The sequence below is a fragment of the Staurois parvus genome, unplaced genomic scaffold (genome assembly GCF_062004578.1).
Source record: "Staurois parvus isolate SC_StPar_1 unplaced genomic scaffold, SC_StPar_1.0 ptg000586l, whole genome shotgun sequence".
NCBI classification, from domain to species: Eukaryota; Metazoa; Chordata; class Amphibia; order Anura; family Ranidae; genus Staurois; species Staurois parvus.
The window spans coordinates 678529-750617 of NW_028318382.1; the positions used below are offsets into that span (position 1 = coordinate 678529).

Below are 72089 nucleotides of genomic sequence, written 5' to 3' on the forward strand. Positions count from 1 at the left end.
AGAGGAGAACGTAGAACGTGCCTAACCCCTGGTTCACATCTGTGTGGTCGTGCGGGCCGTGATTTGCGTGGAAATTTCAATTGAATGGAGTCCCGGGACACGCAAGGAAGAAGTCCCTGCACTACTTGGGAAATCGCAGTCCGCACGGGTACAGTCGCGATTTCTAGTGCGGGTGGTATGCCATTAGAATTAGTGGCACCCGCATGAGGGTCTTGCATTCCTCTATGTGGGTGGTGCGGCTGCAGGTATTTTTGCGGGTCCCACCCACACAGATGTGAACCAGGAGTAAGTGATGCTGGTGCCTTTTATTTCAAGTAGAGAATGCCAGTTGGCACAGGTGTTCTAATCTGCCTAAGGCTGCTCATACATTATACAATTTTCTGTACAATTTCCTTTAGATTTACCTTCAAGTATGTAGTGCAAGGGCCTGCCCAATTGGATACAATTGAAAGTGTTGTTTAGGTTTGACCTCATATTATATGGTTTTTGGTAAATCTAAAGGAAAATTGTACAAGAAAATTGTATAATGTATAGACAGCTTTACTAATGCTTTCTCCAAAGGCTGATGGCCATTTGGAATGCCTGCAACCATAATATCAGTGTATAAAAATAGAGTTGAAAGTAAAACTTGTGGCTGAGCTGCTACACATCGACAGATCCGTCACTGACAATACCGTGAAAAATTTGCCCACCTTCATTTGAGTCAGACCCCATCAAACCCCTCTGCTACTTTTGGATTGCACAGTCTTAGCCCAGAATACACCCAGAGATAGATAATACTGGGACTTTTAAGGTGGGTAATCTTGCAAAGAAATAAAAAAAGACACATACAAATACTAAAATATTGACTTTTATTTACAGTACATGCGTAACTTGGGCAGAAAACCCCAAATTATGTAAAAGAAAAGTAAGCGAAAAGAAAACCTCAATTGGTAGAATCATCAAAATTCATAGGGTATAGTTACAAAACCATAAGAAAAGCTATATATGTAAATGTAACAAAACCCCAAAATAACCCATCACAGACATCCTTATAAACACCACCCAGCCGGGGAGCAATGGCAAATCAATGCTCCCTATTTCTATAGCTTGGGAGATGTTGAAGGTATCTAGGGAAAACTGCTGTAGATAGGTAAAATATTCCAATGCATTTCGCCTGAAGACTTCTTCAGGAAAGAGAAGGAGTTGTGTTCAAGGCAATATAGTGTAATAAAGGTACAACTAAGCGCTTGTGTAGCATGAAATGCATTAACATCTTGTTGTCCCCCACTACTGTGTGATGTTTTTATCTGTTTATTGTGAATAAAGCTGATGAGGTATGCAACCATCCTTTTCTCTTTTGTTAATGTAATAAAGTGTTGATCCAAGTATAAAAGAACCAAATTAGTTTGGAGATCACACCACCCATAAGAATATAGATGAATCCACTAAAGATATCTTGATGCCTCGTTCACACCATTGTGCAGACGTCAGTTTTTCTGCATGCATTCCGCAAGGGCACAACAAATTCAATTGTTCTCTATGTGCCCTGTTCACACCACATCACTAGTATCACGTGCAGATTTTTTTCTGCGCAGGAATCTGCAATGTGTATAAAACTCATTGAAGCATGAATGAAAACTGATGTCTGTGCAAAATATGCACATCAGTTTTTCAGCACGTATTGTGTGAATGAGGCCTAAAAGAGAAATATAATGCCTCTTTGCTGTCATTGGGGTATATCCCGACAGCATCACCATACAAAAAGTCCCTATGATTTTGCCCTTCTATGCATAATATCACCCATAGGGTACTTTGATACACAGACAGCCCTCTACTGTATGTCCTCATGCACACTGGATGTTTTTACAGCGGCTATTTTTGGCTTTTGACATTTTTTTCTACAGCTAGTAAACCCACCAGCATGTTATCCTATGTATCCATGCACACATAGACTGTAATTAACATTTTTCGGCTGGAAAAAAACCCAGGACTAGTAGGTTTCTAAGAGGATTTTTTTAGCTGTAAAAACACTTGAACGTTGAAAAACGTGGCAAAACGCCGCAAACGTTGGACTTTTTTTTGCCCCCCAAAAATAATTTTTTTTGTGTAAAAAAAAAAAAACGGTAAAAACTGCAAATGCGGAAAAACGCGTGGAAACGCAGCAAAACGCCACTACACACTAATGCTAAAAAAGCTGAAAAACTCACGTTTCTAACGTGACTTTACACAGCTAGCGTTACCAGTATTATCAACACCCCGTGTGCATGGAGCCTAAAGATGAACACCGTTGCTACTATTTTTGGGTTGCCAGGTGTATAAAAGCATCTTCAGATCACTTCTTCACAAAGAATCTTCAGAACATGATTTCATTTTAGTACTGTGGTCCATGTCATTTCTGTCCGCACAGCACCTGCCAGTGATAAAGGAAATCATTCATGTTTATCCCTCTTAGATTGTAAGCTCCAAGGAGCCGGGCCCTCCTATCCCTCTTGTATTGAACTGTGTTGATGCTGTATTGTCTCCCGATATATTGTAAAGCACTGAGCAAACTGTTGGCGCTATATAAATCCTGTATAATAATAATGTTTGTAGGTATACAGGTTTTATATGTTCTTGTATGACACAGAACTGTCTGCAGTGAGATGCAGAGGAGGAGGGGAGGTCATGTAAACCTGCTGCATTCTCGGACTTTTCTGCTATCAGGGAGTGCTACTGCAACAACTGTGCAGTCAAGATCTGCACACAGATTTAGGAGGCTCCAGAATTGTACTGGATGAAGTTGATCTCTAGAAATACACCCTCACTTCTTACCCTTCACTCCCTTCTAAGTGCTGGTGCTTTGCAGGAAACTGCTTTCCGCATTCCTGTTCAAATGACATGCGATTCTTTGCAGTGCGATTTGAGCAGTTGCTCTGGAACAGGGGCGGACTGGCCATTTGGAAACTCGGGCACTGCCTGAGGGCCCGGGGTCAGTAGGGGGCCCCATGAGATGCCCCTGGTACCTTTTTCATAGGCTTTTTTGAGTTTGGGCAAGGACACAGGGACCCCATAATCCCCTATTGCCCGGGGGCCCCATGAATTGTCAGTCTGCCCCTGCTCTGGAATCAGATTGTGTGGGTGTTCGCACCGATGCGATCTGATTCAGCCAATCGCACTGCATTTTGTGACCGGTTTTTGGGGTGTCGTTAACTTAACATTGACACCCACAGCAGTTCGCATGAACGGAGTGCAGTTGTGGTGTGGGAAACGCACAGGAATCACTGCGAATCTCTCACCACATCAGTGAGAACCAGCACAAACTAAGCATGATATAAAATCTACCTAAAAGCTCCTTTTACTTACAAAAATCCATGGTCACGTTGTGCTCCAGTTCCCAAACCTTCTGTCTTTCTCAGAATGCAGAAAAGAAATCTTCTTTGGAGGCCCATGTTTCTCCCTAGCTGCTTTTGTTTTTCATATAAATGCACAAAAGAATAATAAGGTGTCCTTTAAAGTGGTTTTAAAGGCTAAAGGTTTTTTAAAAATGTACAGCAGCTCCCCCAGCCCCCTCAATATTCACCTGCGCCTCATCGCGATGCAGCGATGTGAATGACAGCCTCGGCTGTCCCAGGTCTCTGCTTCCTCATTGGCTGAGACAGCAAGCGGAAGCCAATGGCTGTCATTCACAGCCAGTCAGCCAATGAGGAGAGAAGGGCGGGGTCAAGCCACGGCTAAGGCTGGCCATACATTATACACAATTTTCTTGAGATTTTTGGTTTAGATTTACCAAAAACCATATAATAGTAGGTAAAACCCAACAACACTTTCAATTGTATCAAATTAGACAGGCCCATGCACTACATAGTTGAAGGTAAATCTAAAGGAAATTGGGCAGAAATTGGACCGAAAATTGTAAGAAAATTGTATAGTGTATGGCCAACCTTAGTGTGTGAATGGACACATGGAGCAGCGGGTGCCCCCATAGTAAGCTGCTTGATGTGGGGGCACCCGACAGACAGGAGGAGCCAGTAGAGCCTGTGGGGGACCCGAGAAGAGGAGGATCAAGGCCAGGGGCGGACTGACAACTAATGGGGCCCCTGGGCAATAGGGGATCATGGGGCCCCTGTGTCCTTGCCCAAACTCAAAAAAGCCTATGAAAAAGGTACCAGGGGCATCTCATGGGGCCCCCTACTGTCCCCGGGCCCTCGGGCAGTGCCTGAGTTTTCAAATGGTCAGTCTGCCCCTGATCAAGGCTGCTCTGTGCAAAACCACTGCACACAGTAGGCAAGTATAGACATGTTATTTTACAACCTGACAGGCCCCCCCCAAAAAAAACACAGTTTACTATGCTTCAGTCATGAATGAACACATGCTGATCACTCATTGTATTCATTCAGGAAAGAAAGGGGCTGTTAAAATGTGACATATTTACTGGACACTTCCCCCACTCTCCATCCTGAAGGATCCTATTGTGTGCTTGCAGCTGCCAGTGGGAAGGAGGAGGAAAGCTGGCAGCAATGCAGGGGTGGGGGCACACAGGGGGGCCTGGGTAGCAGGTGGAAACGTATGGTGCACAAGAAGGGTGATATGTGCAGATCTGATCCCATGTATGGCTCTCTGCTGCAGGTGAAAGCCAGCATGAGGGAGAGGAGAGGAAGCCAGATTTCAGCTGCTGCAGAGAAAGCCAGATTTCAGCTGCTGCAGAGAAAGCCATACAGGGGATCGGTTCCAGTAATTGCCTCCCCATTGTGCCAATCACCCTCTCCCTGTCCACATCTAATTCAAACAGCTGCCTGGGCCCCCCTGCTGGCCTGAGCCCTGTATAGGAGGCCTGGTGGTACCTCCTTATCCACGGCCCTGCATCTCAGTCTTTGGATCTGGTACTTTGGTTTGTATAGATTGCAGCCAGAGCCAAGTTTTCATTCCTGGAGGATGTAGGCACACAGCCTTTGGCAGCCAAAACTCTCAGCTAGCATCACCTCATTTGCACAAATCATTTTCATGAGCTTCAGTTGGCTTACACAATTTTCACAATACGTACATAAACTTGTATGACATGTCTGCATTTTTGCTGATGATGGTGAAAAAAATGTTTGTGCTGATATCAATCTAGGATCAACTTTCTTTTTGCCTTTAGGCACTGGCCTATTGCCTAATAGTAATATTATACTGTATAGTATAGTAATATATTAGTATGGTTCTTATTGCAGCAGGAAACGCATTCAGGGCTATACTCTTAACAAGCCATTTTATGGATGGATGCAGAACAACATATACCACCAGAGTCGGTGAGGGATCGCTTCGAACAGTTGATTGGTTTTCCTCCACCTAAGTAATAAGAACCTACATCTTGAATGTTGTGTCCTACTGGGGCAACCTTTGTGCAATGCCCCACACACTGACCTATATTGAACACTGAGCTGTGTACCTTAAAGCGGAGTTCCACTCAACCTATCAAACAATAAAAGTCAGCAGCTACAAAAACTGTAGCTGCTGACTTTTAGAAAAACAGACACTTACCTGTCCCTCGCAGCCTGTTTCACCGGCCGTCCTGTATTCCAGGAGGTTGGCATCATCAGTGTGGGCACTGATGATACCCACTGCGCATGCACGAGTAGCGCTGCGCTTCATGAATGGTCCTGTAGTCTTCTGGGACCTGTCACGTGCCCCAAAAAACTACAGGGAGGGAGGGAGGACACCTTCCAATTCCGATCGTTTAGGTGATCGGACCAGAAGTGGGAGCGGGTACCTGTCAAATTTGGGTACCCGCTACCCCCCTGCCCTCCAAAGGTGTCAATCCTTAATGGTGAGCAGTCCTTAAAGCGGAACTTCCCCTTTTGGGTGGTGCTCCGCTTTAACGCCAAGTTTACATGGGGCATAGTAACAACTTGCCCTGCAGAGGATTTACCCCCAGTGTGAGAATGCTTGCCGCAGTCCTGCTATAAGTCGCTGATCGCCGCCATTACTAGTATATATATAAAAAAATCCCAGTATATATACTGTCATTTATAGACGCTTTCACGTAATCCAATTAATTTACACACATGGGGATTTTTTTTTAGCAAAGATGTAGCAGAATACATTTTGGCCTACATTTATGACAAAATTAATTTTTAAACTTTTGAACTGGAAATGTTTTATAGCAAAAAGTCAAAATATTGTTTGTTTGTTTTTTTAAATTGTCGGTCTTTTTGTTTATAGCGCAAAAAAATAAAAAACGCACAGGCGATCAAATACCACCGAAAGCTCAATTTGTGGGAAAAAAGGACGTAATTTTATTTGGGTGTAATGCATGACTGCGCAATTGTCAAAGTAACGCAGCGCCGTATCGCAGAAAATGGTCTGGTCAGGAAGGGGGGTAAATCCTCTGGAGGGCAAGTAGTTAATGTATTTTCCAATAGGATGGAGAACCTCGTTTGCTAACCAGAATATAACAGAGAACAGTCACAAATGAATGAGGTTATAGAAGGTAAAAAAAAGCGGGCAGCACAGTGGCTAAGTGGTTAACACTTCCGCCTGGCAGTACTAGGGTCACCGGTTCAAATCCCAGCCACGGCACCACCTGCCTGGAGTTTGCATGTTCTCCCTGTGCCTGCATGGGTTTCCTCTCATACTCCAAAGACATTCTGGTAGGTTAATTGGTTCCTGTCCAAATTGGCCCTAGTATATGTATGAATGTGATTTAGGGACCTTAGATTGTACACCCCCTGAGGGTTAGGGACTGATGTGACTGTACAGTATATATGTAAAGCACTGCATATATTGATGGCGCTATATAAGTACCTGAAATAAATAAAAAAACAATCTATGAGGACCCCCTCCGTGCTGCAGGTCCCTCCCCTCAGCCATCACTCCTCCTTTCTAAGCTCTCCCCTCTTCTAACCCTTCACCTGTGACGTAAGACCTCCTCCCCTGTCCACGTCCAATCAGACGCCTTTACCTATACACGCGGGATAGACCTGTCATTTGCTGAGCTCCCACCACGCTCATTCTCCGGTTTCTAGGTTCCCCACCGTCCCCCCCGGGACTCCCACCGGCTAACAACGTTTCTTCCTCTGATAATCCCCCGGGGAATACTGGCGGGGCCGGTGAAGGCCGGGGTGGTTACAGGGAGGGTGTGGGAATGAATGAATGGCCGCTGCTGGCTGGGCGGGGCGGGCATGCTGACCCCGCCCCCTGTACCCTCTTATATTACACACGCACGAGGCCGGCTCTGTGAATATGGCGTTGAGGACGCTGTGACATCGGTAGCTTCAGGACTGTCAGAGCGATCGCGAGTCCCTGCATAGAACCAGACAGTGGTGAGTCCGCCCTTAGATCGTGTGTGTTTGTCTGCATTTTATTTATGTATGGAACCATGTGACTGATCAGCTGCTCAGGAACTACAACACCCAGCATAGTGCTCCAGATTTCTACTATTGACATCCCTGCGCAGCCCTAGCATTGTCCCTCCCTGATCTAGTGATTATGTATGTGTGTACAGGGGCGGACTGACAACTCATGGGGCCCTCGGGCATTAGGGGATCATGGGGCCCCTGTGTCCTCGCCCACACCCAAAAATGCCAATGAAAGGTACCAGGGGCATCCCATGGGGCCACCTACTGACCCTGGGCAGTGCCCGAGTGCTCGAATGGTCAGTCCGCCACTGTGTGTGTATATATATATAAATGTTATATTTATTTTGGTTTTTTTTTCTCCAAATCTACATTGACTGCTATAGCAGGACATCCCATAATCCCTCCTTTGGATCACTAACTTCCTCTCATTGGTGCAGTCATGTTCCATTCTGATTTAAAATCCTCAGATCAATCCACAAAGATATAAAACGCACCAGGGGGGAGGATTCTTGTATAAAAAGAAGTCAGTTATTTTATTTCAGTTATGAATCCAGATTTCAAGTCACATGGCTGAAGTCAAGATCTCTGATGGCGTAGCTGTGTGAAGTGAGCTCAGAGTCTTGTGATGTATACAAGTATTCCTTGATCACTGGCCACTATAGAATTGGGGTGTGTGATTGTATCATGCCTGTCTTGTGATCTGTGGCCATCTAGGGGGAAGGATCCAGCAATAGATTTTACCTAGGGGGATCCAGAGATTTAGATTTGGGGAGGAAAAGGGAAGCCAGTGATTAGATTTTTACCTGGGGAGGAAAGGGGAAGCCAGTGATTAGATTTTTACCTGGGGAGGAAAGGGGAAGCCAGTGATTAGATTTTTACCTAGGGGGGAAAGGGGAAGCCAACGATTATATTTTTACCTAGGGGGGAAAGGGGAAGCCAACGATTAGATTTTTACCTAGGCGGGAAAGGGGAAGCCAGCGATTAGATTTTTACCTAGGCGGGAAAGGGGAAGCCAGCGATTAGATTTTACCTAGGCGGGAAAGGGGAAGCCAGCGATTAGATTTTACCTAGGCGGGAAAGGGGAAGCCAGCGATTAGATTTTACCTAGGCGGGAAAGGGGAAGCCAGCGATTTAGATGTATCTGGGGGGGGGGATCCAATGCGATAGATTTATCTAACTGCCAATGCCTTAAAAAGCGTTTTCAGGTTATATAAAGGAATGTATAGAATGTACTTTTATGGATCGTATTCTAACCCTGCCTTATTAAAATCTGCTTAACTAACTTTTTTTCATTTTTGAAACCTTGGGTTCAGTTACTCTCCCATCCTGAGAATTCTAGAACATGCTCGTCGAAGATTCTCTTCCTGCAGCATTTTATCCACATGCTTGTACAGTGTTCTGAGTCTAGGCCAGTTTGAGACACTGTTACTAAGTAGATGGGGGGGGGTACGCTTGTGATCTACAAGGCTGCTAGTGTATACCTGTCTCTCTGACGTTTCAGCCTGTCAAATAGCTGGTGGCGATGTACTTTCCAGAACCTGTCCTAGTGTTGGATCTCTCCCTTCTTGATGCCTATATTGCCAGCTGTGTCACTGTGGCCTGTGCGTGAACACGTGCTGTCTTCATGAGCAGGGATTAGTTGCAGGCCTGCGTTCTGCTTCTAGCCTGCAGTGGATTTCCCTAGCAGGGTCATATATTCGATGTACGAACTGTTTATTGTAAGCTTTGGTGCAGCCTTTCTCAAGCTTTGTAATACAGAGGAACCTTTTGAAATAACTTTCAGGGATCCTCTGTTAATCATTTTGTAAAGCGCTGCGCAAACTGTTGGCGCCATATAAATCCTGTATAATGTCTACAGCTAAGGGTACGTTAGAGTGAATGAATAGCAAGTTGACATAAAAATAAGACTATGGCGTAGTATTCCAAACCCAGGGCTGCTCTGCAAGAATTTACTTTCAGTAACAATTGAATTATTCAAGTAATAATGACCAGAAATGATCATTATAGCGTTCCCATATAACCGTGGTCAGTGGTGAAATGTCCATTTGCATTCATGGTCATTGATGTCCCCTTACAAATGGTGGTCTTTAATATTCTCCCTTGTGGTGATGGGTAAGGATCTCCTTAAAAAGGTGGGTGGTAGCAGAAAGATCACCTTTTTGATTTGAATTATTGCCCCCCCCCCCCCCCCCCGCGCAGTCCAGGGTCATCACTGGGGGGGGGGGAAGCCTTACACCGGTGGTCATTTGGAAGAAGGACCCAATAAATTGGTGGTTGTCGGGAAGAATACTACTTACATTGGTGGCTAAAAAGATCATTGGTGTTGCTCATTCAAGAGTCATAAATTGCTTAGTACTTTAGGAACCCTTGCTAACATCTGGAGGAACCCTGGGGTTTCACGGAACCCTGATTGTGAAAGGCTGCTGTTTCTTCAGAAATTTCTGTAGAGAATACACAGTGCACTTTCATTGATTGCATCATCAGCGGGAAATTACTGCAATAAAGTTTTTTTTGTTTTTTGTTTTTTCCGTTCGCAAGTCTAAATTGCTTTAGGAAAAGCAAACTGAGTCACAAAATAACATGTCTCTGAATCATAGTTCTGCTTGTCCTGGCTGTGTTTGTGGGTTGAGGACTATTTGTGGTCTGATTAAGATACTATGTAGTAAGACCTTTTCGATCTTGTAGTACAGAATAGATAAAATACTTGCCTTTTCCTCAAGAATAGAATGGTTTACCCCCACGACTGAGTATATTGTGTGTATACGGACAGTAGAGAATTGTCGGTTGTCAGAGTGAATGGTGTGTGTTTGAGAGTTTATATTTATACTGTAGTTGGCAGTAAAGGGATATATTTGGTAGTAATGTATTTCATGATGGACTCTTGGCTGTACACGAGGTAGAAATTGAGTAATTGTTGTCCAGGACTTTGGGCACATTCTTATCTTTCCTGTTCTCAGGATGATACAAATTACTTTAATTGCAGGAATATAAATGAAATTGATCAATGACTGAAACCGGTCACTGCTAGACTGATCCATCATTTATCTACCAACTGCAATAAACTGCCATCCCTTTTATTATTTGCAGTATGATTTCCCCAGTTATACTTTAACCATAGTATGTCAAGTAGCTGATTCTCAATTGCTGTACACGTACGTAGCCATTCACCCTAACTGATGGTTGTGTAGAGATTAGCATTCATGGCAGAGGATCGCAGACATGGAGTGTGAGTGGGTAGATTATCAATGGAATACCCCAGATATGACGTCTGTGGGAATCTAAATACCGTAGCATTCTTCATGGGTTAAAATAAGATTGGTGCACTTGGATCTTTTAGCGTTTAGATGGCAGTTGTCCATGTGTTCGTGATCTGACTGCCAAATGTCACATGTATAGTTGCAGTACAGATATTCTTGGCAGCATAGTCTTTGGGGAGCAGCAGCTCCTGGCAGGGGGTGCCTGTCTGAACTGAAGGTGCCTGTAATCGGAAAGGGCAAGCTGGCCCAAAGAGTGATGGTGTAATGCAGGCATAGACCAGTTATGGTATTCGGGAGCCAGTCTGTCCAATCCAGAAGCCAGCAGGATTTTTTTTTTTTTTTTTAGGAGCCAGCTTCATTGACTAACGAGAAGCTTAAGTTAGGTCCTTACCTCTAAGGAGCATTGGTTACCAAGCTATTGGGATTTCCAAGCCCTAATCTAATATAGAAGAATCTCTTTAGCTTTCGTTCACAACTAAGATTTAACAAATGTTTACCAGTTGTCCAGATTCCATTGTATAGAATTCATTCGGATTCTTCCAGTTCGTCATTAACCCTCAAACTAGGTACACAATGTACATTTACTGAATTGCGTAAATTTTGTCAAGTTGAGACTTTTTTTTTTTTTCCTCTTCATCTTTGGACATGACAGCACGCAGATAAAGCTAGCCATAGACCTCCTCTAGTGTGCATTCTTTTAGCAGAATATCATGGTGGTTTAAGATGTGCTGATGAGTTGGCTAATACTCGTCATTGAATCATGTACTGATCAGGCCAGATTGAGCACCCATCATCTGGGGTTCACAGCTACCTCATATGGTGGTAACGTTCTTCCTTGGCTGAAGGACACTTTACCTGTCCACTCCATGCTGTGCCCACAGGAGATGATTAATTAGGAATGTCATTTCCCTGACTCCCCCCTTTTGTCTGGCAGTCATGTGACCTTGGCCTTCGGAGAAGCATTTACTTATCAGCCAGAAGCGCAGCAGCAAAGGAAGGGGTGGGGGAGGGGGGTTTCTGAGTAATGGGGCAACCAGAAAGAGCCGGTTTCTTCTTTGTGTAATGAAGCAGGGAGGAGGGTTTGGTGATTCGAGGAAATGTCGTCACTTTCAGTGAGTGAGTAAGCATGGACTTGCCCACCCAGCGGCGTGAATTCTATGTCAGCCATACACCCTGCTTACTTGCTGAGGCAATGACTGTGTTGTGTGTGAAGACAATACGTTGCTGCCTTTCTTTGCCATAGTTACTTTGTATCCGCATTCATTGATGTGTATGAAGCTGCAGACAATGGCCACAAGCGGAAGGGTGGTGACAGCTGTGGCTTCCCGGGCTGGCACTGTTGGCTCGCCATGTGGCACCTTGTTTGGCAGGGAAGTGCAGTGTTTTGTAGTTCCACAAGGGACTACAGGTTTTGGCAAGTGTTTGGCAGCTTTTGACTTGTAGTGGAAGTGCCAGCATGCCACATCTTCTTCTAAGTGCTGGGATTTATAGTTCCACAACAGTTTGGACAGCTTGGGGCCTCCTACACCGGAGCAGATATGAGGACTGAAGCAAACCTTGCTCTGCGGCTTACATTTGTTTCTGTGGGGAAACCTAGAGGAAATTATAGATGTTGGCTATGGCAGCTAGGCTCCTGGTTTTATTTTCTGTTGATAGAAAGGGGGATCTTGGCAGTTACTATAGGCCAGGGGGGGTCAAACTGGTGGCCCTCCAGCTGTTGCTTCCTCATATCAAACACCTCCATGATGACTGATCTGATGACTGTAAGGCAGGGGTGTCAAATTGGCGGCCCTCCAGCTGTTGCAAAACTACAAGTCCCATCATGCTTCTGCCTATTGGAGTCATGCTTGTAACTGTCAATCTTGCAATGCCTTATGGGACTTGTAGCTTGGCAACAGCTGGAGGGCTGCCAGTTTGACACCCATGCTATAGGAAAAGATTTTTTTTTATTGAAGATATGTTAGAAAAAAAACAGGTACCAAAGACAAACCTCAAAACTATAATAAAAGCTCTTCTTTTACTCCTGGATCTGTGGTAGCATCAGAAGAAGATTGTAGTTGTCTGTATTCCTCTGAAGCTGGCCAAACTCTCTTTACAATTGAACCGCCTTTTAGAATTGTCAACCATTACATAGTGCAAGAGCCCCTCAATGTTGAGCATGGATGTCTGAACACAGCCTTATGCTAACCATACATGGCTAGATCGGCTGATTCCTAAATGGAGTACTCTGTCAGCCAATATATTACGGCAGCTGCTGCACCCATGGTTGCCTGAATACTTGAACATTGACTGTGTCTGATAGGATGCAAGTCTCCGCTCAGCCAATTATCTTTCACCTGGCTCAGTCAGTTTTTTAAATTGACTTTTGTAGAGTCTGGTGTTGACAGGTCTACCCTCTAGCAGTCCTTTAACTTGCAGCAATTGGCCAGCGACAGAATCTTGTTTATAAGTGGAAAACACTCTCCTGTTTCCAGGTTGTCTATGGCCAAACTAGCAAGGTGATGGCCCCCACTGATCTGTACCTCCCTATAATATGTGGAGCCAAGTGAGTGGAAACAAAGGCTGCTGAACAGGCTCCTGATATGCTGCTTGGCAAGCAATGTCTTTGGTAGCACACAGGCGGGCACTCCAGCACGGGTTCAGGGCTGGTACTTTCAACCTGTAGCTTTATAATAAGCAGGGATGTTGAATTTGTATCACTTGACGCCCGGGACATGTAGTGTAGTGTCAGGCAGGTAGTTGATGATTTTTTTTTTTTTTTTTTTTTGTTACCTTTAGCCCTGCCACGGGCCAGCAGCAGGTCTCCTCTGCCAGGTGGAAGCATTTGGGTGCCGATTGCTTCCGCACAGTGCCCCCACCACCCTCACATATACGCATGTACAAACATAAGTACATGCTGGGGCACCTACACATGAGAACGTCGATTGCGATACACCTTTTACATATCGCTGCGCACGCCAGAATGAGAGCAATAATTCTAGCCCCAGACCTCCTCCGTAACACTAAACTGATGACCTATAAGTAGCTTTAAAAGTGTTGACTATTGAAAATATAGGGTACTAAAGTTTGTCGCCATTTCACGCATGCACACAAAATCGGGGTTTGACAAGTTAGATATCTATTTACTCGGTTCAACCTCCTCTTTTATATTTTACAAAAAATAGGGTAATTGTGTTTTTTGTGCCCTAAAATTAACTTTTATTTATTGAGATTTTGCGGTAATATCATGCGACAAAAAACATTGGAACTACCACTATTTTATTGTCCTAGGGTCTCTGCTTTTATAAAATATATAATGTTTGGGGTTTTGTGTAATCTTCAGGCCTAAAATGATTTTTTTTAAACTTGTGCAAAAAATGTAAAAACGGCTGTCAGCAAAAGGGATAAAGGATAAGCCTAACACTCCCATTTCCTGACGAGCACCCAATCAGTACAAGGTCTCTCCCCTCCCTGCTAGTCCCTGGGTGCAGTGCTGGAGACAAGGGGGGGAGATGAACATTGCAATATTAAAGATATTACACGTTAACTCGCCATAAAGCACCTTTTTGTTTTTAAAAGCCCCAGACAATTGTAAAATCTCCAATTTATGGTTAATTTTATTTGTTTTTATGTTAATTTATTTTAAATCCAAACAAGTAGCTTGCCATGAGGAACAAGTAGATTTGTGACACCGATTTTAGTCCCTGGACAATTAGTTTTTTTTTTTTGTTTTTTTTCAATTTCCACACCCCTGAGTAAATCCTACTCACAAATGAGTTCTGTTCCCAGGAGCTCATTCGCAAGTCCAACTTGACCAATGGCTGCTCTGACCAGTGTGTTCTGTTAGGGAGAGTCCCCCTGTCAGAACAGAAAGGCACAGAGGGGGGAGATCGCTGCACCAACATTGCGGCGATATTAATTTTTTTTTTTTGTTTCTGTTCAGTCTGCCTGCTAGGTTGAGCAAATCGCATCTTTGAAAGTTCACAAGTTAAACGTTCTCATGTAGGGGACTTGCTGTAATTAATTTGGGGGGGGGGGGGCGCAGGCTTGGATCAATTACTTGCTCCAAGCCTGCATTCCCCCCCATAGAGCCCCAATTTTTAGCATTTTGCCACAGCACTCCTGAGGAGTCCCGAGAGCACCCTGGTTAAAAATGGCTGCCCTAGGGTTTCCAGGATATATTGGAGCATTTCTGATTGATCAAAGCCGTTGCATTCAGTGCTGACAAATCAGAAACTCAGTGATCCATCCTGGATTTCCTTCTTTCCCAGCAGAAAGAGCAGGGCTTGCATATCCCTACACTTGCTGCGTTGGCTCTGACCGCTAATCACAATGAAGGTAAGGGGGGAGGGACACGGCACACACAAAAATGAACTGTAGACACAAAGGATTACTTGCGTTTACAGCACTTTACAAAGAATTGCTTGCGTTTACACCACTAAAAGTCACGGCAATAAATTTAGTTATGTAATCTACTTCCTATTTCTACAATGGTATTCTGTAATGATTGGCCATGAATGATTATGATTTTTTTTTATCTCCTCAAAAATGATTGTTCATATTTATTGTCCTTTTAAATTGCAAGTGTTAACCCGTATAAACACAGCAGTTTATTAGACAAGTTTGTAATTAAAGGGCACAATGATGGGTTGACATCAGAAATAAAATGATAAAAGTTGAGCTGCCAGGAGGCATGTGCTTCTTCCCTGGTATTGCACAACTTCTTGGCACAGTTAAAGGCCAACTCCAGGCACAGATTTTTGTAAGATTTGCTGTGTAAACAAATGTTACCTGTCCTCATTAGTAATCCATTGCTGGATCACTTAATTGTATGTTAAAACGCTCTTTCTGCAAATAGTACACCTCCTACAGACCTTCTAGCCCACTCTGGATGTGAGTGCTACGGGTCCCGAAAAAAAAAAAAAACGCTGCACCAAAACTCATGATACTTTGTTATGATGCTTTTTGGCATTTATGTTGAAAAAAAACCATAACCAGAAAAACTAATGGGGCTTTAACGGTACCAAACCATATCAATAAAGGTAAATTGAACAAATATAGGAACAGTAGATAGAATTGAACACCTTTTTTATTAGGTTAAAAATCACCCATAGGTGGAGCATATTAATCGGAACCATAAAAAAAAATGCAGAAAGTGAGACCCGGCCACAGTAAATTGTTGCTGATGTCCTAGATGCAGACTGTGTCACGGGTATCAGCTGCAAAAAACAGTAGCCATAGCCTTAGAGCAAATAGGCTAAACTGTACAAGTAGTAGATAAAATGGTACATGGCTATCAATGGAAACAGATAATTGTATTAACGTTGATATAGGACACCTAACCAGATAGTATCATAGGTGTTGATGAACAAACATGTAGTTTCCACTTGAAACCATGAAAAGGTACTATGTTTTGGGATTCCAACACATTTCGTGGGACAGAGCCCACTTCAGGGAACAAAACATAAATTTCTACAGTAAACCAAAACCGAACAAAATAATGCAAAACAAAATTAAAACAAATAAACAGCAATTACCAGTTGATACCGGCACAGTCTCAGGTGGTTCCTGCAAGATATGGGTCAATCGAATCTGGATGGACGGAGGGGGGCCTCCAACAACCATAAATAATGATCATCGATGAAGAGAGAATCTAAGTCCACTTGAAGACTTGTAAAAAAGAGTTGTCATTTTAGGGGATCACAAATACAGTTGATCAGAAAAAGGAATAAAAATCTCCCCCCAAACATAATACCAACTAAACCCTTACTCCCCAAAATTGGTCATGAGTCCAAACCTTCAAAAGGGGGGGGGGGGGAGTTGTGGGCAAAAAATATTAATGTGATCCCCAACTTGGATACAACTTAAATAAACAAACGACCGAATACAAACATATCTATAGGTGTGTAAGCCACAATCCATCCAAATACATAACATTCAATCAGAGATCTATTGGCCAAATGCTACAGACCACCAAGTATAGTAGGGCTCAGATTACTTTCCATCAGTGGAGAAAAGTTTCTTATCGAAGGAGGGAGAGGGGAAAAACCTCAAACCCTTTTCCCCCTGTGTAGTCCTGATTTGAAAAAAGCCTTCAGGGTTTAAATGACGGTCAATTGGTGCCAAAATGGCGGCATGGGAGGTGTACTGCGCATGACGTCATTACGTCACTCAACGTGATGCAAGACGTCAAAAAACATCATGGACATCTTAAAGAAGCCCTGGGAGAAAATATATGACCTTGAACGGACAAAAAAAAAAAATCAACAGGAGGAATCAATTCTAATAAAGCATAATCAGGACATGGGTGTACAAGTCAAACAGTCGGGTATCAATGAAGGAAGACACCCTTTATAGAGCCTGGCCAAAGTGGCCTTATACATGTCCAATGGTTCAATCAGAGCCCATTAGACAAACAATGCTGGCAAAATGATCCTAAGAACAGGAATATATGCTAAGAAAACAAATGGCATCCAAGAAGTTTGTATCATCAGCTGGTATTAGAGTGCTGTTTTCAATAAAAACTGAAACCTGAAATTCAAAGGGTTTGGACTTATGACCAATTTTGGGGAGTAGGGCTGTAGTTGGTATTACTTACGGGGGGAGATTTTTTTTTTTTTTTTTATTCCTTCTGATCAACTGTATTTGTGATCCCCTAGAATGATTACTGTTTTTACAAGTCTTCAAGTGGACTTGGATTCTTTCTTGATCGATGATCATTATTTATGGTTGTTGGAGGTGGAGGCTTTAAAGCGATACTAAACCCCGGACCCTGCATTCACTATATCTGGTCTCCCACAGTACACCCAACATGGAAATGCAATTATTTTAGTAAATATAAAATGCTGAATACCTTTTCTCATCAGCAGTTAGAGCAGTCTTGTGACTTCTATCAGTGTCCAGCAGAGCACTGGTTAAAGCTTGTAGGAGGAGGATGCAGAACCCCTGACTTCTGTCTGGGCAGTGCTGATTGGCCATGTGCTGATCACATGCACTCAAGGGGGGGGGGGGAACCTAGCAATAGACTCCAAACTGGTCATGTGCATCGTGTCTCCACCCAGATATCTCATCAGGAGATAAGAAGGGGAGGATCAGAGAAGTCAAGATCAAACCGCTTTTTTATACAATGCAGAGGATTAACCCCTTAGGTTCCACAGTGAATAGAACAAGCATGCTTTACTGTTGTGGGTTTAGTAACCATTTAAGCCAGCCAGAGATTAATTGAATTTCGAACTATTTATGAACAGGCAGGTTGTACAGACTTAGTGTTACGAAACCCACAACAGTAAAATGAGCCTGTATATGCTGTAAAGCATGCTTGTTATACCTGCTGGAACTCTCTGCAATTCTCTGCATTTTGTAAAAAGACTGTTTGATCCTGTCTTCTCTGATCCTCCTCTTCTTCCAGTGCCCCCTCACCTATCTCCTGATAGGAGTCAATGGACTTCTGTACAACCAGCCTGTTGGAAGCTTTTCTGTTATGGGTGCCGCCGGCTATAGCTGGACGTGGTGATGGGTGTACCGTGGCAGCTGGGAGGCTCCCAAACTCAGAATACAATGGCGCAGTGGAAGGATTCCCCTCTCTACAGTGAATGTGTGGCTCAGGGAAGAGCAGAGGCGGACTGACAACTCATGGGGCCCCTGGGCATTAGGGGATCATGGGGGGGCCCCTGTGTCCTTGCCCACACTCAAAGCACACCCAAAAAAAGGCTATAAAAAGGTACCGGGGCATTTCATGGGGCCCCCTACTGACCCGGGCCCTTTTGGCAGTGCCAGAGTGCTCGAATGGTCAGTCTTCCCCTGGGGAAGAGATTTATGTTCGACTAGCCGATTGAATGAAAATTCAGGAAGTTTCATTCCAAAATTGAATGATAAAAGTAACTGGAATTATTCAGGATTTTCCAAGGACCTTCGTCCAGTCATGGAATGTACAAAGCATTTCCATATCTGCTAGTGTATGACCAGCTTCGATAGTGGTTGTGGGCGGCCTCATGTGCCAGCTCAGTGTGTACATGGCATGCTGGGCCTTCTGGTTCCTGAGGACATTGCCAGCCATGGTGGGCATTGTTACCGGGGACCTGTGTACAGTGCAATGACCTAATCCCCATTATGACGCTCTCTGGAGGATTGTGTATGAAGACTCCACGTTTGTGAGCAGTACACAGACCGGGGGCCCCCCTACACACAGGGCCGGTGGTCTGCACAGGTGGGAGGGGTATATTATGTATGTAGTATACTGTATTGATGAATGGAGTGCCCCCTCCCTCAGGCTCATCACTGGCTTGTTTGAACAGGAAGGTTTTGGCGCTCACACGGGTTCCCTCCCCCTCCTGTCCTTCGTTTAGCGCCTTTGTGCAACATCGAGCGGGAAGTCGGAGCGGTGACTGGGAGAGCGCGGGCTCCGGTATACGGTGAGTAGACGGCGGCCTCCCCTCCTCCATAGACCGGGAAGAGGACGGACACACCGCGCACACTGCAAGGTCATAGCTACCGCAGGATGCCGCCCAGCTTAGGGGCACCGGGGACAGCGCACACAGACTCCTCATATAGAGGGATAGGCTGGAGGCACAGAGGACCGGGGTCAGCCGCATGGAGTGTGCACTACACTACTAATGCATACTGCAAGGAGTGTGTAGTAGATCACCTGTAAGGAGAAAGTGGTGCAGTCCTAATGTTGCCTGCATGGAGTGTGTGTGGTGCAGTCCTAATGTTGCCTGCATGGAGTGTGTGTGGTGCAGTCCTAATGTTGCCTGCATGGAGTGTGTGTGGTGCAGTCCTAATGTTGCCTGCATGGAGTGTGTGTGGTGCAGTCCTAATGTTGCCTGCATGGAGTGTGTGTGGTGCAGTCCTAATGTTGCCTGCATGGAGTGTGTGTGGTGCAGTCCTAATGTTGCCTGCATGGAGTGTGTGTGGTGCAGTCCTAATGTTGCCTGCATGGAGTGTGTGTGGTGCAGTCCTAATGTTGCCTGCATGGAGTGTGTGTGGTGCAGTCCTCATGTTGCCTGCATGGAGTGTGTGTGGTGCAGTCCTCATGTTGCCTGCATGGAGTGTGTGTGGTGCAGTCCTCATGTTGCCTGCATGGAGTGTGTGTGGTGCAGTCCTAATGTCGCCTGCATGGAGTGTGTGTGTGGTGCAGTCCTCATGTCGCCTGCATGGAGTGTGTGTGTGGTGCAGTCCTCATGTCGCCTGCATGGAGTGTGTGTGTGGTGCAGTCCTCATGTCGCCTGCATGGAGTGTGTGTGTGGTGCAGTCCTCATGTCGCCTGCATGGAGTGTGTGTGTGGTGCAGTCCTCATGTCGCCTGCATGGAGTGTGTGTGTGGTGCAGTCCTCATGTCGCCTGCATGGAGTGTGTGTGTGGTGCAATCATGTTGCCTGCATGGAGTGTGTGTGGTGCAGTCCTAATAGTGTAGTACTGATATCACATGCGGGGGGGAGTGGGCGGTGTGGTACCGCTGGCCCCTGGGGGGGGGGGGGGAATGAGTGGGGTGGTACAGCTGGCCCCTGGGGGGGGGGGGGGAGTGGGTGGTGTGGTACCGTGTTTTTGTTTTTTCTTCAGTGGGAATGTGGTTCACTCCACATTAAATGTATGTAATTGCAAGGGGTGCTGGAGATGGATCTGTTGTTGCTTGGGGGTTAGTACTGCTGGGAGGGATCTACTGTTGGAGGGGTCTATTGCTTCTGGAGAATCTATTAATGCTGGCTGTTGGGAGTGTATTGTTCCTAGGGTGGATCTATTGCTAGCTGCAGGGGATCTATTTTACTGCATTTCTTTTCAGTAGTAAATTGCATACAAATGACTTGGCCCCACCAAATACGTGGTTCTGTATTCTCTAAAATGAGCTGTGCTGGGAGGGGGTTGGAACCAAGGAACAGTGCTCAAAGGTGGGTAGGGGGTGGGCACACAGGGTGATTACAGAAGTTCCTGCACCTATTGGCACAGCCCTGTATAGCACTGATATCACCTATGTGGAGTGGATGGTGTAGCCATTTGATCATGCACTGTGTTGGTAGATGTTTGGGCTGACATGGGGTTGAATGGACAAATGTCACCAAGCCTGGGGCTCCGCCCTCCTCTGCACTGGGGGAATATCTGCTCTCCAGTCACCAGTTTTGTTGGCCATGATCATGTGTTATCTGCACTTGGTGAATGCTGGCCATGGTACCTGTCTGCTGGCCACAAGTTGCACAGACCACAGCACTGTTTACAATATACAGCTGATTCAGTATATAGATGAAGAAAATGGTTTGGGCCACCTTGACCCAAACTAATTTAAGAAAAGAAAAAGCAGCTGATGGACTTTTTCCAGGACTTGCTGACACAGGAAACTCATTCTCAAAATCAACATATCCACATTTTCTAGAATGAGGCAGAGAGTGGGGAAAGATGTATAGTGCCAATTTTAGGAAGGACACTTCAGTGGCCCTGTGTTGTGCTCTGTGTCCTGATTAAACCCAGAACCCTCATTCGCTGTATCTGGCCTCCTGCAGAACATGAAAGTGCAGCTTTTATTTATTTATTTATTTTTTTAGTAAATGGTAAGCTGCTAAATACCTTTTTCTCATCAGCAGTTAGAGCAGTCTTGTGACTTCTATCAGTGTCCAGCAGAGCACTGGTTAAAGCTTGTAGCTGTTCATTTTGCTCTAGGAGGATGCAGAACCCCTGACCCTCTGTCTGGACAGTGATTGGCATTGTGCTGATCACATGCACTCTCCCAAAGAAAGAAACACAACTCAGTAGCAGTACATGGCAAACTGTGCAGAGTGGCTCCACACATCTTATCAGGAGATAGAGGGGAGAGACACTGGAAGAAGGGGAGGATCAGAGAAGACAGGATCAACAGCGGTTTTACACAATGCAGAGGATTAACCCCTTAGGTTCCACAGTGCGTGCTTTACTGCATATACAGACTGACTTTACTGTAGTAGGTCTTGTAGCACTTTAACGACTTTAAGTCAGAACACTTTTACCCCCTTCCTGTCCAGGCCAATTTTCAGCTTTCAGCGCTATCACACTTTGACAATTGTGCGGTCATGCAACACTACCCATGTGAATTTTTTTGAGGCACATAAAACTTTATTTTGGTGGTAGTCATTCACCACAGGGATTATTTTTTTGCTATATAAATGAAAGTCCAAACATTTTGAAGTTTTTTTTTCTTGTAACATTTAGCAAATCTGTCTTCATAAATCTTGGCCAAAATGTATTCATCTATCTTTTTAGTAAAAAAAACAAAAAAAAACAGAAGTGACATCTTGCTTATTCATGTGATCACTGATTGGCTAATCAGTGATCGGGACCTCACACAGGGGTCTCGTACAGCGATCAGCGTTCCTGCTGTATTCTCCTTTTACAGCGGGCACCGGATCACAGTGCAGCGTGCTCCCAGGGAGGGCACACAGGCAGGGAAGCGGGGAGGGCATTTATAAACGGCCACCCTCTCCTGCAATGCTCCCATCCGGCTGTTTTATATACATGGGCCGGACGGGAAATGGTCAAGGTTGGGAAACATAAGTTTCCTTTCTGACTTTAGCACAGATGGAGTATTTGCTGGATAGCATTAATGGGTAACAAATTGCTTTTCCCTTTTTGTCTAGAATAGCAGTTTATTAAATCTGCTGTTCACTGATTATTTATTTTTTTTTTCTGTTAAAGCCAAACTGGTCTATTTTTTTTTCTTGTGACAAAAGGCCAGACTGTACTTATTAATTTTTTTTTTTTTCCCCCACCCTCCCATAAGTAGGAGAGGAAGGTATAGCTTCTGACTTTGCTGGCCTTTATTTACAAACTCTGCCAGTAACAGATTGCATATGCTTGTAATGTTTATAACTCTTGCATAACCTACATAATCTTATTTGAAATAGTTTCCATAATACCTTCTATAACATTTATATTAGGAGATCCTGTTCTTGTCTTCATGGTTTTACTTGCTAAATCGGACATGTAGTTAATTTTCCTCCAGGCAAGTACACACAGGTCCAGCTTAAAGTGAAATGGTGGGGGTGACCAGGAGGGATCTGAATGATCTCATATTCAGAAAGTTTAATTGAAATGTTCTTAATTGCTTGGCAACTGTTGGAATTCATTTGTGTTTTAAAATAAAAGTCTAGATGGGATTAACAGATTAAAGAACAAATCCACCATGATTGGTTTTAGTTTGTGACTCTTGATGGTTCTGCCTCTCCATATGTATAATAAAGGAAAACCCATCCAGGGAAAAGAGTTCTTTAACAGATGGGTAACAATGCAGTGCAGCCTGTTGCACTGAAGTACTATCTGGCCAAGGAACTGGAGAACAAGTGGTCAAGGATCATTCCATTTCAGTGTGCTTTGAACTATCATAGATCTAGATTAGCAGGAACCATGTGGTCATACAGGGCATCTGTAGATGTTGTGCTATGGTACCTGGCTATCTGTTAATTCCAAGAAATGTTCTGTTCATATAGAACAGAAATCTGAACCAACATGAGAAGACCTGTACTTGCCATTGCTGAGATTACAATGATCCCAACTCTCTTCTAGACTTGTGCATTGTTGAAAAGACTTGAACTTCCTCCCCCAAAACACATACCTGACTCCTCCATTGCTCCAGTGTTGTCCTATCTGCAGTACCACTTTTCCCTCTTCTGGTCTCACAGGAGTGGGATCAATAGGCTCCTGCTACGGTTGGTCAAATCTGTGGAAGAGGGGGGTGTGGCTGAGTTTACTGCCTCTTTGGACCGCCAGAGGCAGTAAGCCACTGCCCTGTGCAATATGGTTGCACAGGGCAGGTAAGTATAACATCTTTATTTTAATTGAAATATATTCTAAACTCACCAGCCACTCTAAAGGTACACTTTGCCAGTACCGGGTTGGACTCCCTTTTACCTTCAAAACTGCCTTAATTCTTCATGGTATGGATTCAACAAGGTGTTGGCAACATTCCTCAGATTTTGTTCCGTATTGACATGAGTTACTGTTGCCTATCTGTCATCTCAAACCAATCTGCCCATTATCCTCTGACATTAACAAGGCAATTAGGACCACACAACTGCCACTCACTGGATATTTTCTCTTTTCGGACCATTCCCTGTAAACCCTAGAGATGGTTATGCGTGACACTCCCAGTAGATCAGCAGGGGTTTTTTTTTGTTTTGTTTTTTAAATACTCAGACCAGCTCGTCTAGCACAGACAACCATGTCATGTTCAAAGTCCCTTAAATCCCCTTCCCCATTCTGCATTGCTTGTGATGTTTGAAATATAGGCAGTACATGTGATGGTAAAGGATCCAGGCAGTACTTGAGTGTCTGTCTGATTTTCCAGCAGGATTGAACCAGTCTGCTGCAGTCTATACTTCAAAGTCAGCCATTCTCAACCAGGATTCCATGGAACCTCCCATTTGATTGTGCCTGCATTGTTCTGGGGACCAATACAACTTGGCAGAGCCAACAAGTTGACACATGCAATCATCTTAGCAGTCTGTGTAAGGGTGGCATTTTTACCAAAATGTAGGGTGTTTTTCCCACTGATCCCTGATGAATTGGTTTTAGAAGAGGTGCCCCAAGACCTGAAAATTATTTCAAAGTTTCCTTTAGGGAAAAGTTGTGACAGGCTGATTGATCCAACTGATCGATTTAACTGTATTTGTCTTAGTAAAATATTGGGGACTAAACTTGGTGGTTTCAGTATAGTGGCTACATTGGACTTCCTCTTGCATCAAGGGGAGATCTGCGTGCCTGTTAATGTTGAATTCTGTTGTAGCTCTACCTCTTTGCTTCCTTTTTTTGAGTAAATTTGGACACAACAGTCACCCAGCAAAGGCAAACAGGCAAGGTAACTGGCAGCTTGTTTTGCTGTGTGAAAGACCTAGTAGTAATGTTAATTGTTTTATTGGTCCTGCTCCATTATAGGAAATGACCCAGTTTTTATGGCACTCATCTTGTTCAATTCTGGGATTTGCCTATTGGCATATTACTTGAGCCAAATGGTTTAATACAGGAAGTATACACCCAATGTAACTTGGCTAAGGTGTCCCTAAATTGCCTATATAAGGTTTTGGGACATTGTGTGAGTTCATGTTGAGCATAGTGAGGTGTCTTGTACATATCCTTCTGTGTTTTTTGTCCTTTAGCTCACATTTTGGTTTTCTTGTTCGTTTTACAGAATGAAGAGTCTGCCTGCTTCTTTTTGTGCACCATGGAATTTTTCTCAACTCTAACCCACCAGAGCCAAAGGAACTCTAGAAAGTCAATTTCCATACGCAGTAAATAGCAAAGACTTTAGTCCGAGACACTCGGCCATACTCTGTTTACTGCATATTTAATTTTTATAGTAATTTATTGAATTATTTTCATACCTCACTTTTTCTGTTTACATATTAAGTATTTTATTAGATTTATTTTTTTTTATTTGATCATTGAGCCAAAAGAGTAAATATGGAATCAACAACCATTTTTAGTGTCGTTACCAGTGCAGTTAGCTTACCAGCTGAGAGTGACTACCTTTGGATGCTTGTGTTGGGCTTTGTCATAGCCTTTGTGCTAGCTTTCTCAGTTGGTGCCAATGATGTAGCAAACTCTTTTGGCACGGCTGTAGGCTCTGGTGTGGTAACCCTTCGACAAGCTTGTATCTTGGCATCCATCTTTGAAACTGTGGGCTCTGTTTTACTGGGCGCGAAAGTAAGCGAAACCATCCGGAAAGGCCTGATTGATGTCAATATGTACAACTCTACACAGCAGCTGCTAATGGCTGGATCCATCAGTTCTATGTTTGGTGAGTAAGACTTAACTTTTATTTGCTTGACTTTCAACTTGTATTATTTACATGTAACTTCTGACACACATCACTTTGAGTTGATTATCTTCTAACATGCAATTGAAAAATGTGATGGCAACCTTTTGACTTTTGTTTTTCCAATGTCTTGCAGGTTCTGCTGTGTGGCAACTTGTTGCTTCCTTCCTAAAGCTACCGATCTCTGGAACACACTGCATTGTAGGAGCCACCATTGGCTTCTCCCTGGTAGCTAAAGGACAGGAAGGTGTTAAATGGTCTGAGCTGCTTCGTATTGGTAAGTTGTGTTTGTTTGTTTTTTTTTTTTTGCCCCCACAGTTAAACTCAGCCAGGTAAACATAACGGCAAAGCAACTAGCATTTTTAGAGAAGTCAGAAACGGCAACCTCGTTACTCTCAGGTGTGGCTTTGTGGCTGAATTTCATCTGCTATTGCATTGTTTACTGGCCACTAAGTCACAGTCATTGGATAGTATTGGCTTTGATTTGTACAACACTGTGTGTGTGTGTGTGTGTGTGTATTCTCTCTAATATGCAGTGGCATCCGAATCGCATAGTACGTCTGTATGGGAAATATTCACGCCAGCCTGACCTACTTTTTTTTTTTTTTTTTTTTTTCGACAGTCTAGGTGGTTGGAGCAGGTACCAATCGGTGCAGAAAGTCCAACCCACCTTTCCACGCAGCCTCTTAGTACACATCACATGGCCCAAGAAACTGCTTGGCCATTCACTGGACATGGCTTGCGAATGTGCAATGGACGGCCGACTGCGAATCCGCAAGGAGTCACAGTTGGCTGTCCAGTTAAGTTGCCAGGGACCTAGTTGTTTTTGTTTACAGGGTGAAGAACTCTTTAATGGGAAGATATTACCTCACTTTCCATTTAGCAACCTTCAAGAAAAATGGAAATAACCCTTCGTTGTTGTGTTGGTTTTTTTTTTTGGTTTTTTTTTCTATTTCTTCAAAGTTTTTTAAGGGTTCACGAAAGCTTTTCCCCTGACTTAAAACAGGGCTGTGACCAGTTGCTCAGGCATCACTGCCAGCAGGGGATGCTGTAGGAGTGTTCTTAAATCCTTGAGGGCTGAAACAACTTTGCAATGGAGTCTGGTGTGGTAAAGCATGCTTTACTGTAACACAATTTCTGTACCTTGCAGTACAATTATCAGTGGTAACTCGGCTTACAAGGACAATGCAGCTCCAACAGGCATACATTTTTTTTTTTTCCCCCTAGTGGGCTGCCATAATGCAGCATGTTAAAACCTGATGCAGTGCTCAGGTACGTGTCCCGGTCCAGACAGTGTGCATTTGGGGACATACACCTGCATGGCTGTCAAATTGGGAACAGCTTGACACGTCTGTTCAGTTTCTGCATCCCAATAGACACAAGTAAGACTGCCTGCATGCGACTGCACAGAACACCTGTGCACCACATGTGGGTTAAGTTGCCCCTTTGTAGAGGTGCACAGTTAGGCCTGTGAGAGTGAATGTGCAGTATAAAAGAAGTGTGTTACGTGGAGGGGTGTCTTGTAGAATCCTTTTGGAGGGCAGCCATATATAATGGCCGATTTTGGCCAAAACTATGAAGTATTCAGTTTGTTTGACATTATTCAGTATGTGCACAAGGAATGGTGGTTTGGTTTTGGAGATGCCTGTTCTCCATGCTGGGACAACTATTGCTAGATCTGTTCACATCGGTTTAATAGCTATAGTGCTGTCTGACTCTTGTCATGAAAACCCACCCACTCAAATTTCTATCTTTATCGCTATAAGTAATCATAAATGCATTGATATAATAGCTCCATTTCATTAGTTTTTTGCTTCAGCATTCTGAACTGATGCAAATGAGAAACCTCTGCTTCCCCAGTGTAGCTTGAACCCTTCACATGTTACTATTGCATTTTTTACAAAAGCATTTATTGATTTTATATTCCTTCTCCTCCTAGTGTTGTCCTGGTTCATTTCTCCGCTGCTATCTGGAATCATGTCTGCTCTTCTCTTCTTCCTTGTCAGAATGTTCATCTTGCGCAAGGTAAGAATTCTGTAGTTCTACTGCCTGGAGCCAGTCATCCCAGTTGTGCACATTTGTATACTAGCAAGTTTGGAGATGTTATCAGTCTGCCATATACAGTCATGGCCGAAATTGTTGGCACCCTTGATATTTTTCCTGAAAATCAAGTATTTCACACAAAAAAGGTATTGCATTAACACATGTTTTGCTATACACATGTTTATTCCCTTTGTATGTATTGGAACAAATATAAAACAGAGGCAGAAAAGCAAATATGACATAATGTCACACAAAACCCCAAAAATGGGCTGGACAAAAGTATTGGCACCCTTAACTTAATATTTGGTTGCACACCCTTTGGAAAACATAACTGAAATCGGTCGCTTCCTATAACCATCAATAAGCTTCTGACACCTCTCACCCGGAATTTTGGACCACTCTTCCTTTGCAAACAGCTCCAGGTCTCTCTTATTGGAAGGACACCTTTTCCCAACAGCAATTTTAAGATCTCTCCACAGGTGTTCAATGGGATTTAGATCTGGGCTCATTGCTGGCCACTTCAGAACTCTCCAGCGCTTCTTTGCCATCCATTTCTGAGTGCTTTTTGACGTATGTTTGGGGTCATTGTCCTGCTGGAAGACCCAGGATCTTGGACGCAAACCCAGCTTTCTGACACTGGGCCCTACAGTGCGACCCAAAATCCTTTGGTAATCCTCAGATTTCATGATGCCTTGCACACAGTCAAGGCACCCAGTGCCAGAGGCAGCAAAACAACCCCAAAACATCATTGAACCTCCACCATATTTTACCGTAGGTACTGTGTTTTGTTCTTTGTAGGCCTCATTCCGTTTTCGGTAAACAGTAGAATGATGTGCTTTACCGAAAAGCTCTATCTTGGTCTCATCTGTCCACAAGACGTTTTCCCAGAAGGCTTTTGGCTTACTCAAGTACATTTTGGCAAACTGTAGTCTTGCTTTTTTATGTCTCTGTGTCAGCAGTGGGGTCCTCCTGGGTCTCCTGCCATAGCGTTTCATTTCATTTAAATGTCGACGGATAGTTCGCGCTGACACTGATGCTCCCTGAGCCTGCAGGACAGCTTGAATGTCTTTGGAACATGTTTGGGGCTGCTTATCCACCATCCGGACTATTCTGCGTTGCAATCTTTCATCAATTTTCCTCATCCGTCCACGACCAGGGAGATTAGCTACAGTGCCATGGGTTGCAAACTTCTTGATAATGTTGCGCACTGTGGACAAAGGCAAATCTAGTTCTCTGGAGATGGACTTGTAACCTTGAGATTGTTGATATTTTGCCACAATTTTGGTTCTCAGGTCCTCAGACAGTTCTCGTCTCCTCTTTCTGTTGTCCATGCTTAGTGTGGCACAGACAGACACACAATGCAAAGGTTAAGTGAACGTCTCTCCTTTTTATCTGCTTTCAGGTGTGATTTCTATATTGCCCACACCTGTTACTTGCCCCAGGTGAGTTTACAGGAGCATCACATGCTTGTAACATTCTTATTTATCCGCAGTTGTGAAAGGGTGCCAATACTTTTGTCCAGCCCATTTTTGGAGGTTTGTGTGACATTATGTCGAATTTGCTTTCTTTCCTCCCTTTTTTTGTTTTGTCCCAATACACACAAAGGGAATAAACATGTGTATAGCAAAACATGTGTTAATGCAATACGTTTCGTGAGAAATACATGATTTCCTGGAGAAATATCAAGGGTGCCAACAATTTCGGCCATGACTGTAGATGACTGTCCCTTGATGAAGTTCCATTTTAAAAAAAGAAAAGAAATGCACATCTCTCTGCAGTTAAAAAGTACATTATTTTTATTGGGAGCTTATAAAGCATTGCACTGATGATCACCAAATCACAGATGCAATGCAGGGCTCTTGCAGACATGGTGTAAGCTGTCTGCTCATGCTTCGTGTGGGCAGGCAGTTGCGCACTGACAGGAAGAATCCGTGAACTACCACAGCAACCTGGTAGTTCATTGAGATCTACGCAAAGGCTGTAGGTACTTGTAGTTTTGCCATTCGTGTGTGTGCCTTTTTTTTTTTTTTTTTTCCTGTCTGTATGTTTACTCTGGTCAAGTAAATCTGTCCAGTAACTAGATCAGTTGTAGCCTGCTCCCTCTGTAGGTTCTTTTTCCTGGTGCTCCTTTAGCCCACTGAAATACCCAGTGCTTTGGCTATGGTGGAGCATGGAACCTTCTATGACTTACTGTCTAGCATCTGAGCAGCAGGCATGAGCACTGCGATGGCTGCAGGGGAAAGGGTCCCTAGCCCTATGTCTGGCTTCAGTACTGGGCTTACACGTGAATTTTTACCGCTGTGTTGACTCCTGCACTGGCCTTGCGAAACATTATACTCAGGGTTCTGGCAAGTGGTCAAGTTGGAGGAGCTTGGAAAAGATAAATGAAATGTGGGGTCTATAAAAGGAAAACCAAAAATGTATTGCAGCTTACCACTCTTGGATATGGGAGCTGCCATAGTGTTTTTTTTTTTTTTTTTTTTTTTTTTTTTTTTTTTTTTTTTTTTTGTTAAGCTTTCACTTTGTGATCTGGCTAGTAACACACCTATATTAGTATGACCCCACTCTGAATGAAGGAGCACAGAAGGCACCTTTTTGAACGGCAGCATTGTTGGTCTGGGAGGAGGTGCGTGTTAGATGTACTAGCAGGTTTAGATACACTATCAAAGCTAAACTTCAACTCACACTGCAGTTACAGCAAACAGGCTTTTTCTTTTTGGGGGGGGGGGGGGGGTTTGGATTTTACATGGATAAATAAAAGCAGGTCACTGTTAGCACCTCTCAACACTCTTGATGGCTACATTTGCTGGAGAGCCTGTTCTGTTGAAAAATAGTCTTGTTGGCCAGATCACAAGATGAAAATAAAGGAAAGAGCCTGAAAAAATTGATGTGATCACATCTAAGCTGTGATATAATTGCTGTTTTGGTTTAATAACACAAATCTGGCCGTTCTAATGGTCTTCCAATGTTCACATTTTAGACACTTTAGCTGATTACACATAAATGATTGATTGCAATTCCAAACAGTTTTTCTAGGAAAAACAAAACTTCCTTTTGTTAACTATATTGTCTGTTTGAAGTTCCATATATCCTATTACATGCATAAAAATGGCATGTGAATGGTCTGCTAACGCTGTCCTAGTACATGTAAGAACAAAATAACTACAGTATAAAAGCTAATCTCCTGGCTTTTAGTGAAGTTTAAATAGACAAAATAACTACTTCACTAAGACATGCAGTGGCTGTGAGCTCTGAAGTGTATTGTGTTTCAGTAGTGTGATGGGAACTTTGTTCAACACCTGGATCAAAATTGAGTTGGGTGGAGTGCTGCTTAGCCATTCAATTGAAAAGCTTTGTATTCTATGAATGAATACAAAGCTTCCTTTGGTCCAGTCAGAAAGTGTGAAGTCATCTGTTTGCCCCTCTGCCAATTAGAGGAAGCTTCGTACTCCGGAAATGCAAAGCTTTCCATGAATGGCTGAGCCGAGCGCAGCCTGACTCCGTGTTTTTTGTTTTGTTTTTTCCATCCCACTGCCAGAAAACAGTGATGTATATTGTGTGCAGCTGAGGCTGCATACAGTTCATACAATACTAAAAGCCACTGCTTGTCTTGGTAAACTTTTCTCAAAGCTGGAGAGTCTTAATTTCTTCCATCAATGAGGGACAGCCCTATTAAATCTGAGTGCAAAAATTAGTTTTCAGCAAATCCTTGTCCCCAAAGTAATGCCTAAACAGTCCAGGTCCCTGCCAAGTGTCACTTTGGTCTATTGATTTTGGGACAGCATTTGGTGATATGGCAACATAATGATTTAGTTTTTAGGGTCAGGTCTGAGTTACAGCCTTGCAGTGCTCTGCATTGAAACCTGGCTACCTGTTTACAATTTCTGCTAGGTTAAACACCATGTTTGATTTGAGTAATAGTGTCTCAATTCCACGCAATGCAATAATTCATCCAAATAACCCAAACAAAATTCCACCCTGTGAGTGCTGTTAGTTGACATTAATCCTATTACCATTTCAGCAGGATTATCGATTATGAAAGTTTCCAATACAATTGTGTCTGCTGGATGTGGACTTTAGGCCAGAGCGTGGGCTGTGGTGGAATATTTAGTGTCCTGATAAAATGCGTGTTTTTTTGGGTCATATGTAGGTAAAGGTAAACTCCAGGAATGATGGGGAAAGGCTATCTTTTGCCAAAGGGGTCATTTTCTCCTCGCTTCTGCAAAAATAAAACATACCTGGGGAATCCTAACCAAGACCTAAATAGTAGGGACCAGAAAGATTTAACCCAGTTATTTAAAATCAAGGAAAAAAAAAAAGTTTGAGTGGACTTGAAACTGAAAATATCTGAAAAGGTCACTGATGAATATGAAAAGGTTGCAAAAGCATAGTCTAATTTGAAGAATCTTTTGTTTCTGTATCCAGAAAAGTGAATTCTCATTGGGTTATTTTGGTCATAATGCCTTGCTGCTTTATGTACAGTTGTTACTCAGTTGGGCTAATTCAGTAACCCAAACAAACCAATTTTGTTTGCAGAAGTCATATAAGTATGGGTGATTGCTAAGGGTTATTCCAGTTCTGCTACTAGATTGTAGGATGTGTGTAATGACTAGGCCTCCCTTGGCAAAGTCCTGGGAGTATTAGTCAGGCTTCAGTAGGTATGTAAATGGCCTACACCTATAGCAAGGGCATTATTCCACTTTAGTCAGAGCTGTACAGTTTATCTACAGACACCCCTCATCTACATGGTGAATGTGAACAAACCTTTTTAATGTCAAGTTTCCTGCACCACAAATCACTGGCTTCATTCCCTATACGTAGCTTTTTTGGGAATGGTATGGCCATGTGTGGTATGACTTTTATAGAAAGGTGCTGAATTTTGCTTTTGCTTTTTTCTGACTTTAGTAAAACCCCTCCATACTGGCATATGTACTTGGTGCAGTGTAAAGAAAGGATATTTGTCCTGCCCTGGAGATGTTTGGTTTTTAACTAAGGTGTTTTTGTTCTTGCAGGCTGACCCTGTACCCAATGGACTGCGAGCTCTGCCAGTCTTCTATGCCTGTACAATTGGAATAAACCTGTTCTCAATCATGTACACAGGCGCTCCCCGTGAGTACATTTTTTTATTGTAAGATGTTGGTCTATTTGCCTCTGGTTTGTACTTCCGAGCCCACCATTAAACCCAAAATTTACTACTTTTTACTTTACAGGACTGAAATCTTCTAGAAGTCTGCTGGCCTGTGCCCGTTAAAGAAGGCTGCAGGCTAGTGTATGCTGACATTTCTAACCTAAGTAGTTAACCAACCTGGCTAACTCACTACAGCCCTTTCCTCCCAACTCCTCCAGCAGGCAGTTATGCCTATTCTCCCTCTACTTCCCCTTCAGCATGGTCGGTGGCTATGAAGAACTGCAGAAGAATATTTTCACTTATTTCCTTCCTCCTTTCACTCCAGACACACTACCCATATATTTTACTTTGCCAAACGTCACTGTTAGAAATGCAGTGCCATAGGACTTAAAATAAGGATCATCACATTTTCTTTTCGTAAAGTTGTATGCAGCTTGGAACCAGTTGAGTAACTCATGCCCCCCTGATCAATGTTTAATTCATTGTAACACACGGATAAATGAAACTCCATTAGGGGGTTTGAAGATGACCCATCAAAAACCTATAGAAATGGTTATTATATTTTATCTGTAAATTGGAGCCCTTCTATAGCTCAAGTGTAGAAAGAGGGAGGGCATTAAGAGCAGTTATGGCTAAAAAAAATTTCTGAAGTTGTGAGCTGGGTTTTGTTTTTCATGGGCTGCCAAGCTGTAATACTTCTGGGATCAGCTAGCTGCTCTTGGCATTTTTTTTAGGAAGGAAGTAGTTCTACGCAGCTCAGTTGATCCTCAGATTGTAGTTTCAGCAACCCTTTGGGTGGATTGATTAAATGGGTAGATTAGCTACTGATCTAAATAGCAAACTGGCTGTTTTTAGTTCTGGATCACTAGTAAGTGAAATTCTCAAGTTGTAATACCCTCCTAATTCTCTAACTGCTCATAGTGTTTTTGTCATTCATAACATGTTCTGCTTCTATTTGTAGTTTCAGATTTCCCAAAGGCTTGGCAATCTGCATGCCAGCTTTTATATTTAATTTTTTTTTTTCTTAAAGTTTAAAACCCTACATGATCTTTACAGGGGTGGATCTATTTAGGAGCTAGTTTGTCCAAGGATCAGAACCTCATAAGAGTGTGGTTTATAATGTCACTGATGGCAATCAAAAATGCCCAAGTGCTAGATGTATTTCTTAGGCACATTTATCTTCCTCTACTCCAAGGTAAAAAAAAATCCTAGGAGCAAGGAAGTATGTGACTACTCCATTTTAGAGGTCTTGTAACGCAAGTCCTCTAGTTGCCAAATGGTAGCTCACCAGCCGCCTTGGCTGTGTTTCCATCTTCATGTTTGGATATCAGGTTAGTATAAGATTCTGGAATGTGTTACTTGATGACATTAGATACTAATGCAGAGTTTTGTCATAAAGGTATGAAAGCTCATTGTACTTGTGCCTGTTGTAAGTAAGACGTAGAGCTGTATTAATGCCAATGTCCACTACTGATGACCATTCTGTAGATTATATTTCTGAGCTGATGGCTGCTAGTGTAGTGTAGGGGTACCCAACATTTTGCTTGTTACAACAGAAGTTAAAGCTCAACTGTGGGGGGGGGGGGGGAATAAATATTCCTTTGCAGTGGGGGGGGCCCCTCCACATTGTAAGGGTTAAATGCTTTAGTCTAGGGGTAGAGTAAGAGGCTGTATTACTTACCATACTCCTTTCTCTGGTGCTGTCCTCTTCCCTGACACTTCAGACTTTTGTCGATTCCCTCAGTCCTCCCATACAGTGCTAGACTTTAGCTCTGTATTGTATGTGAGAAGTGTACCACTACAGCCTGGAGCACCTTTGAGAAGAAGCTAAGGGGGACTGCTGCTACTGATGAGGAAGCCCACTCTATTGTGGATTGAGTTATTATACCTTATTACTCTGCCCCTACGTATATTGAGTATTTAACCCTTGTAATCTGGGGAGGCCCCACTGCAGGGGTATTTGTTTAGAATATCATATTTGAGGTACATGTATATAAAGTCCTGGTTTCTGACAGCATCACTCTTGCATGGCACCACTCATGTGGTGTCTTGGATGGAGACTTTATGTATGCAGCCACTTGCCAACAGAGTAAAACATCAAGAATTCCCTAATTTTGGATTGCAACTCTCCTCTTATAGCACTGCTCTTGCTCCTACATTTGTAAGCTTTTAAATTCTACCCCCGTCCCAATGTTCTTGCTACAATCTAGCATGAAGCCATTGAGGAAAAAGAATTATGGAGAACACTGCACCTATTCTGAGGCTCAATGTACACTGAAACATTTTTCTGCTGGCAGCAGAGGAAATGAAAAAATGGTACTGCGTTTAGTGCTTGGACGTTTATTAATTTCATTGGCCGGAGTACTTGCTATTAAAATGAATAAACGCTGTTAGCGCTGATGCATGTTTTTGCCACATTTAGTATTTTTTGGCCAAAATGTTCCTTTCCTGAATGCAATTCTTCATTCAGGAGAGGGACGTTTCACTGGCCTTAAACTCTGCTACTGTCAAACTGATAAGTCTGTGTGCATGGACACAGGCTTTCGTTGAGTTCAAGAACTTTTGGCAGTTTTCATCAAAGCCCCTGAACTCATGTTTTATGAGCAGCAGTGTTCATGAGGCCTAACGCCTGCATGTTCAAACAAACTCCAACAGCTGTTGAATACTTATAGGGAGATAATCCTATACAGGCATAGGTCTACCTTTTGCCTGCTTTACGTGCAGCAATCTACATTTTAACAGTGGCTGAAAAGCTAAGTGCTGTTTATTTGAAAGATTTGTCCTTATGTTGCACTGACAGCTCATGTGATTTCCATTTTCACATGCAGTCAGCTTAGTTAAAGGTGTATAAATTAACAGAAAAAGTGCTAGTCCTCTGAAGGCACACTTTGCTCTCACGTGTTTGCATATCAGGTGGCTTCCACCTTGTGTGTATTCTGCTGTATTGGATATGTGAGGCGCTGTAGCTGTTAATCTCTCATCTCATAACTGCTTCCTCCCTGATATTGCTAACCTAACAGCTTTGTAGTTGAGACCATGCAAAGTTAGAGGCAGAACCACTACTTGAAGACTGGTCAAGGTTTTGGTATCCAGTAGGATCTTGCCAGGCTCTTATTGAAGTCTCTACTACGCAGACTTGAGTTGATGGCATAATAATGGGATCACAACTTGCCTTTCCTTCAACAGTCCCTGTCCCTTACCAGCATCTTCTCCTGTGTGCCAGCCTTCAGTCTCCTCATTGAATGGCACTTCATGATGTCAATCCTATGCATGCACAGGAGACTGCCCTTCCAGCACACAGGGAAAGTGCTGAAGATGTAGGCTGAGCTGCTTGTGTGTGGCTCAGTTTACATTGCAGGAGAATACAATAATAAAAGGATTTTTTAGGCAATATAAGAACAAAATATTAAAATGGGAATAACTTTTATCACATAATGTTTAAAAGGTAACACAGTATTTTCCACATGTCAATCAAATGTTACAAAAACTGCTGTGCAGCATATATACAAGCAGAGTCTCAGAACGGAGTATCTGATGCATTTCGGAGGCACAGCTCTTTTAGGGGTAACTGCATACAGTGCGATTAAAATCTGTAGCAAAATTGAGAATATACATTTATATTAAGAAAATACCCACAACCAAAAAGAGAAAGCAAAAAACCCACTTTTCCCACATAATATCAATACGGTCACAGCACAATCTGGGTGAAAAATGGTTATTGGGAACAGTGCGGCTATGCATCACCATATCCAAATACCCCTAAGGATAAAACGGGGGAGGGTGCAAATTCCCCTGGAAATCACTGCAGGTAGACACTGGGATTGCCTAGAGGCAGCAAAGGGATAAAAAGAAATCAGAAAAATGGAATTGTATATTTTATAATACCTGGAAGCATGTCCAAACAATCCACCTACCTGAAAGGTATGATGATGGGGGGGGGGGGGGTGGAGAGAAAGTAAATCATGCGGGAAATCTCCTACAATTTTTACATTGCAGGAGGAGGGCAGTGACCAAACAAGTAGGTGTATTTTTGGATTGCATAGGTTATAACCCCTGGAAAAATTGCCATCTGTGTCCCATTGTGGAGATTTCACTTTTACTTGCTGTCCCATAACCAAGACCAGAAGTCAGAGGAAATCTCTCCAAAGTGAAGGAACTCCTGGTTGTCTCTAAGGTCATTAGAGTTATTGTCCCTATTGGAAGACTTCCTCTGTATTACTGTTCTGTAGTACCCAAAATTTGAAGTTTTTACTTTCAGTGATGACTAAATGGAAAAGGTGAATCTCCCGGATGGGGGGCACAGTCGCCAATAAAGCCACACAGATGTTCTAAGCCATCTCCATTCCACTTTCAAAACTTAAAGTTCCACTTTAGGGGGTATATGTTGTTGGTAATTCTGCACTTCAGATAAAATGTGCTTGACAGGTGTGCCGAGGAATGCAAGGAAACCTTTCATATTGTATTGCTGAATGATTTGAGATGAGATTTTAGATCTGAAGTCCAAAACCCTTTATTTTAGGGCCTATTTACACTTGCCCGCAAACAAAACTGGAACGGTTTCATGTGTGAGCAGCATTGCATTACTCAAATCCTTTTTTTTTTTTTTTTTTTTTTTTTTTTTGGGGGGGGGGGGTCCTTATATGAAATAACACTATTCATTTCATGTCACTCCACAGTGGTGCACTGCGCTTGCTGTGTGGTGACATGCGGAATCTGCTGGGGGGGTTCAATATTATGCAAATATTACACAGCTCTGGAATACATAGAAACGCCACCATCTGGTGTAAACATGACACAGAAACCTTCCTTTCTCTCTTGTGTCATTGCAGTTACCTGTCTGTCTTGATGAGAAATGCAGGTAATTGCACATACCATGAGTAGGCCCCAAAGAAATTTTTTTTTTTTTTTTTTGACAAACTAAACTTTTTAATATGGTTGAAAATTCTGCCAGCAAATTCTTTATGTAAAGGATATGTAACCAGAATAGCTGTTTGTGGTTTTTTTGTTTTTAGGATTCACTGTTTTGCCTCCTTAACTGAACTGTAGTGTTTTTACAGTATGAAGGACCCCCAAACTTACAGGTTTTAGTCTTGTGTATCACTTATGCGATTGCTTTGGCTTGACCCACAAGCTGACCCTCTTGGACAAAGCTGCGGACTTCTGTTCCACATGAAGGGATTATTGGAGTGGATGGCTTTCATATGTTTTTTTTTTTTTTTTTCTTGCAGTTCTTGGATTTGACAAAATTCCTCTGTGGGGCATCATTCTCATCTCTGTAGGATGTGCTGTGATTTGTGCTGTGTTAGTCTGGTTCGTCATTTGTCCCAGGATGAAGAAGAAAATAGAACGTGAGTGTCTCATGGCTTTTCCATTTTATCTAGAGGATTGGTATAAATAGCCATGGTGTAATGTCAGATGCAAATGTGTTGGGAGTCTGAAATTGGCTTGTAGATGAAAATTCTGACTTGTCATATGACCTGACGTCCTCCACAGTGGATTCTATAACCATAAGCAGAAGAATACAGCTGGACTTAAGGACCACCCCCTGTGATTTGTTTTGCATAAGAAGGCTAGCTGCCTGTCCTTGTCCCCTAGTACCCCCCATCCCTTCCCCCCCTCTCCAAGGCTCCTTGGGTGTAGCTATAGAAAGTCACTATTTAAGTTTTGTGGGGTTGTGTTTATTGGGGGTTTTTTTTTGTTAAATTGCTTTGACATATTTCAAAGGTTTAAGTATCTTTTCGGCTCTTCACCAGGTGAAATAAAGTCCAGCCCCTCAGAATCTCCACTGATGGAAACGAAGAACCAAGATCACAGTCATATCTTGAAACAAGATCAAGATGTGAAGCTGCCAATTGGCAGCGGTGTCACTATAGAGACTAAGGTGCCCATTCTAGACATGGTGTCTGTGCCTATACCCTCCCGGGTAGTAGAAGAACGTACTGTGACCTTCAAGATGGGTGATGGAGATGATGTGTCAGAGAGAGAAAAGAGCCAAAGTATGGAGACCAACATTGACCAGCCAATAAGTGGTGAGTTTTTAGTTAAGACCTGACTCCTTTACTTCAGCACATCAAAAGTAAATCCCACCTCCAACCAAATTGCTTTGTTTCATTGTAATTATATGGCCATCTGCCCCATTGAGAATTTTGCTCCTCTTCCTGTCCTGGTGACTAGTGCACACCATCCCCAATTTTTTTTGCAGGCTTCAGCGTTTGTTACATTTAATCCGTTGTGATTACCTTTATATGGAGTGGGGAGAAGGCTTTGTTGTGGTGTGTGGTTTTTTTTTTTTTTTTCTTTTTCTTACAAAGTTTCTTTAGGTTTTCATTACATTGGCCCATGTTTTCAAAACCTGTGCTATGTAATTTTGGCACTGATGTTTATTTCTGTCCCATAACAAACTAATTTGGGCCTAAAAGGATAATGAGAGGAAAAAAAGCAACTCCAGAAAAGGTTAGCAGCTTAAACAGATAGTTGCCTGTTTGGGCTGTGCTTCATCATGCTCCGGTGACTTTAAGGTAGGGTGTCCATTTAACCTGTCTGCTGCCGCCATGTAATATTACATTAGTGGCAGCTCCAACATGTATACAGACTCGTCAGCTTCTCACGCATGCGCTGTGGGCACCCGGCTGCGAAGCCACAAGCTGTCACAGCCGGGTGCCCACACTGAAGATGCCAGCGCCAGGTAGAGTAGACAGCCAGTAAAACCAGAGGTGGGGTGTGGGTTTTTTTGGTCTTTCTAGCTTTAAGTAATAAGCCTAAAAATGTGCATTTAACATGCATCAAATAGCTCCAGCAGCAAGGTTTAAATCCTTACAATTGCTGTTAACATTCTGGACAGCCAAGTTCAAAATGGCCACCTTTTTTTTTTTTTTTTTTTTTTTTTTTTTTTTTTTTTTTATGAAGGGGGTTTATACATTTAACTAGAACAGGACAAACACAAGACAAATAAGTCCTTTTTCGTATTGCACATTTAGGTATAGTACATTCTTTTCTTCACGTATAGAATGCTTTTCTTTGCAGAAACATTCAACTTGCCCATCCCTTCAAGCTACTTGTAATGTGAAGCCTAGTCACATGGCCTTTGAGCAAATATTTGCAAGTATTCTATAACTGCATGTTTCTTGTCATGTACCAGCCAGTCCTCCCAATAACATTTGTTTGCTTGTTTTACCTGTAACACGAAAGGCAGTTAAAATGGGCCATAGTTTGTATGTTACAGCACATTTTATCTAATTGGTCACCAGACGCCCTCCCTGCAGTAAATGTTAGTGGGAGAAAAGCCTATTGATAACATTTTAAAGATTCCTTGTCTCCATTCATGTTTAAACTGGCCAGCTGCATCAGAATGATCCTCTCTAGCAGGAATTGCCCATTCCTCTCATATGCAGTAAATGATTTGGTAGTCTCTGAAGACTCCTATTTGAACCACCTGTTCCTAACCATTTAGCAAAGATCTGGCACCAGAGGGATGTGGAATTTTTTAACTTTTTTCAAACACAAATATTTGTATTCACCTTTTTAACTAAACTACAGGTGAAATACACTAGTTAATTCTGTACGGTGCTCATTAACCACCTGCATTCTAGAGCATTTCCCACATGAAATTGCTTACAAGAAAACTACTTAAAAATATTTTTTTTTTTTTTTTTTTTTTTTTTTATTTGTGGCGTCCTTGTAGAATAAAATGGTGGCCGTTGCAGTTTTGCACAGTCCTTTTATCAAACACAAATTTTCAGGGAAAACATACACTAAAATTAATTTTTGTGCACGAACACAACATACCCTATTTTTAATATCTTGTTAGGAGGGTCCTGCTCTTTTGGAGCTTACAATCTAAGAGGGAGAGGCTAGTGGTACAAAGATTAACTGGGGGGGACGATCTGATGAGAGAAATAGGAGATTTGGTTGAGAGTTCCAGAGGATGGGCAGGCTCTGGAGATGGGAATGGGAGGAGGAGATGAGGGAGCTAGAGAGCGGGCATGGGAGGAGGAGACGAGAGCCATAGACCAGGAGGCCATGGGAGGAGCGGAGCGGACAGTTTGGAGACAAGATTGGTGATGTAATTTGAGTTATAAATTGCTTTTATGTTATAAATGTTTTGAATTTTATTTGTTGGGAAATGGGAAGCCAGTGGAGGGATGGCAGACATGGAACAGTTGGTAAGGTGGATGAGTCTGGAAGCAGCATTCATGATACACTGAAGATGGGATAGCCTGCGATTAGGTAAGCCAATGAGGGGGGAGTTACAATAGTCAAGGCGAGAGAACAAGGGAGTGGATAAGTTTCTTAATGGTTTCACTGGTTAAATGGGCATAACTTGGAGATGTTAGAGGTGAAGTCTACAAGATTTGGGCAGTGATTGGATTTGGGTCTGACCGTTTTTTAGGAAGTGGAGTGACATCCATGCTATGTCACGTAGGTTAATGATGCGAGGGGAAGACTGAAGGGGGTAAGGTGAGGAGTAGAAGGATTTGTCATCAGAATAGAGAGTACTTGAAGCCATGGGAGTTTATCAAGTGACCAAGGGAGGTGGTGTAGATAGAGAAGGGTCCAAGGAACCTATAGGGACTCCTAAAGAAAGAGGAAGTGGATAGGAAGGCACAGTTATATGTAACATTGAAGGAGTGCTGCGATAGGTAGGCGGAGAACCAGGAGAGAGCTGTGTGTGTGTGTGTGTGTGTGTGTGTGTTCTCAACTGTATCTATCAAAACCCGCAGAGAGGTCAAGTAAGGCGTAGTGGCCATTGGTTTTAGCAGTTGGTAAATCATTAGTGAGTTTTAGTAGGGCAGTTTTCAGTGGAGTAGAGTGAGGGAAAGCCCGGCTGTAAAGGGCCAAGAAGGTTGTCAGTGAGGTAGGAGGTCAGGCGATTGTAGACTAAGCATTCTAAGAGTTTAGAGGTAAAAGGGAGCAGGGAGATGGGTCTTAAGTTGTTCAGGTTGGTTACTGAGTTATAGGGTGGCGGTGGAGAGAGGGAGTTAAGTAGAGCAGAGATGACAAGGACTGGAAGACTGAGTATTAAATCTGACAAAGTGGGCTTGTTTGGCAGCATGGAGGGAGGAATTGTATTTTAAGAAAGCAGATTTATATAGGGTGACTACTGGTTGGGATTTGGTTTTACGCCACAAACGCTCCCGTGCACGGCTGTGTCTCAAGATTTCTAGTGTCGTCAGTCTGCCAAGGTTGTTAGAAAAGTCCTCAAGTGCAACATCAGTCCAGGAGGCCGATGGATCACTGCAATCCTCGGAGAAATGGGAGAAAACAGCCGAAATACAGTGAGTCTCAAAAGAAGAGGATAGAGAGGAAGGGGTAGAGCGGACTTGAAAGGTGCTCAGTGGGGATAGAAGGAAACCAACTCCACCTCCCTTTCCAACCAAAATAAAATCTAAAACTATGTTGTGTCAAGTAAATATATGCCAAACGTGTCAAGACTCAGAGCTGTATGCACCTTAGAAATGGCAGCAAACCTATAGTAAGTCTATAAAAAGTCGAGTGTCTGGCTGCTCTTCCTTGAATGTATACATGTACCAGAAGACCCCCCCCCCGTATTTCAGCATTGAGAAATTACATGTGTATCAAAAAAGACATTGTGATAAAAAGATTATCAGCTTTATTACATACACATTTTGTATAAAATGCATCGTTTACTAGGGAAAAAAAAAGGTAAATATACCAAAAAATAAACAATTGGTTTAATGGAGTCTCTCATAACCCAAAAATTGACCAATTGTTTGTTTTTTGGTTTGTTTACCTGCTATTTGTTTACTAGAAACTTTCTTTGTATTTATGCCCCCTGAAGATCATCTAAAATGTGGAAAGATCGAAATACGTCGGTAACAGTTTTTTTTCTTCCTATTTGAGTGGTCTTTGACCTTTTTTGTGTGAATAATTTTTATTTTTTTTTCTCTTTTAAAGGAACATCGTAGATTTCTTTACAAAAAGACTATGTATTTTATACAACGTGTATGGAATAAAGCTGATAATCTTTATCACAATGTCTTTTTTGATAGATGTAATTTCTCAATGCTGCAATAAAGTCCCACTGGGGGGTCTTCTGGTACATTGGCAGGTTATGGCTTTTGGGGTTTTCTGGTAATGTCAAATACAACTTTTTTGGTTTCAGCATTAAGGGGCAATAGAAACTAGTGTAGCCACAGCACTACTAGAATAACCAATTTTAAAAGGGCCACTGGCCGTGGCCTTTTGCTTTATTGTACTGTGACACACATTTTAATATACTCGTGACCAGAGGGCAGCTGAACGGATAAGGTGACATTGTTGCCTTTCACCCACTGCCTATAATTGAGCAAGTCACTTGATATGCTATTTACCTTTTTTCAAACCAGCAAAACCGCCACGTCACACATGCTTTTATCTGTTTTCTGCCATGCTGTTTGACCCGCAGTTTGTTTTATAGTTAATGATACCAATTTTATCTGTTTTGTGAACAAATATTTTCTTTGACTGGGCTTCTAGTGTCCTAGAAAAGACATTTCTGAGACCCGGTCACATCTAGGCATTCTAGAATCCCTGTCAAAATCCCCCGATTCTGGAATGCAGCTTGGGTGCCGTTTTATATTAATGGCACCCCAAATGCGTGAAAGAATGGGCATTTTGTTGCACGTGTGTTTGGGTATGTTTTGTGATGAGTCAGTCTGCTCCAAAGAAAATAACAGGCGCTACTTCTGCTGTGTTTTTGGAGCAGAGTAGTACTTTCAAATGGTGCTGCTCCGAAAACCGCTAGAAATACGAATTTTAAAATGTGGTGCTCTGTGGGTGCTAGAAATGAGAGGAGCCTAAAAGATTAACTTAAATGGTAAGAATTTGGCATTTATTTAAAAAAAAAAAAAAATCTAGATCCTTTTGTGAACAATGTTTTTTGATTATGTGGAATGCAGCCTAAAAGTGGTGAAATTAACAGACATAATGGCATGCATAAGAGTCGACATTAAACAATATATATATTTTTTTTTTCTTCCCCTTTCCACCCAGGATCCATTCCACTGCCAAATGGAAACCATGTTCAGTTCAGCCAAACTGTTAGTAATCAAATTAATTCTACTGGTCAGTATCAATACCACACAGTGCATAAGGATTCAGGCCTGTACAAAGAGCTGCTACACAAGTTGCATTTGGCCAAAGTAGGAGATTGTATGGGAGATTCAGGGGAGAAGCCCCTACGCCGCAACAACAGTTACACCTCATACACCATGGCAATCTGTGGAATGCCACTGGACTCCTTTCGAAATCGGGAGGTTGAGGCACGCCCTGAAGAAGCTGAGAAGTTGACTTGGAATGGAGCAGATGGGAAGAAGAGGGCTCGCATGGACAGCTACACCAGTTATTGCAATGCAGTTGCTGATACACATCGGGATGTTGGCGAACAGGAGGAAGGAAACACAGAGGAAGAAGTGGCAGAAAGGAAGAGCAGCAACTCTTCCTTACAGGAATGGCATGACCAGGACAAGCCTGAGGTGTCCCTACTCTTCCAGTTTCTGCAGATCCTCACTGCCTGTTTTGGCTCCTTTGCTCATGGTGGAAATGATGTCAGGTTAGTATTTACAGGCTACTTCTCTGATCTTTTAACTTGAACCTGCAGTTGGCTATACTAGGCAAGTTTACCAGTTTTCTGGATAGCTGTACCCGGGGCTGCTGTTAGAAACCACGGGGCCCCATACTGCCAACCTGACAGGGCCCCCTTCCCTAACAAAGTTTACTATTCAGTTATGCATGAACACAGTATGTGATGGGTACTGATCACTCATTGTGTTCATTCAAGAAAGGAAGGGGCTGGTAACTGGACACTCTCCATCCTGAAGGATCCTATTGCAGCTGCTGCTGGGGAGGAGAGGGAAGCCAGCAGTATTGCAAGGGTGAGGGGGCCTAGGCTGCAGGGGAAACGTGCACAGGGAGGGTGATGGGTGTGTCAGGGGGATTTGGGCAATTTGTGGAACCGATCCCCCTATATGGCTCTCTACTGCAGCTGAAAGCCAGTGGGAGAGGAAAACAAGCCAGCTATCAGCGCCCGCCCCCCCCCCAGCTGTGCCGATCACCCTTCCTGCTCACATCCTATTCACCCAGCTGCCTGGGCCCCTGTACAGGAAGACTGGTGGTACCCCTTATCCATGGCCCTGGTTGTACCTTTACACACTGCTTGTTCACTTTCTAGAACTGCTCCTACACAAATCTGTCCCAACCATACACAGGACCTGCTCCCATATGATCGTTGGGCAGGTCAGGCAGAATCTTGTGTTATGCTTCATGCACACTGTGTGTGTGTGTGTGTGTGTTCAATCGCCCAAAAGCGGTTAGCATTTCTTTTTACTGCTTCTAGAGACTAATGGTGTTATGGCATGGTTATTGTTGTCTAGTAGTGTTTCTCCAGTCTTCAGCGCTTAGAAGCAGAAAAAATTTCTTTGTTTTTCCGGCAGAAACGCTACACTACTAAAATGCTCCTAACCGCTTCTTTCTAGCTACTTTTTCCTCCCCTTACATTTACTGTATAAATGCTTCTAAATGGCTACTAAAAGCTATTACCACCGTGTGGGTTTTTTTTTTTTTTGCAATTCATCTCATCATTTGCAAATGTGTTTTGTTGCAGCAATGCTATTGGACCACTGGTTGCCTTGTGGCTGGTTTATGAAACTAGAGATGTGAACACCAAAGCTTCTACCCCACTTTGGCTGCTCCTGTATGGAGGCATCGGTATCTGCATTGGCTTATGGGTCTGGGGACGTAGGGTCATCCAGACTATGGGCAAAGATCTAACTCCTATTACACCATCAAGGTAGGTTACATAATTGCTAACAGCAGCATACTAAAGTACAGGAAGGGGTGAATTGAAGTTGAGTTGAATACGGATACACAATGCTTGAAACAAGTCTTGGGGCTGCCTATTCAATGCTAAAACGGGTAGACTAGTATGCGTTCCCCCTCAAAGGAGAAAAATGCAGAAATCGTGAAGTACGTTTGCTCACGGCCTTTGCCAAAGGTCTAAGTGTCTGATTTATGAAGAAATCCTTAAAGTGTTACTAAACACACAACCGTAAAATCAGTCTGTATGTGCAGTAAAACATGCTTATTATACTTTGTGGAACCTAAGGGGTAAATTCCCCACATTGTGTAAAAAGCATGTTTGATCCTGCCTTCTCTGATCCTCCTTTTTTTTTTCTTCTGTCCACAATCAATCTGCTGATAGTGCAGACCTCTAGAAGTCACTGCACAGGCTCAGTTTAGTGTGTATGGCTAGAGGTGTTTTTTTTTTTGTTTGGGGTGGGTGCATGTGATCAGCGCTGTCCAGAGAGAGGGTCAGAGGTTATGCAGCCTCATAGGACAGTCAAAGCAGAAAGAAAACGTCTCCTACAAGCTTTAACCAGTGCTCAGCTAGGCATTGATAGAAGTCACAAGTCTGCTACATACTGCTGAGAAGGTATATAGCAGTTTATATTTACTAAAATTGCATTTCCATGTTCTGTGTATTGTGGGAGACCAGATATAGTGAATGCAGAGTCCTGGGTTTAGTAAAAACTTTTAAAGTGGTTGTAAACTTCAAATGTGAACAAAGCATATCCCTTCTATAGTGTTTACTTGTCTCAATTAAGAGCACAAAGTGTCCTTTCTGTCTGCCTTGTTCCTCTGCTGTCAGCATGAATCACTTTGACAAATTTTCCTATAACCAAGAGAAAAAAAAGTGACAGGAGGGACTTCCAGCTGATTGACATGACAGCCTCAGCACTGTTGTGTGAAGGGGTGTTTACCCCTTCCCTCCAATCAGCTCACTGAGCTCTGCAGAGTGATGCAAGATTTAAAAATTCTGGACTTTGAACAGGCATAGAGAAGGTTGCAGATAACCAGGTACAACTTAAGTGATGCACATAGATGACACCAATCCTCCTACATGAGGCTAGTCACTTCACTGGGTGTATGAAAGGGTTTACAACCGCTTTTATAGTACAAAAAATATTTTTATGCTTTTTTGCATACCTGGAAGAAGATAGGAGGGAGAAGTTAGAATTGCAAGAAAAGGACTATTCAGTTAGATTACTGATTTAACCCCTGTGAGTCAGCCTTCTGCTGCTAGGAGGCAGTAACCCTGCTGTGATGCTGATTGCTACAAGGATATGAGTGGTTGGATGAGTTTAATCCCAGTTTCCCTCACAGCATGCGGTAGCTCCTCCTGCCAGCTTGTACGTCTGTGATGATCTATAAGTCAGCGGGAGGAAGCATAGCATGTGAGTGTAGCAGGTGTTCTCACACCCTAACATGTTTGAATACCTGCAGTGGTTGCAGAGCAGCATCCCAGTGGTGGCTCAAGACAGACTGCTGGGAAGGTAAGTATATTTGCCACTTTTTATACTTTTTTTTTTTTTTTACCTCTAATTACAGGATCACTTTCATTCACGGGTTATATCTGTGTTTTTGGGGGGGTGGCTGCAGCTTGTAAGGCCTCTTGTTGTTCCAAGTAGGGAATTCCAGATTAGTAATGATTAGTTTTCTAAGTTTTTTTTTTTACTTTTTTGTTCTATATCTTCAGAGCAGTTTAAAACCTTGATTGTCTAATTTTTTTTATTTTTTTTTTTCCTTTTTAGTGGTTTCAGCATTGAGTTGGCATCTGCTCTAACTGTTGTGATTGCGTCTAATGTTGGTCTGCCAATCAGTACTACACATTGCAAGGTGAGGAATGGTATCCCAATTATAGTGGAGACATTTTTATCAGTTTTATTGTTTAAGTGATGACCATATACTTCCACCCCCCATACTACCCTAACCTTTTTTACTATGCAGTTTAAAGTTCTATTTTAACCAGGGCAGGTGGCAGAGTACTGCTATTAGAGGGTCAGCCTGCTGTTGTCAAGCAGTAATTTGCCGTGGAGCCCTACTTGATACTTAAGACAAAATGAGCCTGAAGCAACTGCTATATAACAAATTTTAACAGCCTGTTAAAAGTTAGGGCAGCATGGGATGGGGGTGTGCAGTAAAAGTAAAGTACAGTCAGTTCCATAAATATTGGGACATGGACACAATTCTAACATTTTTGGCTCTATACACCACCACAATGGATTTGAAATGAAACGAACAAGATGAGCTTTAACTGCAGACTGCCAGCTTTAATTTGAGAGTATTTACATCCAAATCAGGTGAACGGTTTAGGAATTACAACAGTTTGCATATGTGCCTCCCACTTGTTAAGGAACCAAAAGTAATGGGAAAGAATAATAATCATAAATCAAACTTTCACTTTTTAATACTTGGTTGCAAATCCTTTGCAGTCAATTACAGCCTGAAGTCTGGAACGCATAGACATCACCAGACGCTGGTTTTCATCCCTGGTGATGCTCTGCCAGGCCTCTACTGCAACTGTCTTCAGTTCCTGCTTGTTCTTGGAGCATTTTCCATTCAGTTTTGTCTTCAGCAAGTGAAATGCATGCTCAATCGGATTCAGGTCAGGTGATTGACTTGGCCATTGCATAACATTCCACTTCTTTCCCTTAAACTCTTTGGTTGCTTTTGCAGTATGCTTTGGGTCATTGTCCATCTGCACTGTGAAGCGGCGTCCAATGAGTTCTGAAGCGTTTGGCTGAATATGAGCAGATAATATTGCCCGAAACACTTCAGAATTCATCCTGCTGCTTTTGTCAGCAGTCACATCATCAATAAATACAAGAGAACCAGTTCCATTGGCAGCCATACGTGCCCACGCCATGACACTACCACCACCATGCTTCACTGATGAGGTGGTATGCTTAGGATCATGAGCCGTTCCTTTCTTCTCCATACTCTTCTCTTCCCATCACTCTGGTACAAGTTGATCTTGGTCTCATCTGTCCATAGGATGTTGTTCCAGAACTGTGAAGGCTTTTTTAGATGTCGTTTGGCAAACTCTAATCTGGCCTTCCTGTTTTTGAGGCTCACCAATGGTTTACATCTTGTGGCGAACCCTCTGTATTCACTCTGGTGAAGTCTTCTCTTGATTGTTGACTTTGACACACATACACCTACCTCCTGGAGAGTGTTCTTGATCTGGCCAACTGTTGTGAAGGGTGTTTTCTTCACCAGAGAGAGAATTCTTCAGTCATCCACCACAGTTGTTTTCCGTGGTATTCTGGATCTTTTGGTGTTCCTGAGCTCACCGGTGCGTTCCTTCTTTTTAAGAATGTTCCAAACAGTTGTTTTGGCCACGCCTAATGTTTTTGCTATCTCTCTGATGGGTTTGTTTTGTTTTTCAGCCTAATGATGGCTTGCTTCACTGATAGTGACAGCTCTTTGGATCTCATCTTGAAAGTTGACAGCAACAGATTCCAAATGCAAATAGCACACTTGAAATGAACTCTGGACCTTTTATCTGCTCATTGTAATTGGGATAAAGAGGGATTAACACACACCTGGCCATGGAACAGCTGAGAAGCCAGTTGTCCCATTACTTTTGGTCCCTTAACAAGTGGGAGGCACATATGCAAACTGTTTTAATTCCTACACCGTTCACCTGATTTGGATGTAAATACCCTCAAATTAGAGCTGACAGTCTGCAGTTAAAGCACATCTTGTTCATTTCATTTCAAATCCATTGTGGTGGTGTATAGAGCCAAAAATGTTAGAATTGTGTTAATGTCCCAATATTTATGGACCTGACTGTATAGTACCATATTTTTTGCTCCATAAGACGCACCTAGATTTTAGAGGAGAAAAAATTCTGAACCAATGAACTGCGTACATACTACAGATGACCAGAGGCTGTGGACCGTGGGGGGGGTTGGGTGGGTACCCGTGTTTGACAGGTACCCGCTCCCACTTCGAGGAGTTGTCCTTCATTCCCCTCCTCCCTCCCAGTATCTTGTGGGACACGTGACAGGTCCCAGAAGACTAAGGGGCCATTCACAAAGCACAATACTTCTCGCACATGCGCAGTGGGCACCCGGCTGTGAAGCCACAAGCTGTCACAGTTGGGTGCCCATGCTGAAGATGCTGACGTGAGGGAGAGAAGAGTGCTGGTGAAAGCAGGACACCGCTGGACCGAGGAACAGGTAGGACCGATGAGTGTGTTCTTCTGCGCAGTAGAGCCAAGCGGCCGGCCCGGTATTTAGCACGGCAATGGGAGACGCTCCATTAGACGTACAGACATTTTCCCCCATTTTGGGGGGGGGGGGGGCGGAGTGCATCTTATGGCACAAAAAATAGGGTAATTCTGCTTTAATGGGTGAATTTGTAAGTGCACACGCTTGTGATCTGTTCTGAGATCTGCCTGGTGCCACACAAATCCATTTAAAATTATTAATCTTGACTGATTAGTGAATCTAAAACAAAAACCAAAAATGTACAATTGCAGACAGTGTGTGTAGTGTGGAGTTATTTCCTTTTTTTTTTTTTTTTTTTTTTTTGTTTATTTTGTCACTGTCAATTTACACAGTGCTTTAAAAGTACCTGCAATAAAAATAAAATTAAAGTGCTACTTGGGGTTGGCAAAGTCACTCTTCCACTAGATTAATGGAGGGAGCCATGGTGGTCATCCCAGCCTGCTCTCCTGATATGGACTCCCAACATGTTTGCCTGCTTAACCTGTAGCCTACAGGGCACTTATACCTCCTTCGTGCCCAGGCCAATTTCCAGTTTTCAGCGCTGTTGCACTTTGACAATTGCACAGTCATGGAACACTGTACCCATATGAAATTTTTATCATTTTTTTTTGAGACCGCGCTTTCTTTCGGTGGTATTTAATCACCTCCCTGGGTTTTTTCTTTTCTTAAACCAAAAACCACTGAATTTTTTTTTCTTAGTTTTTGTTATAAAATTATGTAAATAAGTGATTTTTCTCCTGCACTGATGTGCGCTAATAAGGCTGCACTGATGTGGAGGCACTGGCAGGCGGCACTGATGGACATTGGCAGGCATCACTGATGGGCACTGAAAGGCGGCACTCATATATGGCACTGATGGGTGACACGGAAAGGCAGCTCAGATGGGCACTGATGCGGCATTGATGTGCACTGGTAGGCACTGAAATGTGGCATTGATGTGACACTGGGCACTGGCAGGTGGCATTGATGAGCACTGACAGCTGGTACTGATGGACACTGACAGGTGGCACTGCTGGGGCTACACAGATCATCAGTGCCCTGATGATCAGTGTACATGTCCCCTCTGAGGGATGCCGATTACCGGCTCTCCTCTCGTGCTGTCAGGAGAGATGCAGATAACCGGCATTTCCCTATTTACATGCGATCAGCTGTGATTGGACACAGCTGATCACATGACCAAGCTGACATCTTCGGCTCTTTCTGTTGATCGGTGATGTGAGGAACACAGCGCACCGCCGATCGCCGTGCTGCACGCCCCCAGGGTCACGCATGCGTGGTTAGAATGGGATGACGTCCTCCAAGAACGAGAGAACCGCCTTGTGCCTGTCACTGTACTATATGGCGGGTGGGAGGTGGTTAAAGTGGTGGTAAAGCACTCCCCTGGCAGGACTGGTTCCCAGTCATGACAGTCGGTCATATCTTTGATCCTTCCTGCCATAATAGATATGTGGTCAGAAAGTGGCGCGGGGGGGGGGGGGGGTGACTGACCCAGCTGCCTATTTTCAGGGCCTGTGCGAAAGAGCTTTTGGTTATCCTTTTATTGATGGAGTATAGACTTCATCAGCTTATACCAGGGTGGTTGTTCAGATGCATGGCCCTTTGTATTTTGGTCCCCATATAGCTAGTTGCCCAACAACACTTTCAAAGCAAATATTGATAAAAAATCTTTTGCAGAGGCTGTTTCTAACTAGAATAATTTCAGGAAAGGTAACTAAATTCAGATCATTTTCATTCTAAATCATTCATTGTCCAGGCACAGAATTGTCTAGCTCCCAGCTCCATGCATCTTGGGCAGGGTTCACACTAGTGCGTGGGAGATTGAGTGCAGCACATTTGTATGTGCATGTTACATGCAGTTTTAGGTGCGCCCTATATACTTCTATTAGAAAGTGTTTTCTGAAAGAACATCAAAGATTCAGCATGCTGGAGTGTATTGGTGTGAACCCGGCTTTTTGCTGTAAGTAATTTAGGAAGTGCCAAGGCCACTGATGGAAAACTAGCACTTTTATATCACTGTTGTGTAAAGGACAGAATAACTCTTTAAGTTTGCACTGTTTGAGCCTCCTAATAGTTTTGTCCTGAAGAATTTTCAGGTATCATTGCAATAACTCTTGTGACTTTGTTTTCAGGTTGGTTCTGTGGTGTCAGTGGGATGGCTGCGTTCTAAGAAAGCTGTGGATTGGCGGCTCTTCAGAAATATCTTCTTAGCCTGGTTTGTCACTGTGCCGATCTCTGGCCTGATCAGTGCAGGCATCATGGCACTCTTCAAATATGCCATCCTCCGGGTTTGATCATGCAACGCCATACCACCTGCTATCCAGAATAGTCTCTCAGGACCAAAGATCCACTGCACATATTACATCAGTGCAAACTCCATGAGCTGCTGAGGACACAAGCAATTCGCCTTCCTCCCAATCCCTGCAAGAGGGGCTGTGAATATACATCTGGAATATGCAATACTCACTCTGCAAGGGTCGGGCAATATCTTTAACAAGGAGTAAGATGTGGATTTAAAGCAAGATTATCTAGCCTTTCCTTAGTGCTGTAAAACTGCTTTAATGCTTTTTAGTATACGAGAAGAAGAAAAATCAACCCAATCTACCTGTATACGTATGCTGATCATTCCTCAGTATTAATGTTTCTGTATATATAACTGCTTGTAAGTCAGCCTTTCTTTTCCACTGTAAATGTTTGCTCATCTTGTTTATATCACCGAAGAAACTTTAAACCTTTTTTTTTTTTTTTTCTCCATATCAGTTTTCTCCACTGCTCTGTAGGCCTGCAGATCATCGCATGGCTTGGCAGTGGAATGGTTGAGTGGAAAATCACAAACCAGGTCTAGATACTTTATCAATGCGAAACCTTAACCTAGATTGTTCATTAATAGGGAAATCATGACCCATCCTTTTTTTTTTTTTTTTTTTTTTTTTTTTAATAGCCGAATCCAAAGTATCAGTTTGTTCTGTTGAGAGTGTCCTGTCTTTGGGATGTGGAGTACAGGGATGCTTCCCTCTTCCCTCGGTGATGGTGCAGTTCTGGTTGTTCAGGAGACTTGTGACAGTGCAAATGAGGATTTTTGTCCTGCAATAGTGTCCATTTCACTGGTCTTTTTTTCATCTTTGTTACTGGTGAAGCCAAAATAAATCGCACTAATTCCACCAGATCAGTCTCCGCTTATCTGTTATTGCATGTACTGATATATTACTGCATATAATGTGAGGTGATTGGAAGGGGAAAAATCTTGTGTTATAGGAAATACATTAATGCTGCCATGAACCATGGCAGGATTCTTTCTTTGGTGTGTGTTTGATAGGGGCACTAAAAATCAAAACACTTGCTGACTGGTAGATGGGTATCAAGTAAAAGATGGTGAAGCTGTTGGGCTGAAAAGCTTTGTATAGAGCATTATGCCACTATAGAACAGAAGTACTAGGCTGGGTTTAGAGATGATGCAGAAATGCATGGTACCCAAAATTAAAAGGCAGAAATCCTTTGTGTGGATTACCTCACACTTGACCAGAGGCATATAAGCTCCATAGACCGCCGGGAACCCTCAGTGTTGAATGGCTTTCTCGCCCTCAGAGCCGCATATATAAAGACATTGAGGCTGACTTTACAAATGGAAAATGCATTTATGCAATAAAATTAGCAATAATTCACCTCAATTGTCCAATCGTAAAGAGCAAATTCCTGTGGTGGTGTGTGTTGTGTTTTTTTTTGTTTTTTGTTTTTTTTGTTTTGTTTTGTTTTTTTTTTTGGTTTTTTTTTTTCTTAAATCCACATGTGATTGGGCTATCAAAGTGAACACAACTAATTTTTGAGTGAAGGTTTTCAACTCCCATTGCATCACTTATGGGAGTTATCTTCAACATGTCCTGAGCCTAAGATTGTAGACAGCAGATTTTATTAACCAGAATGCACATGAGACACCCATCTACAGTGTGGCTAATGCCTACTTCTAGCAGTTTGATATGTTTTCATTGCAAGGAGCCATGTATGTTGATTTCTCTACTGTAGCACAATCCTGTAATCCAACTGGTGGAAGTACTGATAGCAGTATCTGGGTACCCCTAGTACCTGATGCTGACAAAGTGCTTTAGATGTCAATGCCCAAGTGAAGAACTTGTGCGACACCCAGCTACCCCTTCCCTGGTGAACCATATGCGTGGGTACGAAATGTGTTTTCTTTTTTACGATCCTTTTAACTTGCAGATTGCAGCACTGTCTGAACATTGTCCACCTCAGGCACCCCATCAGATAGATCTCCAGTGGCAACTTCTCAAGTAAAAATGTCTCCTTCACTTCTCAACAGCCTGTTAAATCCAATTGACAGGAGAACCCTTCACTTGGGTGAAGCAGGAAACTCCTAGGAGAGTTTTCACGGGAGTTTCAGTAATATCACGGATCATAGCTTTCCTGAGCTCTGCTATAACATGTTCCATTACTGGCCAAAGCTACTCTCCTTTTAGTGCTAATGTGCATGTGGGCTTAAATCAACATAGCAGGGGGGCTGCACGTTTGATGTTCCTTTTTGTTATGGGGGAGAGGGGGCCACTCAAGCCTAGTCCACACTACTAGTTTTTCCTTCAGCCCCCCAACCCAGTGTTCTGAACGAAAAACTGACCGCTCAGGAGGAGCCACTGTACTATCCAATGTTAGTACAGCAATCTCCCCTGCACCTCCCCCTCCCACCAGAACACTGGTCAGTGCTCTTAGCCATTGACCTGGAGCTGATCAAACCTTTTTCAGTTATGCCCCTTCGACAGAAGCCAACTTCTGCCATACAAATGTCATCTGGTTTCTATTGAACCGACCGATGCCCCCAAACGTTCTGCCTGTGTACTAGGCTTAAACAAAATTCAGAAGGTTTAACCAAATCCCACAAAACAAATTGTACAGAGAAGGTAAGATCCACACTTTTTTTCTTTTTTAATATAATGGAGTAAATGGTTACAGTAAAGACACTTTCTACTGAAGAACATACAGTATTGCCAAATGTCTTTGAATGTAATTTTCACTGGGTGAACATCTGCCAATCCCTGCCAAAGTGTACTGTGCAGATTGTCCAATGAATTGTAAGAGTTAAACTAGATTTTAGTTTCTTGTACAATTTACAAAGGATCAAAAGCATGTTCAAGGGTTATGTGACAAAGCAGATTTGAGCAGGGGCGGACTGACCATTTGGAAACTCAGGCACTGCCCGGGGTCAGTAGGGGGCCTCATGAGATGCCCCTGGTACCCCCTTTTTTTTTTTTTTTTTTTATATAAAATATAGGCTTTTTTGAGTTTGGGCAGGGACACGGGCCCCATGATCCCCCTATTGCTCAGGGGCCCCATGAGTTGTCAGTCCGCCCCTGGATTTGAGTGATAATTCACATCCACAATTCTATTAACGGAACACACGTTACAGATGTTTACTTTCAAACCTGTAAACTGCTTAGGCAGGTTCAGGCTCGTAGATTTATAGATGAGCTTATCACCTTACCTTACTTACACACAAGCCTGGTAGGATCATTCTTTTAATTTTTGTATCAGATTTATAGATGAACTGGGCTAAAGTTGGAGGAAATGACAGGTATGTGAGAGGGAGAGCTTGACAGTGAAACGTGTAATGGCAAGGTGTTAATGGTCCTGTATAGAATGTTAACCAGAGGTGAGAAGCACTAGGAATGTAGGGCAGCTATGCAACAAAAGGACAACCAGAGTAATGAATTGGTTATGTTGGCAGATAACTCGTGCCTTGTCTGGAGATCTGAAGTCAAACCTTGGGACTTGAATAGATCTGATGCATGATACAGCATCCTCTTAGCCCACACATGCAGAAAAGGCTCCATACAGTCATTGTCTTCTGCCACCAGGTCCTCGGTATACATGATCTCATTCCTTATGGCCACCCACATAGGCAGCACCTAAAGTATGTCTACTTTCATATGTTTTATAAAGCCTGGAAGCAGAGACCAGAGTGTAATCTCTGGTGTTTCTAAGATCTCTGGAGGCTGCACTGGACAGCAAGATTGGAAAATGCCAATCTTTAATGCCCTGGTAGAAAAGTGGTTAATGGACACAGGTTAAAGTATTTGTGTACAGTGGGTTATACTGCTGCCTTCAGGAAAACCTGGACAAAAGGTAAGCGCTGTAAGTCCAGGATACATCCTCCCCACTGCCAGCAAGTGTGGTGAGTCCTGATAAATCCGTATAATGGTTAACAATTTGCAAAGACTCGGGGGTCATTTTAACAAGAGCATTAAAATCATCAGCATATAATGCCAACTTTTCAACTATGGATCCCACGGACATTCCTATCAGCTGATCAGATTGTCATAGGGCCAGAGGCATAGGTTCTATTACTAGGGTGAACAGAGCTGGGTACAGGGGGGCAATCCTGCCTCTTGCCCCTCTCCACAGCAAAAGCCAGAGAGATAACCACTGAATTTATTTTGTGCCATGGGAGATTGCTAAAGAATATTATTCCATTTACAGAAGATAAGGCTGAAGTCAAAAGCTTCCAGGACCTTGATCATATAGTTCCAATTAACTGTATTGAAGGCCTTTTCCATGTCCAAGTCCACCAAGGCCCTAGTTGCAGTGTCATCTAAAGGAAGCTGGAGGTGGGTGAGGACCCTACATAGGTTTTGTCAGTCGATTTTCCTGCTATAAAGGCAGCTTGTTCTATGTTGATAAGGGACTGGAGAGCCCTGGTCAACCTGGTATCAAGGACTTTTGTGAGAATCTTATGGTCATAGTTCAATTATGAAATGGGGTGATAGGAGGAGCAATGTTGGGGGAGTGCACCCATCTTTAAACAGGAGGAAAATAGAGTCTGTAGTTTAGGGGCCAACACAGAGGCATGTTCCTTATAGAACTTCCCTGGGAGGTTGTCTGGCCAAGGTGTTTTGTTATTCAGAAATGGAATCCCATTGGGCCAGAAAGCTGAGAGAAAGGGAGTCCAATTCGTTCACTATGGAGGCCTCCAGGGGAGATCTTGTACGGCCATATAATGAGCTGTAGTAAGAGTGGAATTCCATCAGGATATCGGCAGTGTTGGTAAGCCGATCTCCATTAGCAGATAGTACAGAGACTACAGTTTGTAAATGCAACTCTGCCACCAAGTTAGCCAATAACCTTTCATTCTTATCCCCAGATTCAAAAAGTCTCCCAGCCCTAATTTTAGCATCTGAGTGGGTTAGGGATGTATAATGAAGAGAGAAATTCCTTCTAACCCAAGCCAAAACAGTAGGATGCAGGGGAATATTTTGCAGCAAAAGTCTGCTGCCTGAGTTTCCTGCTGCTCCAGATAATCTGTTTGAGCGGAATGGATTTTCCTAGTTGCCTTAAGAGCGAAAACATTCACCCCTGGTTGTGGCCTTAAAGGCCTCCCAAACCATTGGACTGGAAGCAGAAGTCTTGCTAATGTTCCAGTAAGAGTGATCTTAGGAGAGACAATCTCAGCCATCTTAGTATTTAGGATCCAGTGTGATGCCAGCCTCCAGAAACCAGGGTGCTTATGATGGGGGGGGGGGGGGGGAAGTGAGCTCCAGGGGAGCATGATCAGACAACCTCGCCAGAAGGTAGGTCTGAACAGCGAGCAGTACTGTAGCATCAGAAAATAAAATGTGAATGCGAGAACCAGTTCTATTGGTGTCCAAGCGGTGAGAATAGACCATTTCGTCTGGATGTTTTCATCTCCAACGTTTGGTGAGACCCAGCCTAGAGGCCCATGCTAACAGATCAGGGTGAGGGGAATGACGTGGGTTGGACGTATCCAATACCCCTTCTAAAATAGTATTTAAAAACCCTTCTATCACCAGTCTGTCCACCAGAGGGGCTAACTTCTCACACAAAGTATACAAGATAGTATCAACAAAAAGGGGAGGAATATATACATTCACGAAGGCCCAAAGGGTGACATGTACAGTATATCCAAAAATAAGATAAATCTACCCCTGGGATCTGTATTTAACCTTTTCAACAGTACCGTGCAGAGATTTATTGCGGAGAGTGGCAACCCCTCTGGCGTAGGTGGAATACGTGGTGTGAAATGCTTGGTATACCCAGGACTTCCTCAACGCCAGTATCTTATTAACCATCAAAGGAGTTTCCTGTAGGAACAATATATGTGATTTGTCGGAATTGAGATATTTAAATAGCAGCAACTATTTAAATGTGTCTTTAAAACCTCGGATGTTCCATGAGATAAGTTTAAAATCCATGCTAACACTAAGATATATGACATGAATTAGGGAGGAGCAGTAGACTGAAAGGCCCTATGGGCCAGGGAACAGATCAGCGGGGTGCCATTGTGCCAAAAGGAGCAAATACATGGGAGACACAGACATAATTAATCTATAAAAGTGCAATAGCAGAGGAGCAGGAGATCAGCATGCTGAGTGGTGGTGTCCTCAGTAACAGAGATACGGGATTCTGTTTCTATGAGGCAGCCTCTGATCTTGTCCAGATCACTACGGACTAAATTGCATTCTGGCAAGTGATCAATCCGGACCAGGAGGGAAGTCTTGCTGTGCTCAGTAGCCTACAGGATAACCGTGTCCATGCCAGAGGTCTGGTCCAGAGAACAAGCAGATTGCTCAGAGAGTTTGGCAGCCTCCATCTCAGCAGGGCATGTAGCTTTCCAGCCAAGATGGTGTCTGAGCATGAGGCCGACTGCTTTTTGCCAGACCATAGTGATGTTTAGAAGGCATAGCCCACATAGCAGTCCACAGGAAAAAAACATCTGGAAACAACAGAAAAAGGCCAGCATTGAATCAGGATCAATTTAATTAGACATCCACCACACTCTACATCCAAGCCACGCCACTCATGGTGTGCGCTTTAATGCTGTCGTCTTCTAAGGGTTAACATTGGGTTACTGGCAAGTGCCATTTTATAAATCAGTGCTGTTTTTACTTTGCATGGCCTGAGGCACAGAGATTTCATCGCAGGAAACATTTTGTGGGATGCATCCTGACCTCTAATTCAGTTGGGATTAATGTTTAGACATGAGTACACTCAAGGGTCAGATCCCAGCTCTAGTGACTGGCTTCCCTGCCTCTCATTCCTCTTGAAAGCCTTTGTACAAGATTTTGCTCACATGGTTTCTCATATATACCCACCAGGAATTCCTTAGGAAATTGGTCCTGCCACCTTTTGATCCTTTCAGAGCTGTTCTTGTGCCCACACTCACCAACTAGGTTGATGGGGTTGTCATCACACGTTTGAAAGTTTCTTAGCGGAACTCTCTTGTAGAGAACCCTTTCTTGTTCTACACAAGGACAAGGTTTTTATGAGGACAAGGGCCTCTTTTCTTCCTAAGCTGGTCTCTTCTTTTCACCTTACCAGATTGTTGATCTTACACCTATCATGACCCTGTACATCTCAAGGTTTCCCTCCATTGTTTGAAAGATGAACTTAAACAGCTTGTACCACATCCAGCCACATCTTCTTTCAGGCCGAGTGACTCTTTTTTCATTGTTCTTGAGGGTGCTCCCATTCCAGCATTTCTAGGTGGCTTAGGCAGCTCATCATTCAAAACTACGGCTTAAAACAGAATTAAACCCACTGATTTAATTGTTTCCCAAAACTGTTATCATTCAGAGCATGCCTTGAATGATAACTGTTGCTGGTGCTCTCGACAGAACTGTTAAGTCATCAAACAGATGATATCATAACTGATCACATGTGCAACGACTGCAGATCAGAGCCTAAGATGGCAGCTTCTTTGGCTGTAAAGGATAGTAGGGTTTAGTTCTGCTTTAACCGCTTCCCGTCCACTATATAGCAGTAATACTACTACAGGGTGGCAGGGGTGCACAAAATCACATGTATATGTGATTTTGCATCTCAGGGTAAGGGATGCATGCGTGCCCTACCCGCGCCGCTATTCTGGCCTCTGCTGTGCCTGTGATCAAGGAGCATTACCAATGCAGGGAGAGAACTGTATGTAAGCAATACAGTTCTGTCCCCTGTCAGCTCCTGCACACTGTTTTGCAAGGCTGTGTGCTTGCAGTGAAGCACACACACACAGCCCACAGTAAAACAGCACACAGTTAACCCTTTGATCACCCCACATGTTGACCTCTTCCTGCCAAATGCCATTAGCACAGTGTCAGTGCTTTTTATTAGCACTGATCACTGTATTGGTGTCACTGGGGATGTCAGTGACACCAAGTCAGTTCCCCCCAGTGTCAGACTGCCCGCCGCAGACCTGCTATAAGTTGCTGATCGCTGCCATTACTAGTAAAACAAATTTTAGCAAAGACATGTAGCAGAATACAGTTTGGCCTAAATTTATGAATAAATTTGAGTTTTATAATTTTTTTACTGGACATGTTTAAAAGCAAAAAGTTAAGTTTTTTTCTCAAAATTGTTGCTTTTTTTTATAGTGCACAAAATAAAACGCACAGGCAATCAAATACCACTGAAAGAAAGCTCTATTTGTGGGGAAAAAAAGGACGTAAATTTCATTTGTGTGCAGCGTTGCATGATCGTACAATTGTCAGTTAAAGTAATACAGCACCATAAAGCAAAAAATGGTCTGGTCAGGAAGGGGGGTAAATCCTCTGGAGGGCAAGTGGTTAAGGACAAGGCATTACCTTTTCCTGTCAAGGTGCACTCCGCTAGATTAAGAAGTGCCTCTTGGACTTTTCAGCATCAGGCATCTCTTTCCCAGATTGCAAGGCTGCCACCTGGTTATCTGTTCATACATCCTTCAAGTAGGTGTACAGGCTTCAGATGATGTAGGCTTAAAACATACTGTATAGCAGTGGTGTATTTAGGTTTTGTGCTGCTCTAGGCAACACAAAACTCGGCTGCCCCCATGGACACCGACCAACACCACCCCCCTTTCCCCTCCTGTGGAGAGAGCCTGACATTGACCAACAACACCCCTGCCCTGCACCTGGGAGAGCTTTCCACTAACCCCCTGGCAATAGAGAGAAAAAGACACTCGTCTTCACAGCTCCGGACAACCCCGGGAACAACAGTCAGGTTCTACATACACCATCAAGCAGCCCGCAGCCTCTCTCGGATCCCACCTAGTTCCTATGGCGTGCATGTCCCTTCTTTCATCCCTTCTTCTGGGGGGGAGGTGCTGCCCCCCTGAAAAATGCCACCCTAGGTAAGTGCCTTGTTTGCCTTGTTGTAAATAGGCCCCTGCTGTATAGTAGATCTTCAGAGAGTTCTAGCCCTCAGTTGACTTAGTTGTGGGCTTGTTGGTGTTTTGTTTGTTATGTTATTCACCCCTCAATTGGATTGCTCTTGGTTGTCCCATATGTCTCAGAATTTCACTGGTAAACCCCAAGAAACTAATTTTACAGTAAAACAAAAATCTTTATTGCATATGTGTATCAGGCTACTTGCCTGAAGTTTGCTTTAACACATTTTGAACACATATATACAAGGTAGATAGCATGCAAGTCAAAGGGACTTCTTCAAAACAAATTCCTCTGATCATACTATAAAACGAGAGGGAATTTAATTTTGCATACTCGCTTCCCTCACATAGAAAAGATTCTGCACATTTTACTTAAATCTTTTATTGCAACAAATACCAAGAAACTGGGTGAAAAGTCATATCCTGCTGGTAACATGTTCACATTTTCAATCATTGTTACATTAAATGCTTGCTGATTCCATGCTGCCCTTCTGGAGATTTGGGAACAAAAGGGCCTTGAAAAAGTATTCATACCCCTTGCAATTTTCCGCATTTTGTCTTGTTACAACCAAAAACATAAATGGATTTTATTGGGATTAGAAGTGATAGACCAACACAAAGTGGCACATAATTATAAAGTGAAATGAAAATGATAAAAGATTTTCAACATTTTTTTTTAAAAGTGTAGCGTATTCAGCCACCTTTACTCTAATACCCCTAACTAAGATCTAGTAGAACCAATTGCCTTCAGAAACCACCTAATTAGTAAATAGAGTCCACCTGTGTGTAATTTAATCTCAGTATAAATACAGCTGATCTATGAAGCCCTCAGAGGTTTGTTAGAGGACATCAGTGAACAAACGGCATCATGAAGGCCAAGGAACACTCTAGACAGGTCAGTGATAAAGTTGTGGAGAAGTTTAAAGCTTGGTTAGGTTATAAAAAAAATATCCCAAGATTTGAACATCTCACGGAGCAATGTTCATTCCATCATCCGAAAATGGAAAGAGTATGGAACAACTGCAAACATACCAGGACATGGTCATCCACCTAAACTAACAGGCTAGGCATGGAGAGCATTAATCAGAGATGCAGTCAAGAGGCCCATGGTAACTCTGCAGGAGCTGCAGAGATCCACAGTTCAGGTAAGATAATCTGTCCATCGGACAACAATTAGTCATACACACCATAAATGGCCTTTGCGGAAGAGTGGCAAGAAGAAAGTCATTGTTGAAAGCCATAAGAAGTCCCGTTTACAGTTTGCGGGATGCCATGTGGGGAACATAGCAAACGTGGAAGAAGGTGCTCTGGTCAAATGAGACCAAAATTTATCTTTTTGGCCTAAAAGCAAAACGCTATGTGTGGCAGAAAACTAACACTGCACATCACCCCGAACACATCATCCTCACTGTGAAACATGGTGATGGCAGCATCATGTAGTGGGGATGATTTCTTTCGGCAGGGACAGGGAAGCTGGTCAGAGTTGATGGGAAGATGGATGGAGCCAGATATAGGACAATCTTAGAAGAAAATCTGTTAAGAGTCTGCAAAAGACTTGAGACTGGGGCGGAGGTTCACCTTCCAGCAGGAAAACGACCCTAAACATACAGCCAGAGCTACAATAGAATGGTTTAGATCAAAGCATATTGATGTGTTAGAATGGCCCAGTCAAAGTCCAGACCTAAATCCAATTGAGAATCTGTGGCAAGTCTTGAAAACTGCTGTACACAGACGCTCTCCATCCAATCTGACAAAGCTTGAGCTATTTTACAAAGAAGAATGTGCACAAATTTCACTCTCTAGATGTGCAAAGCTGGTAGAGACATCCCCAAAAAGACTTGCAGCTGGAATTGCAGGGAAAAGTGGTTCTACAAAGTATTGACTTTTCAGATAATTATTTATTAAAGATTTTGAAAACCATTTATCATTTTCTTCCTCTTCGCAATTATGTGCTACTTTGTGTTGGTCTATCACATAAAATCCCAATAAAATACATTTATGTTTTTGGTTGTAACATGACAAAATGTGGAAAATTTCAAGGGGTATGAATACTTTTTCAAGGCACTATAAATAATAGGGAGTAGGGTCTACACAATTGCTGAGAGAGAGCGAGAGAGAGAGAGAGAGACAGAGACAGAGAGAGAGAGAGAGAGAGCAGATGGTAGAACTTCTTTTTTAGGATGAGAGCTAGCAGGTGGTAGAATCTCTTTCTAAGGTAGCACACTTCCGAATGGGAGAGGTGAATGGAAGCGGATGGGGCTGTACACATTGCAGGCCGTAACACTTTGCTGAAAGCAACTGGGAGGACTTTTGGTGCACCACAGAGACTATTGCCTGTTGAACAGAACCCATTCAACTGAACAGCAATCCATTGCAGATCAGCCTTCAGAGGGCACACAAGTGTTACTGACCCTTACACTATAATTCCAATTCATTGAAGTAGTAAAAACTCATGTATGTGCTAATTACGGCCCACTCATAAATTCAAGCAACCTAGAAACAGCCCAAATTCCCAAAATGTCAAATTTCAATGGTGTGGTATTTTTGTGTTAGTGATATGATGAATGTGGGAGATATAATCAGTTTTTCTGAGCCTACTTTATTTACTGTAAAGTGGTCCTTGCCACAGACCTACTCTTTCTCACTATTTCTAGTTACATTTGAGATGCTGTCCTAAACTGCATCCACTTTGAAGTACTATTTGGCAGAGACAGACCCAACCCAACTGTCTTTCCCCGTTTCCATTAAATTTTTTCCACAATTTTACCTTACCTGCCCATTACTCTGTATTTCTACTTCTTTAGGGCCGAAACACTTTTGCAATGCAGTTACTATAACAAAGATTTTAGGTAGAACCTCAATTCACTAAGGCAATGCCTTTTTGACACATACTCTATGCAATTCAATGTACTCCCCTGCTTTGTAATGCAGATTTTTGAAAAGATGCTTCATGTCCATTTTTCTGTGCATTCTTATGCGTTGGCAGCTTGTTCAAATTGTCCTTACCCCTACTATTTCTGCTTACTGCAGAGCCTAATGTACACCTTTACTAAACTTTTGCTGTTTGTCATTTATTTGTATGTACTTGTATGTTTATTTTTCAATGTTTTGATCTTTACACAAACAAAATTTACTAGGGCGTTTATGGCTGAAAATCCCAATATGGAAAATAGTAACAACCAAGTTTGAAAACAGTTTGCAAGTAATAAAATGAAGCCATTGAGGAAGCAAAGCCTCTAAGCCCCTGGTACGCAACAGTAGTCCTTTGCAAAACAAGGTTTCCAGTCCTACTACTACAGCAGGGGCGGACTGACAATTCATGGGGCCCCGGGGCAATAGGGGATCATGGGGCCCCTGTGTCCTTGCCCAAACTCAAAAAAGCCTATGAAAAAGGTACCAGGGGCATCTCATGGGGCCCCCTACTGACCCCGGGCCCTCGGGCAGTGCCCAAGTTTCCAAATGGTCAGTTCGCCCCTGTACTACAGTCTGCTAAAGATCACTGCCAATATAGCCACTTTGCAGTCTCATGTAACATATCTTTAATGTCTGTCTCCTACAGCAGGTTTCCAGTCTATAACAACTGGTTCATGTTTGCAGTCTGAAACCACCTCCTTTAATATGCCAGCTGCCTCTAACAGTCTTTTGTCTGATTAATACGTGTAGCCCCTTAGTGCTTTTAGTGGAGGCTCCTATTCTTACAGTTGTGCTCAAAAGTTTGCACACCCCTGGAGAGTTGGTAATATACAGTATCTACCGTTTTTAAAGAAAACATGAGTGAGCAGGCAAAACACATTTCTTTGACTTCTTATGAGACTCATATTCAACTGTAAATCATAACAGAATGGCACAATCATAAAACAAAATGGCAACAGGTAAACAAATGAAATGTTCAAAAGTTTGCATACCCTTAGTTCTTAATGAAAAAAATTATAAGTGGAAATAGCGCCAAAATAGTGTTCTCATATAATCAATTAACATAAGATGCTAAACCTTACCCTTAAAATAAAGGTTACAATCATGAAACAAAAAAAATGTAGCGCTAACAAATTAAATGTTCAAATTAATTAGTGGTGAAATTAAACAGTGAAAAATTATATTATGACAAGAAATAGTCTTTGAAAGTTTCTTTTTCTCTTTTTCCATCAACAGTGAACAGTGTCCATCACCACAAAAACAGATTTGTGCAAATCCACCACCAACAGAAATCAATAAACTCACCAAAGCAAATTGCCAGTTAAATTATAAAGTAGCAATTGCACTTTTTTGCTCTAGGAGCAATACTCTGCAGGCAGACTCAGCGGTGACCAGCTTTTCAAAATATTTCTCTCTCAGCTTGTAGATGTAATATTCTGTAAGTCAGGGAGACCCAGATATCCAGACACTTAATTTATCTTCCTTGGGAGCAATACTCTGCAAATCTATAACTCAGCAGTGAAAACTTCCAAACCGAATTCCAAGAACTTCGTGTACAGGCTCAGAAAAGAAAGAAAAACAAAACAAACGATCGTGTGATACGGTACGACATGTTTATTCATAAAAACTCATCATAATCCACACACATGGAACAGTATCATGGCCGACAATAGCAACAAACACATTTTGTTAAAATCACAGAAAGCCGAGACACCAGCCTCTTACAGAATGTAGTGACGTTAGTCCGAAGCTCCACCCTACGCGTTTCGTCATTCGACGTCTTCACAGAGCAGAAGGATGAACGTCACTACATACACAACATAGCACTTTATACCCGCTTACCAGCGCAGGATCGAATTATCAAATCAATACTTTAAAATTATTTAAACAAAAAACATAAATACATAACCTACATAAAACAACGAAAGTAACCTCATAGTTAGGAATCATATTATCACCCCAAAAAACAAGGGGTGTACCATATACTCTATTAATGATCTTTTAAAGGACCAACATATTAAAAAAACTCTAACTTAACAAATTCACAGATGAGATAATAACTAAGATGGAATTAATATTATCCACCCCTAAAAACAAAGCAGTATACCATACACTCTATTCTTATCAATCTTTTAAAGGGCCAGTATATTAAGGAAAAACTCTAAATTAACACATAGGCTAATAGTCCAAAAATCTAGAAATCTGTGAGGAAACAGTTGAGATCAATATCAATGTTTAACCCCTGTGGTCTAAGGGTATCCAGATTATATATCCAAAAAGTCTATTTTTTAGAAACTTCTTTAAACATATCACTCCCTCTCCAGTGTTGGTCAATTTTATCAATACCCCAAAAGGTCAGCAATTCTGGATTACAATCATGATAGAGTTTAAAATGCTTAGATACACTATGTTTATCAAATCCCTTCTTAATATTATTTATATGTTCTCCAATTCTTGTTTTTAAGGTTCTAACTGTTCTTCCAACATACTGGAAATGACAAGGGCATTCCAGCATATATACCACATGTGTGGATTCGCAAGATATTAATGATTTTATTTTATATTTTTGATTAGTTAAAGACCTAACATTTTTTACTACACTATTTCTCTTTTTAGAGGTGTTTTTACATGCTTTACATTTGTTGCAGTAATGGAATCCCTCTAAATCAGGAAACAAGCTCATGCATTTTGGTGGATCAATAATATTATGCATGATTCTTATTCTTAAAGATTTATTTTTCCTATATATAAAGCTTGGTTTATTCAGAATAATATTCCTCAACACTTCATCCCTCATTAGTATAGGCCAATGTTTCTACTGTTTACTACTCTACTCTTAGATTCTCACTATCACCTTTCTTCCTTTCTATCAAGACATTTCTGTTCTTAGATTTTAAGCCATCTCTTTCTTTATATCCCTTCTCTGTAAGTCTTTTGATCAACAAATCGGTTTGTGACAAGAAATCAGTATCTAAATTACAATTTCTTTTAATACGAGTAAATTGACTCTTAGGTGTGCTATAAAGCCACCTTGGATGATGACAACTAGATATTGGTATATAACTATTTCTATCTACTTCCTTAAAGTATGTTTTAGTATAAAATTGACCTCCATATTTAAACAAGGACAAATCCAGAAAATCTATTTGATCAAAATTACTTATTGTGAATTTTAAGCCATATTTATTAATATTCATTGATTCTGAAAAGAGATTTTTTAAAATTTGGTTTTATGTTTCAATGCCCAATACACAGCCTCAATCCCATCATCCTGATCTATACTAGTATACAATGACTCCACATCTATTGTTACTAACAAAAAGTCATCTATATTCCTCAAACGTTTCAGATGTTTAATCAAATCTCCACTGACTCCACAAAAGATTCATTTTTAATTACAATTTCTTGCAAAAAGTGGTCAATATACTCACCAATTATCGCAATTATTATTATTATTATACAGTATTTATATAGCGCCAAAAGTTTGCTCAGCGCAGTACATTACAATGGGAGACAATACATGAGAGAGTACAATAACAATACAATACAAGAGGGGTTTGAGGGCCCTGTTCCTTGGGGCTTACAATGTAGGAGGGAGGGGATAGTGGTACAGGAGGAAATGGCTGTGGGGGATGGAGTGGTAGGAGGAGTGGAGGAGATCGGCAGTTAGGTGAGGGCGGGGTAGGCTTCCCTGAAGAGATGGGTTTTTTAGGGTGCACCTAAAGGTGAGGAGGGTAGATGACAGTCTGATGGATTGGGGTAGTGAGTTCCAGAGGATGGGGGAAGCCCTGGAGAAGTCCTGGAGCCGGGCATGGGAGGAGGAGACCAGGGAGCTAGAGAGTAGGATGTCTTGTGAGGAGCGAAGAGTACGTGTTGGGTGGTATTTGGATATCAGGTTGGTGATGTAGTTTGGGGCAGTGTTATGGACAGCTTTGTACATCAATGTTAGCAATTTGAATTTTATGTGTTGGGCAATCGGAAGCCAGTGGAGGGAATGACAGAGGGGGGTGGCGGATACGGAGCGATTGGTAAGGTGGATCAGTCTGGCCGCAGAGGTCAGGATAGACTGAAGCGGGGATAGCCTATGACAAGGTAAGCCAGTGAGGAGGGAGTTACAGTAGTCAAGTCGTGAGATAATAAGGGAGTTAATGAGTTGCTTTGTAGTTTCTGGGGTTAGGAACGGACGTATTTTGGAGATGTTGCGAAGGTGGAGCCTGCATGAATTTGCCAGCGATTGGACATGGGGCTGGAAGGACAGATTGGAGTCTAGAGTGACACCTAGAACTTTGGCTTGCGGGGTGGGACTGATGGTGGTGTTGTTGTTCGTGATGGAGAGGTTGGGGGGGGCGCGGGCTGGGGGGAAAACTAGGAGCTCAGTTTTGGAAAGGTTTAATTTGAGGAAGTGGAGTGACATCCAGTCTGATATGTCGTTCAGTAGGCAAGTGATTCGGGAGGAGACTGAAAGGGTGAGGCAAGGGGTAGAGAGATAGATTTGCGTGTCATCGGCGTAGAGATGGTAATTGAAGCCATGGGAGTGTATCAGCTGGCCAAGGGAGGAGGTGTAGATGGAGAAGAGTAGGGGCCTGAGGACAGATCCTTGAGGGACCCCAACAAAGAGGGGGAGAGAGGGGGAGGTGGCAGCATTATAGGTAACACTGAAGGAGCACTGGGATAGATAGGAAGAGAGCCAGGAGAAAGCGGAGTCTCTGAGGCCAAGAGAGTATAGTTTTTTTTAAGGAGGAGGGGGTGGTCAACCGTGTCAAAGGCCGCAGAGAGGTCGAGGAGTAGGAGCACCGAGTAGTGGCCATTAGCTTTGATGGTTAGCAGGTCGTTGGTGAGTTTGAGTAGGGCGGTTTCGGTGGAGTGTAGGGGATGGAAGCCAGACTGTAGGGGCAAGGAGGTTGTTGTCGTTGAGGTGGGAGCTTAGGCGATTATAGACTAAATGCTCGAGGAGTTTGGATGTAAATGGCAGCAGGGAGATGGGTCTAAGGTTGTTCAGGTCGGTGGGGTCCAGGGAGGGTTTAAGTATGGGAAGTGATGTGCACATGCTTTAGAGGGGAGGGGAATGCACCAGTAGAGAGGGAGAGGTTGAAGATGTGAGTGAGGGAGCGTAGGATGGAGGAGGAGGGTGACCGTAGGAGTTGTGTGGGGACAGGGTCAAGGGGGCAGGTGGTGAGGCGGGCTTCGGAGAAGACCTTAGTGACCTCTTCAGTGATAGCAAGGTCAAAGGAGTGGAGTGTTGAGGGGGTTTTAGTGTGAGGGATGTTAGGCGGTGTGGAGGTCTGGACAGTTGCGAGGTCAGAGTAGAGGAGTGTTGAGGGGATTTTCATGTGAGGGAGGCTAGGTGGGGTGGATGTCTGAGCAGTGGCGATGTCCCTACGAATTGCGTCGATCTTGTTTTGGAAGTGGTTAGCAATCTCGTGGGCGGTGAGTGAGGTACTGGGTGGGGGTGGGGGGGGGGGGAAGAGTAGAGAGTTAAAAGTAGAGAAGAGCTGGCGAAGATCGGAGGAGAGGGTTATGATGAGGGTTACAAAGTAGGCTTGATTGGCAGCATGGAGGCGTAGGTGAGGAAGGCAGATTTATATCGGTTGAACGCTTGTTGGGATCTGGTTTTGTGCCATAATCGCTCCAGCGCACGACTGTGTCGTTTAACATTTTTGGTATAGTCATTCTGCCAAGGTTGAAGCGGTCGGGGTCTAATGCTGCGTGTGGTTAGGGGTGCTAAGGAGTCTAGGGCGGCTGACAGCGAGTTGTTATAAGCAGTAGTGGCCAGGTCAGGGCAGGACAGTGGAAGGATTAAAGTCCTTCTAAAGTCGGTCAGCTGCAGAGTGGAGAGGGGCAGGGTTCAAGTTGCGGAGGTTTCGGCTGGTGATGGTTTGACGTTTGGGGGGGTAGGTGTTTGAGGACGAGGAGACAGAGAAGGTAATGAGATTGTGGTCAGAGAGAGGAAAAGGGGTGTTTGTGAGGTTGTGGGGGGTGCAGAGATGAGAGAAAACAAGGTACAGGGTGTTCCCGTCGGAGTGGGTGGAGGACTGTGTACACTGTGTGAGTGCAAAAGAAGAGGTTAGGTGGAGGAGTTGGGATGTAGCCAGGTTATTGACGTTGATAGGGATGTTGAAGTCTCCAAGGATGATGGTGGGTAGCTCGGAGGAAAGAAAGAAGGGTAACCAGGTGGAGAAATCGTCAAGGAAGCGGGGCACGGGTCCAGGAGGCCGATAGATTACTGCAATCCACAGAGGGATTGGAGAGAATAGTCGGATGCAGTGGGCCTCAAAGGAGGAAGATAGAGAGGAGAGGTTTGGGAGGACCTGGAAGGTCAGCAGTGACAGGAGCATACCAAATATGGAGTTAATGCCACTTACGATAGGCCTAATTTGCCCAAAGCATTGCTAATTTAGTAATGGCCAAATGGGAGGAAGAATTAATTTATAATAAGTGGCCAGAGATGGTATTATATAAATGATACATTGATGATATTATAATAATATGGAAGGGCACTTGTAGCAATTGTGCACACAGATATGGATGCGGTCATCCATCTTGCTCAAGATTCCCCATCTTGTATCATTCTCTCTCCCTCCAATCCCCCTCCCTCAGGAATGTGGTGTGTGTGTGCTGGGTTCACAAGGACATCGGGCACAGTTGGATACACTTCATGGTTGTAATCCCAAATTAGCTGGTGCCCGGGTGTCCGTTAGCTTCTCGCTCAGAGATGATCGTAAAGCTATAAACCAGTCCTTCACTGGACATGAAACACATTCCAGAATAGCCGTAAAACATACATCCCATTTAAAAACCACGTTTGATAACTTAAAATAGGGAATACATACAATCAAACAAAGCATATATTCGGATAGCTCAGTTTAAGGTGAGTTGCCTGATATCTTACACCCCTAAATTACGTCTACCCGAGAGCAGAAAGCGATATCTCTTTAACCTTCACAGGTAGATATGTCATATCTGATATCTAGACGTTCAGCAGATGATTCTACATATTATCTAACCAGTGGATAGGATAATGGTATAAATGTGTGAGGGATTTGGTCATAGTTGATCAGAGTTCCCCGCCTAAACACCCTCCCCAAATGAGGCGATTGGTTCTCTGCTTTAAGGAGACACCCTGCTGGTGGACTAGAAAATAGGTTGTCAGGCCTGTGAGAGAGAAGTTGAAGAATTCCCCCTTTTTAACATCAGGAACCAACTTGGGAGAACGGGACACTTTTGTTCAGGACCTTGATCTGCTTAAACCAAGGCTGACGGCAAGTATTCTACCTCTCTAAACCGCTTTCTGTTATCTCTCTGTTGTGGTATTGCTCTCTGTATGTATGTATGTATGTATGTATGTATATATATATATATATATATATATATATATATATTAGCTACATATTTTTCTGTAAATATTTTTATTGCACCATTTTGACCTTTTTAGTAATAAATCCTATTATCTGAAAAGTGTTGAACTGTTTCTAAAGCTCTTTAATGCAAACTAAGAATCCCTGCCTCTGAAGAGCACTACTGTGTGTTTTTAAAAACTTCTGCATACATGTGCCTGCAGTGACAGTGTGTATACAGACGCTTATTCAAACATCATAGTGTTACTGCTAAGATTGGTGAGTTTCCTCTTTCTCTGTACAAAAAGGAGGTGGTGGCAGTGTGAAGGGTTAATTGCATAATTAACCTGACCCAGTAACAATTGCTCTCAGGCTGCGGTACATAGATTGTGGTCCATTAGCTTTAAAATCTTTGTGCAGGGTGCAGCTGAGCGTGGCATTGTTAGGCACGTGACAGCGCGGTTTTAGATTGGCTAGTCCTTCGGTCACGAGTTGGTGAGAAGGGCTGGGGGTCTGACGCTGCGTCAGTCACAGCACTTAGTGTTTTTAACACCATTTGTTTACATTTGTAACAAGTGGCACTGCTGGGCACAGGTGGGCGGTGCTGGTGGGTGGCACTGCTGGGCACTGATCATCAGTGCCCTGATATTCGGTGCCGATCCATCCTCTGACAATTGCCATTCATCGGCAGTACTTTCCCCACGCTGTGACAGCGTGAGGAAAGTGCAGCCGATAACCGGAAACTGCATTTACCGGTGATCTGCTGTGTCATTGGACACAGCTGATCACGTGGTAAAAGGCTGTGGATATTGGCCTTTCACTACATCATGTGATCAGCTGTGTCCGTAGGACATACAAACGTTTAAGCAAAACTGTATAATGACCTTATACAGTTTTATTATAAGTCAATATTTTTGAACTAGATAAAGGTTATCTGCATATGATACTTATCTGATGGATAATCATAACATGACACATCTTTGAATCTATATATGTATATAGATTGCCCCAAAGCTTTGAATGCACACTACTAACTTTTCCCCTCAGAAAAGAAATACCGTGCATTTATAGTGGTAAGGAATCTGCAGATTTCGTTACCTGCTCTGAAAGACAATGACTAGACCCCACATGTGTATTACAAAAATTG

The 72089-nt window shown here is 42.9% G+C and overlaps 1 protein-coding gene across 2 annotated transcripts; it reads left to right on the forward strand.

Annotated features, from left to right (window-relative positions):
* Positions 1-6903: 6903 nt before the first annotated feature.
* Positions 6904-52707, forward strand: SLC20A1 (solute carrier family 20 member 1). 2 transcript variants are annotated; one of them, XM_089692408.1, is made up of 11 exons: positions 6904-7262; positions 24677-25285; positions 25440-25580; positions 27243-27328; positions 32359-32455; positions 37703-37822; positions 38228-38503; positions 43467-44025; positions 45076-45261; positions 47063-47147; positions 51676-52707. In XM_089692408.1, the coding sequence occupies exons 2-11, from the start codon at positions 24949-24951 to the stop codon at positions 51835-51837; spliced, it is 2049 nt and encodes a 682-aa protein (XP_089548534.1). In that variant the 5' UTR covers positions 6904-7262; positions 24677-24948; the 3' UTR covers positions 51838-52707. The 2 variants fall into 2 exon arrangements, with proteins under 2 accessions (XP_089548534.1, XP_089548535.1); XM_089692409.1 differs by lacking the exon at positions 6904-7262 and adding an exon at positions 18806-18945.
* Positions 52708-72089: the final 19382 nt, after the last annotated feature.

Excerpts from the sequence above, each read along its gene's own strand:
- SLC20A1 (XM_089692408.1), top strand. The coding sequence starts at position 24,949 with ATGGAATCAACAACCATTTTTAGTGTCGTTACCAGTGCAGTTAGCTTA. Across the intron at positions 25,286-25,439 it reads ATCCATCAGTTCTATGTTTG|GTTCTGCTGTGTGGCAACTT; the intron begins GTGAGTAAGACT and ends AATGTCTTGCAG. Across the intron at positions 45,262-47,062 it reads ACTCCTATTACACCATCAAG|TGGTTTCAGCATTGAGTTGG; the intron begins GTAGGTTACATA and ends TTTCCTTTTTAG.